The sequence below is a fragment of the Cibotium barometz genome, chromosome 34, assembly GCF_041138505.1.
Source record: "Cibotium barometz isolate CiBa-2024 chromosome 34, ASM4113850v1, whole genome shotgun sequence".
In the NCBI taxonomy this organism is placed as follows: domain Eukaryota; kingdom Viridiplantae; phylum Streptophyta; class Polypodiopsida; order Cyatheales; family Cibotiaceae; genus Cibotium; species Cibotium barometz.
The window spans coordinates 2,705,315-2,777,403 of NC_141079.1; the positions used below are offsets into that span (position 1 = coordinate 2,705,315).

The 72,089-nt window shown below is 44.2% G+C and overlaps 2 protein-coding genes across 2 annotated transcripts; both read right to left on the reverse strand.

Annotated features, from left to right (window-relative positions):
- Positions 1 to 1,427: 1,427 nt before the first annotated feature.
- On the reverse strand, positions 1,428 to 50,451 carry LOC147618606 (uncharacterized). Its single transcript, XM_086774443.1, has 3 exons — positions 50,230 to 50,451; positions 2,261 to 2,379; positions 1,428 to 2,049 (listed from the first exon to the last, which is right to left on the reverse strand). Exons 1-3 carry the CDS (start codon positions 50,354 to 50,356, stop codon positions 1,933 to 1,935), a joined length of 363 nt encoding a protein of 120 aa, XP_086630569.1. The 5' UTR covers positions 50,357 to 50,451; the 3' UTR covers positions 1,428 to 1,932.
- On the reverse strand, positions 34,982 to 38,252 carry LOC147618607 (uncharacterized). The gene has a single exon (XM_086773625.1). It carries the CDS (start codon positions 37,597 to 37,599, stop codon positions 35,434 to 35,436), a length of 2,166 nt encoding a protein of 721 aa, XP_086629751.1. The 5' UTR covers positions 37,600 to 38,252; the 3' UTR covers positions 34,982 to 35,433.
- Positions 50,452 to 72,089: the final 21,638 nt, after the last annotated feature.

The following is a 72,089-nucleotide window of genomic DNA, read 5'->3' on the forward strand; positions in this document are numbered from 1 at the left end:
CTCAGGCCAAGGTTCACATTGTCAAAGTGCAAAACATTTCCTGGGAAACAAGGACACATAAGGAGAAAGATGTGCATAGACCTAGCATCACGAAACAAGTGAAGCCTTAGATCATGTGGCTACTTAGAATTGCACAAGCACAACTAAAAGTGTTTGGAGAAGCTAGAGCCACAATAGAAAATGCGCGATCGTGTCACATGCTATGTTGTAACTCAAACATAGTTCAAACCAACTTCTTGCACTAAACGGAACAATTATGTGTATCCTCATTGTTAGATTAAATAAAACTACTAATAAAGGTGAATTTGCTCACTTTCACATTGAAAACCAAAGCATTGTGCAAGCATACTCAAAGCAATGCTATGTGAGGCAAGATCTTGTGAAATAAACACTCAAAAGTAAAGGGACAATGGAGCAAGAACAAGTGGAGCCCAATAAAAAATATAGCCCATATTGACAAGATCTCTCAAAGAGAGGGGTGACACATTCACATTTTTGAGATATAAAAATGGAGTAGAAGCCCAACATGTCTTAGGTTGATGAGATACTAAGCAACCGTTAAAACATAACATAGCGCACATTGTTATAAAGCTAACAAGGGCTACATCATTGAGTTTCTAGAAAAAATCATTAAATTTTAATAAAATTTGAAAAAATCATCACATTTCAACTATATGACACTTCACAACATGCTCAATGCATATAGTCAAAGGTAGTAGTGCATGTGCAAGTGGGGATACAAGGTGACGATGTTTGTAGGCCTAAGTCGGCACTCATGAGTGAACCCTCTTTATAGCAAAAGGGTAAGGGGTGTATAACCTGCAATCCCACAAAGCTTACCATCTGATGAAGTCAAAGAAGAGAACCTTATGAGGTCACAACCCAAGCCACAATGACACAAGCCCATCCTATGCTCTAGCCATCATGACAAATGGGGTGTATTACCCAAAGGCCCCACCTAGAGAAACATGCCTCGGGGGCCAAACTCCTAAAAAAGGTGCAACCCCAAGCTATCTACACTTCTCTACTCTTGTTAAAACACAAGGAGACTACACACATTATGAAAACCAAAAGGCTCAGCTTGGGAGCTCCTAACCTTCTAACATTGGATGAAAGATGCATACTCGTTACAAGTTGTTCAAACCTTAATTGATCTCTATATGAGGTGTTTAAAACATCTTCTATTACATGTTGTACACACTATAACTGTTTGGTTTCACTAGCCATTAGTCTTCACATTGACCTTAACTAATCTTTCTTTCTCTCTCTTCCCCCAAAAACCTAACTTAGAAATTCCATTGAGCTTGTGGACCCATAACGATACCTAAGCCAAAATAAGAATGTAAAGATTCCATTAAGTTTATGGATGCAAAAAGGTGCCGAGCAAGATTATGCATATTATTTAACAAATGAGAGCTTTTCATCTTTGTGACAGCTTATTTAACAAATGAGATTATGGGGCTTGTAATGAACTTTTTAATGTGCTTGAAAAAGTCTTGCATCTATTTATGCATTAAATTGATGCACCTCCTTGTCCCCGGCTGTGTAGCTCAGGTGGTAAGTGGTTTGTATCCCAAGGTGGGTGCAGCTGGTGGTGAACATGATGCTGCCTATCACTAAATAAAAACATTACTCTTTAAAAGGACTCCTTTTCCCTATTCTTCACTAGTCCAGATTCTTGACTCTTTATTTATTTACTGTGACTCCTATAGGAACCTGAATTTAACTTCCTACTGCTCTTTTGTACCCAAAGTGGTACAGAAATTTCCACCCCTTGTTAAAATATTTCTGTCCGCCCCAGTGGTACTGCCGATGTGCAGGTAAAAAGATTTGAACCCTGGCATCTACATATATATATATATATATATATATATATATACATTATTAGGCTCTCAAACCCAAAAAAAAACTATCCACCAATGTAACAATTAATCAATCGTCCTGTAAATGTCCAAACATCTCATTCCATGCCTCTGAAGCTTCCTCTGGAGTTCGAAGCTTCCAGATATGAGCTTCAACCTTTTCTTTTTCCTGAGATTGCAGGATGCCCTACAAACAAACCATGGCATCAGTCATCAGTGAAGATGCAGCTTACTTAACAGATCTTCCCACCTTGTAAAATTATGTCACCTTTACATGCTCTTCTACTCCTTGACAGTAATATCAATGAGGTTAAGTTTTTTGAGGGAGGATGAACGTGCGAGAGGGAGCGAGGGGGAGTCGTGGTATTTATTTTTTAGCTGTTGGACACGTCAATTACCTGAACTTTTGCTTCTGGCAATGTCTTCAAGTGAAAGCAATCAAAAAGATCACTCCATTTCCTTCTGCAATTGTCAAAGGTCCCTTCTCTGTAGTACTCCTTCAATTGATGGAAAGGTGCTGCAGATAAAAGATAGACACCCCCACTTTGTAATTTAAAAAGCCCAATCCATATTTTTAAAACCACCATCAAAGAAATATAGATATTTAAGGATCAAAGATAGCAAGCTGGGTTGATCCAAAGAACATCCTAGACTCATCATTCACAACATGAAAGCCTCAAAAGATTTAAAGCTCATAAAACTAACACAGGTTTAGGCCAAGGGCCTATAGTGCCTTCCCAAAGCAAGCTGGTTGATTCAAAGAGCATCCTAGACTCATAATTCACAACATGAAAGCCTCAAAAGATTTAAAGCTCATAAAACTAACACAGAGGTTTAGAGGTTTAGGCCAAGGGCCATGGTGCCTTCCCAAAGCAAGCTAGGTTGATTCAACATCATAGACTCATCATTCACAACATGAAAGCCTCAAAAGATTTGTCTTCATTCTCAGCCACATCTTGTACTTGAATTTCAATTGTATTACTTCTTTCTTGTACATAATATTTTGCGGACTAAGTGGCAAAACTTTTTGGAGGATTTTTCACTCCTTTGGATGCAGGCAAGGATGTACTAGATGAGCTTCACTCCCAATCCAGTAGTCATCATTCTACACCTACGCGTAGTCGGCAGGGGAGAGACCGTTTTGTGTCACCGATGGTCTCCTTCACGAAGTCTCTCTCCACTAGTTTCTTTGGACATTTCTCACTCACCTTCACTAGCTTGATGTCATGGGACTACCAGTTTGCCGAGTTCTTCCTCCATACCTCGTGAGGAAAGGCTCAACTATTGAAGCTTCTGAAGCCTCCCAAGTTCAACGAGAAGATGGACGGAGAAGTCGTCACCAATCGGACCTGCGAGATGGCTGCTACATTGGCAGCAGCAACAGGTGGTTCATATATTTTTCAGCTCCATTTGGTGCGTATGGCTTTGACGGGTGCCACTCTCTTGTGGTGGGAAGACCACCTTAGGCACCACTCCGTGACTTGCTAGGATGAATGCCACAAGGTGGTCTTGACACAATTTATTCCTGTAGATTAAAAGCATGAATTGAAGAAACAGTGGGAGCGTTTTATGTAGAAACATGGCGAATCCGAGCTAAGAGAAAGAAAAAAAGAAAGAACAACTTGCTGGAGCTTAGCCCCGTCTACGCATCTGCGTCTTCCTCCACTTGCTCCTTCGCGTTGCCTTGTCTCCCTCCTCCTGTGTTTCTGCCAGCCTTCGTCCTCTCCCACCCTCCCCAATCTTGTGCCCCTCTGAGCCCTTCGTCGCTTGCTTTCTGTGTGCCCCGCCTCCATTCCTCTTGACTGTGTTTTCCACACTTCTTTCCCCCTCTGCCTCTTGTGCGCCCTCACCTCCTTTTCACCCCGCCTCTTTCTCCGGTTCCCTCCAACCTCCCACCTTCACCTGCTAGCTCCCTCACCCCCCTTTCCGTGTGCATCCCCCGCCTTCCTTCACGCCGCCTTGTGTCACCATTTGGCCACCCAATTGGTCCACCCGTGCTTTCTTATCATGTATGTACATTGGACTGGTGTCCACGGCAGTTGTATATTGTTGGGGTAAAGGCATTATGCCCACCCTTGTAGTGTGTACAAGCCCACAAGTTTTAGTACATAGTACACTTAGTACTTTTAATGTACTAAGTGCACTATGTGTACTAGTGCAAATATACATGTGTGATAGGGGAGTCACACACTCATACACTTGGTGAGTTGACTTATCCCCACAACTCTCTCTCTCACTCTCTCCCTTCTTCTCTGTGTATGTCTCCCACATGAAACCCTAACTCTCTCCCATCAACTGGTATCAGAGCTTGAGGTGGCGAAAGAGAGTGCGAAGGCTAAGCTTTGAAGCACAGTCTTTCCGTCGTCACAGTTATCTACGGGCTGTAACCAGGTGCACGTGGGTGAGCAATCATTTCGTTGGATAGTCGGCTGCTGTTGCAGAAGGAGACGGAGATTGGCCTTAAGCAGGTAGGCGAAGGCTTGCTACCCTCATGGCAGAGTAGCAGCATCTGCAATCGATTCGTTGGAGACAGTGCGCAAGGAAGCGTAGCAGCACGTCATCATCGCCACGAACGAGTTAGCAGCACGTCATCATCGCCACGAATGAGTTGCAGCAAGGCGTTGGGCGTTAGACGCCTGGCCACAAGGCGTAAAATCAGAGTGCAGCAGTTGCTACGCAGGCTGCAGCCGAGGTGGGCGACGACAACTCGATTATCACCATCAGCCTGGCTGTACCGTCGTCGAAGAGTTTTATGCCGGCATAAACTCGACGTCGTCTTCTTTTGTGCGCAAAGGCGGCTACAGCGAACCTGTGTGCAGAACTGGTCGCCGCTGCTGGTTGCCTACGTCCAGAACTGATTTCTGTCTCGTTGCCGCCACCTGGAATCTGCCGCTTCACTACTGTTTAGTGCTGCTGTAGCTGCCCTTCGCCGCCAGAACTGCCTGGTAACTGCTGCCTGTACTGTGTGTCGCTACCGTACAGCCTAACAGTTCCACCACGTTGCCGCCGCCAACCATCAGCCTGCAACAGCCAGTCAGGAAATTCAACGCCCACCTACACGATCCAGATATTGTACCTGCAATTGCAACAGAAATCAAAAATTTAGAGGTATTTGCTTCAATTTTTTTTTGGGATTTGCAATTGAGCAGGTACAGGTCCAAATTGCTCAATTTTTGAGCAAAATTGGCAACATAGGGTGACATTGGTCACATTCAGGATCAATTTGCAGGAAATTGGATGTCAAAATTTGGGGCTTTTGATGTAATTGTGCCATTGGGCATTCATACATGCTGTATGATGTGAGCAATCTCACATTCGGGCCAAAAATTGCAAGAAATTGCAGTGCAAATCAAAGGGCTTTTGTGCCAATTGGGTTGATTTGCATGCAGGCACTGGCATTATTTGCTTTGGGCAATGTGTTGATGCCTGTCAAGCACTCAATGTGCTTGTGAATCAAGGGGCTTTTATGTATTGGATGTATATGTGGCAAGGGGGAAGCATTGTGAAGACTCTGGATGCCTTCTGTGCATTAATGTACCATTCATGATCAGAAATTGATCTTGAATCAAGGGGCTTTTCAAGATTTTATGCTTGTTGAGCTTGGCAAAACAGCAGGGAAGACTTTTATGCCTTGAACCCTCAGAAATCCACTTGCAGTCAAGGGGCTTTTGCCTAATTTCTATTCGGGACTGTTGTATGAAGTGGTGAGGACTGTCAAGGTCTGATTTTCACTCATTTGGACAGCCAGGAGAGCATTTATTGCTGCTGTACTTGTTGGTACAGATTTGGTACAACTTTGTACAAGTTTTGGCATGGCTGTACATTGATTTGAGTGAGAAAAAGGCTCATTTTCAGCTGCTGTACTTGCCGGTACAGATTTGGTACATCATTGGTGAGCACTTAGTACTGTTGTACAGTACTTTGGAAGGGGAACAGAGCACATTTAAGGTGCTCTCCTAAATCTGCAGCAACCAGATTTTGGTGATTTTATCACATACAGTGGGAGTAGAGTTGCATTCGTGCTTCCGCAGTGGGAGATAAATTTTGGGAGAACAACTGTGAGCACTTTGTGTGCTTTTGGTGCAGTGTTTGCACATCTTGCAGGGAGTCAGGCATTGACAAAGGTTGCATATTGCTGTGGCAACCACAGATGAGAGCTCTTCATTGCTTCACATCAACAAGCTTGAAGGCTCACATAATTATGACATTTGGCAAACCCAGTGCTATAATGTGTTGCTCCAGAAGAAGCAGCACAAGCCCATCAAAGAAAGGGGTGTAATGCCCGCTTCTCTTACTGTTGAAGAATGGGAAGATATGGATGAGCTAGCAAGATCCACTATCATGTTGTCTGTGTCAGACACTTTACTTTTCAGCATACGTGAAGAGAAGACAGCTTGGGAAATGTGGCAAAGATTGCAGGACTTGTATGCTCAGCAAAGTGTCTCAAGCAAAGTGTATTGGTTGAAGAAACTCATAGGTCTTCAAATGAAGGAAGGGGCGTCTATGGCCGCCCATCTAAATGAGTTTAATGGTGTTGTCAGCCAGGTCATCAATCAAAAGTTAGCAATGGACGATGAGTTCAAAGCCACCTTTCTCTTATGCACTTTGCCAGAGAGTTGGGACACATTCAGGACAGCCACTAGCAATTCAAATGCTATGCTGTCATATGCAGATGTTGAGGGTGCTCTCCTTCAAGAGGAGATGAACAGGAAGAACAACTCTGTTGGAAAGTCCAATGCAATGAATGCACGTGGGAGATCCTAGCAAAGGGGAAAAAGCCAAGAACGGGGAAGGAGCAAGTCCCGCTCCAAAAAGGACTTGGAATGCCATTATTGTGGCAAGAAGGGACATATCAAAAAGCAATGCTACAAATGGAAGAATGATAAAAAGGAAAAGGGCAAAGGAAAAGACAAAGACAAAGATGCAAAGTCAAAGGGCAAAAGTAGAGTCAAGATTGAAGAAGTCAATGTGTCACATGCAGGTGACAGTGAGGATGAAGTCCTATTCACGTCTTCACTTGATGCCCATTCACTTCTTGCAGGAGATGGTCATGGTATGCACTCATGGATCATTGATTCAGGTGCCTCCTTTCATGTCACAAGTTGCAGAGACTTGTTTGTCAAGTATACTGCTGGCAATGAAGGAGTAGTTTATTTGGGTGACAACCATGCATGCAAGATTCTTGGCAGAGGTGATGTGGCATAGGATCCTTCGCCTCTACATGGAAGTACGGTCTGCGTTGCGTACCATTGCCGGGGAGCGATAGCCTGGGTGACTGAGACTGGCCCCGCTCTCACCTGCCAGAAGGCAGTAGGAGGATAGGCTCTCGGACTCTCTTACTACACGATACATACAATACCCACTCTCGGTAGATCGTCAAAGCCCTGGTCTCTGAGGACTAGTCAAAATTGGGAGATCATCGGCAACATAGATGCATGGAATATGTAGTGGGCCTGTTGTACTCTCAACCGCCTCCTTCCCAAGCTGAATCCATCTGTTCCATTTAGATTGACATCATTCATACCCTCCATGGCCAATGGAGGAAGCTTCAGGGCGGATCAGATCACATGAGTAGATGATGCAAGGCCTACTTGTGCACATGGTGTTGAGGCCCCTTTCTCTCTGACTGGGCATGTCACGTGCACCGTGCATTGGGGTACACAGTGAGACACTGGCATGATCATTAGTGCAGCATTTGTACAAAAGTAGCACCTTTTTATAGGAATATTTGTCGTACGCCAGGACCCCATTGTGAGCCCTCAATCCAAGGACAATCAGGCTGAAGCCATATAAAAGAAGGCGCTTCAGTCCCATTCAATATTCAGGTATTCAGCAAAAGTGCAGAAGCGGATCAGGATCCAGTCGACTCCAGGCAACTAAGGAAGGTCCTCTTCACATTCAGCCAGCATATGTGCAGTCCTACAGCTATCTAGCCTTGCATCAGTGGCCCGAAGAGTCTTAAGTAGAGCCTCAGATTTAGTGGATACACAGCCGATGCAGAGTCTTCCTCATCCTTGCGTTGGGCATTCATATCGCTTGCTTACTAAAGCATTATACAACATTCTCCAAAGAATAATATAAGCAAATACTCCTGCTTGCAGGGGGGGATCCAATACTGTGCCATCTTCTTCATTCTCATTGTTAGAAATAATGTCCTGACATTATTATGGGCAGTGGCCAATGTATTAGGACCGGCCGGGCACTTTTTACTCACTTTAAGTGAGGTTTTTTCCCCAAGCCCAATAAGGCGCCCAACTTACCGTTATGTGAAACGGGCACCAGTTAGGGTTATTATATGCCCTAAGTTTTGTAACAATCTCATCTTCATAATTTGAGCTCCATCGTTTTGCTCCAGGCCTCCACACGTTTTTCTTCTGTTTCTTCGCGTGCTCCACACCGTCTCTCACTCACAATTGGTATCAGAGCTGGTTGTTGTTCCTGCTCCCGCCTTCCCTACTGCTGGTGAAGCACTTTCGTCGCGAAGAACACTCTCTACTGTGCTGGTCGCCTGCTTCTAGTGCTGAAAAACAGGTCGCCCTCCTTCTACAGACCTGGGCGACTGCTTTCTGTGTGTCTTGGGTACTGTTCTGGTGCAAAAAGCAGTGCTGGTCGCTTTTCTACAGGCCGTACAGCATCTGTGCAGCACGTGTGGCTGCTGGTTGCTGTTTTTCTGTCCGTACAGTTCCGTACAGCACCTGCTGGTTGCTGTTTGCTGTCCGTACAGCCTTCCGTACAGCGTTGTACCGTCTTCTGCATCAGTTCGTACCTCAGCAATCTGCAGCAGCAACTCGGGTGAGTCTACCTGCTGAATTTTGGAGCTTAACTGTGAATTTTGTCAGCAAATCAAGTTCGAAATTTGGGGCTTTTGCTGTTTTTGTGTTTCTGCACAATCTGTGACAGCTCCCACAGGTTTTTTGTGGGAATCAGAGAAATTTGAGCCACCAGAAATTAGTGCTTTTGTTGCTGTGCTGTCTATCTGTGTGAAACAGACAGTCTCCAGCAATATTTGTGGACTCTTGTGCAGTCAGTCTCTTTTGCAGGTTACTGGAGCTATATGATCAGGAATCTGCTAGTTGCAAAGAATTTGTGGAATTATGTAAGTGGAGCTGAGGCAAGGCCTATGCATGTGGCCCCAGCTACCCCTCCACAACATGGCAGGCAGCACGTTGTACTACCAGCTCCTCAGGCACCTACACAGGAACAAACTAGGTGGGATTCCAGGGATGCTCAGACACTCTCTTTGATTGCACTTTCAGTTAAGAGGTCCATTATTCCGCATATCCGTTCATGCAGGACATCTCAGGCTGCATGGGATACTTTGGAGCACATGTATCAGGCTCGCAATGAGGCTAGAGTTGCCTTTTTGAAGCGGGAACTATCACACTTGTGCATGGATGAGGGTGATTCTATGCAGGATCATCTTACGAAGATTCAGGATTTGAGAGAACAGCTCTTGAATATTGATGAAATCATTTCTGATGCTGAGATGGTCACCACTACACTTAATTCTTTACCGAGCTCTTATTTGGGTTTTCATACATCTCTTCACTTGTCCATGAGGGGTAATCCTGTCCCTCTATCCTTTCAGGAATTGGTTGGACTTTTGTTGCAGGAAGAGCAGACTCGGAAAAATGACATGCAAAGGGGTGGTGAGCAAGCATTCTTTGCCAAGAACAAGGGCAAAGGAAAATCTGGTGCATATAAGCCTAAGTCAGAATCAGGACAGCCATCTAGTAAAGAGAAGGATGATGCACAGAAACCTAAAAAGAAGGGTAAGTGCCATTACTGCAAGAAGCCAGGTCACTATATTGATGAATGTTATAAGAGGATAGCCAAGGAAAAGAAGAAAGAGTCTGGTAATTCAGTTGAAGACTCTTCAGATGTGGATAACAAGAAAGATGATGCCACAGCCAACCTTGTGGAAGAGGATTGGTGCTTCTTTACTTGCAGCTATGATCCCTCAAATGAGGTTCATTCACTCAGTGTGAGTGAAAGTGGTGATGTATGGTTCTTTGACAGTGGTGCCTCAAGGCACATCACGTCCAGAAAGGATTTGTTTGGCAAGATGGTACCTTCTTCTTGTGGCAGAAAGGTTACGTGTGCAAATAATGCTTCTTATCCAGTTCAGGGCACAGGGGATGTTATGCTTACAGCCATTAATGGCTCAGAGTTTCTCCTTCAGGATGTATTGTATGTGCCTGGGATAAAGAAGAATCTTCTCTCAGTGTCTTCTTTTGCAAAGAGAGGGCTGGTTGTTTCCTTTGAGGATACTAAATGTATGGTCCGTGGGTGACAGGGAAAGTGACTTTGCTTTGGTTGCTACAGGGACCTTATGTCGCGGTTTGTACCATCTTGATCCTTATGAGAGGCACAGTGCGTGTGTTGTTTCTACCTCTACATCTGCTATGCAGGATGCAGAGTTGTGGCATGCCAGGTTTGGGCATGTAAATTATGGCAGTCTCATGGCACTTCAGAAGCTGAAAATGGTAGATGCCCTACCTAATTTAGAGACTCCTCCCAGACATGTGTGTGAGGGATGTATTTTGGGAAAGATGCATCGTCAGGCTTTCAAAAAGGATGGAGTTGTTAGAGCTGTCCGCAAATTGCAGCTCATTCACAGTGATGTCCAATGAGGACACAATCCTTGGGAGGTCATTGGTATTTTGTTACTTTTATTGATGACTTTTCCAGATATGCCTGGGTGTATGCTTTGAAGAACAAATCTGATGTCTTTATGCATTTCCGACATTATGTCAACATGGTTGAAAATGCAACAGGACAAAAAGTGCAGACTCTCAGAACTGACAGAGGGGGGGAATACTTATCTAAAGTATTTGATGCTTTTTGTTTAGAGAAGGGCATAGTACACCAGTGTACTACACCATATACACCTCAGCAGAATGGTGTGGCCGAACGAAAGAATAGGTCACTCATGGAGATGGCCAGGTGTATGCTGAAAGCAAAGGGATTGCCACATAAGTTTTGGGTGGAAGCTCTTATGTGTGCCACTCATGTGTTGAACAGGTGCCCTACAAACGTACTGTCCTCGCAGGGTGTGGATCAACTCCTGCCAAATCCCCCGTACAGTCTCTGTTGGTGGCTCCAATCTCCCCTCAAAGGCCGTAAAGCACCGGGCCCTCCAGGTGAACCAGATGGTGAGGCTGTAACGGGAGGCGGACGCGTGTATTGGAATCGTATAAATGTGAACAAGATTCTGAGCACTTAACACTTTAGCATTACAACCACAAAGCTGAAAATGACAGTACACCACATAAAGGGGCCGATGATAGGCTGACCCCCCCCCCTTTAGGTTATATTACCAAAAGAGTCTGCAAAGTACAAGATTATGGGTGCCTGGGGATTCACCACCAGCCTGCACCTGATTCTTCCAGATACATCATGTATGAATACATCTCAAACAAGAGAATCTGTAGGTACATCCGCCCTACACACAGGTACATCCGCCCTGCACAAGCCTCTTCACAGGTACATCCGCCCTGCACAAGAGTATCACAATCCTCACAGGTACTCCGCCCTGCACAGGATGTAAATGGATCTTTAGGCCCTGTTTCCACGCGAGAAACTGATCCAGAAACCTGTGTTCTCCGCGAGCAAGTGTTCCCAATGCTTGCCCTAAACACCTGCTACACCAGGAATCCTTGAGACACATCCATGCTCACATATTCCATTGCTGTCCGGCCTGTTTTATGCAATAACCAGTCCAAAACAGCAGCTTTCCATCGCGAGAAATCCACCTGTAAAGGGTCCTATAGCCCTGTGGAGGTCCCTAGAGCTGTCCTGTATTGTCCAAGTTGACTTTGGACACCTGTAACCAGCCCAAAACTCGCAATAACCAGAAAATACAGGTCTGAAATTTACCAACCAGCCCTTTAGAAGAGTGTGGGGATCATTATCCAAGCTTGTGTGAGTCCGGGAAGCAAGCAACCAGCCCTGTAGCAACTCCCAAAGCTTCAATCAGCTCTCCAATGTGTTGAATTATGAATAAAACAGCCCAAATGACCTCTTGAAGGAGGCGCCTTTCTCCAGTGCCACCTATGGGGCTTGGTGGGTACACATACAGGCTGACAAGTGTCCCCCATAAGGTGTCCAGGTAGGTGTCCAGCCCATAGTGCTCCATTTGTCCTGTTTGTATAAGTTTAGGTCCAACCAAATGGGAAATGGCCATAAGTTGTCCGGACTTCATTAATTTTGGTCCAACCAAATGCGAACGCATTATAAGTTGTCCGGCCACTTATTAATGAGTGTGGACCTGCAAACCAATAAACTTTAGTAGTAAATGAAATAAGTTGTAAATTGAGTGTGGACGCACTTACCACCTGCAAAACCCATAAGCCCACAGTTTTAGGCCCAAACAGGAGTGCACATACGCGTCCACAAGGTGCCCGGGCGTCCCCGGTCCCTCGGACTTCACAAGTCAAAATAACAAGCATTGTCCAGGCAGCAAGACAATGTCACACAAAGTAAAATAAAGTTATGGCATGCATCATTTATGCATTGTGCACATGTAAACTTGGAGAACCACCTATCATCATTCTTGTACTTGAAAATATTCCGCCTGCCATCATAACACACCATGTGTGCATGGCCGGAATCCACACGGGCACCGCCCGAAAGTCCACAAATGTCCTGCCATGTCCTTGGACTCATATGCATCCACTCATATGATCCATACACATGCCCAGGTATAATACATACATGCATCCGCATGTTTCTAGGCCTGACACGCATCCGCATGTCCCTAGAATATAGGGATTTGTGACATCCCCCCGGCTTCTAATCAGTTGACCGCAACTGAAAAGCCTCCAGATAGGCCTTCAAAAGATCTGGGTAATCCTCGAAGTAGGCCTCATCCATCCATTTCGCATCCAAAGCTGAATAATTCTTGAACTTCACAAGGTACCTACGAACAAGTTTGGCTCCCGCAAGCTTTCGTTCCTTGTGAAAAACAATCTGTTCAGGTTGAAGAATCTCTTCCAGCTCATCCACCTCGGGTGGGTCTTCCAAAACCGGCTCAAACGGTGTCGGTCCCACATAAGGCCTCAATAGGCTCACATGAAAAGCATTATGCATGTTCCAATGATCTGGGAGTACAAGCCGAAATGCAACATCATTGATCTTCTCCAAGATCTGAAAAGGTCCATAATACCTGTTGGAAAGCTTAGGGTACTTTCCCTCTTTCCCTGGCCTCTTCCGAAGGCGTGCCTTTTCAAATTTCAGCAAGACCCAATCACCTTGTTTAAATTGTACATCCCTTCTATGCTTATCAGCTGCCTTTTTAATCTTGGTTTGAGACCTCTCTATGGCTGTCCGTACCTGTGCAAATGCAGTATCCAAGTCTCTGACATACTCATCTGCTGCAAAAATCTCATCCTTTGTACGAAGAATGGGTGGTAGTAACACCTTGCCATAGATAATCTCAAAGGGCGCCTTGCCCGTAGAAGTATGTACCGTATTGTTGTAGGCAAACTCCACAAGTGGTAAATACTTCTCCCAATCCGATTTGCGGTCGGATACATAAGATTTCAGCAAGTCGAGGACGGCTGAATTTGCTATTTCACTTTGCCCATCTGTCTGTGGATGGTAAGCTGATGAGAAGTTCAGCTTTGTACCCATATTGTCAAACAATGCGCGCCAAAATAAGCTTGTGGTTCTAGGATCTCTATCCCCCACAATAGATTTAGGCATGCCATGGTGTTTGAATATCTGTGCCAAAAACATCCTAGCCATATGATCTGGCTTTATTGTCTTGCGCACGGGAATGAAATGTGCCTGCTTGCTAAACCTGTCAATAATGGTCCAAATAGCATCATTTCCCTGTGGCGTCCTTGGCAAATCCATAATGAAATCCATAGCAATGCTTTCCCATGGTTCATTTGGTATAGGCAAAGGCTGAAGCAATCCAGGTGCTTTATGTCGGTCAAACTTGACCTTTTGACATATCATACATTCACGTACATATGCTTCAATATCCTTGCGAATATGTGGCCAAAAGAAATACCTCTCCAAAGCTTGTGCTGTGGCCAAAATGCCTCTATGACCTGCATATGGAGGAGCATGACACTCATCCATAACCTTATGGCGAAGATTCTTTACCACACACATACGATTTTGCATCATGAGATATCCATCTCTTATGACATAAGATGGGACAGCAATACCCTCTTGCAAATCAGCCCATACATGTGCAAAATCCTCATCCAGATGATAAGTATTACGCATATCCGATAAGTCCTCATGGTATGCAACTGTAATAGCATGAACCTGTGGTCGTCTAGATAAGGCATCTGCCACCACATTCTTTTTCCCTGGAGTGTGCAAAATCTGAAAATGAAACATTGAGAGGAAATTTGCCCATCTCATATGTTTCTCTGAGAGCTTACTTTGAGTCAAAAAGTATCTCAAACTTTGATGATCAGTTTTGACCATAAAATCAGCCCCTAAAAGATAGTGTTTCCAAATAGTAAGGGCATGAATTACAGCCAACAACTCCTTCTCATAAACCTGTAAGTGAAGCTCTGCATGTTGCAAGCGTCTGCTCTCATAGGCAATGGCATGTCCTTCTTGGTTCAAAACAGCCCCTATGCAGTCCCCACTTGCATCACATTCCACAACAAAAGGTTTGTGCAAATCCGGAATAATGAGTACCGGTCCCGAGATGATTGCACTCTTCAACTTTTGAAAGGCATCTCTCTCTTCTTGTGTCCATTTAAAGATTGCTTTCTTCTTCGTTAAATCATGTAACGGAGCGGCAATGAAAGCAAAATGCTTGACGAACCTCCTGTAGTAAGCACATAAACCAAGGAAGCTCCTCACTTCATGGACTGATTTCAGCTCTGGCCATTCTTGCATGGCTTGTATCTTTGCGGGATCCATGCGCACACCATCTTTTGATACAATGTGACCAAGATAGTGAATCTCTGGGAGGAAGAATTCACTCTTTTTTGCGTTTATGTAGAGCTGATTTTCCTTAAGCTCTTTAAACACAATAGCCAGGTGCTCACGATGTTGGGCTTCATTCTTTGAGAATACAATAATGTCATCAAAGAATATACCTGTGAACTTTCTATGCTTTCTGAACACCCTGTCCATCATCCTGTTGAAGGTAGCGGGTGCATTTGTAAGGCCAAAAGGCACCACCAAGAACTCATAAAGACCAAAGGCTGTCCTGAATGCAGTCTTGTGTACATCTTGAGGTGCCACTCTCACTTGATGATACCCACTCTTGAGGTCTATTCGGCTGAAACATGCCGAACCTTCAAGCTTGTCCAAGATGTCATCAATGCGCGGAATCGGAAACCGATTCTTGATGGTTATCTTATTGAGGGCACGGTAATCAACACACATCCTGTAAGTACCATCCTTCTTTTGAACAAGAAGTACCGGCGAGCAATATGGCGAGGAACTAGGCCGAATCAAACCCTTTTCCAAAAGTTCATTCACCTGTGCCATAATCTCTTCTTGTTGACTAGCACTCACCCTGTATGGTGGCCTATTAGGTGGAGAGCTACCGGGAATTAGATCTATGCAATGATCTTCCGGCCTCTCTGGTGGCAACCTTGCTGGCAAAGCATTTGCAAAACAATCTTTGAACTCATTCAAAAAGTTAAGCTTGTCTTGATCTAATGCACTAACATCAACACTAGAATGTTCAATGGTATCACGTACAAAAACCAAGTAAGAACAAGCTGATTTCTTTATTGCCTTATTAATTTGTACATGGCTTACAAGAGGTATGGTACTTCCAGTAGTACCAGCATCTATAGAGTGCTCACGGCCTCTATGTACAAAGCTGATTTTCTTCTCTTTGTAAGCCTTAACAGGCTCTAAACGGTGATGCCAGGGCATCCCCAACAAAACATCACAACCTGTAAGAGGAGCCACTAGAAAGCTCTCATAGTCGAGGTAGTCCTGTATATGTACACGGAGCTTACCAATGACCGGAGTTACATCAACCTGTTTGCCCTCAAAGGCGGCATCTGCATTCATTTGCATTCCCATGTCTTCCACATTGAGACCTATGGCGGCAGCCATCTGTACGGATATAAAGTTATCTGTGGAAGCATCATCAAAAATAAACATCGGGTACAACATTCACAAGAGGCTTTTGCACATTAGGCTCAGCATTCTTAGGATTCTGTGGGCATTTAGGATATATATGATCTTTACTGCCACACTTAAAGCATTTTCCAGCCTTCCTGTACTCTTCCAATTGCTGTTTTGAGAGCCCAAAATTGTGGCGTTTACCCCCCCGGCTTCTTTTCGGAGTCATCCTTTGCATCTCGGCCATCTTTGGGAGCATTCTTAGGTGGCTGTCCACCCTTTTTCTGGTCATAACCAGCCCTGAATTTGCTCTTGTTTTGACCTGCAAATGGCTTATTTGTGGGTGCTTTTATGTGCAAGTTCTCCGCAATCATGGCTGAGTGTATAAGCTCTTGTATGGTCTTATTTGGGTACACTCCCAAGCTTTGTTGGATGATGTGATGGAGCCCCGATTCAAACTTTCTCTTCTTCTCGTCCTCTCCAATCTTCATGAAGGGAGTAACCTTGAGAAGGACTTTCCAAAACTTTGCTATGTATGAAGCAACGGACTCTCCCTCATCTTGGGACAGCCAATCCCACTCCTTGCGTACATCCTTTGCAAAGTTTGGTGGTAAGAATTGATCATAAAACTGAATTTTGAAAGAAGACCAAGTTGGGGCAGCACTTCCATCAAGTATTTTTGCAAGCCACCAATCACTTGCCGTATCCTTGAGATGCATTCCCACATGCCTGAGCATAGACTTTTCCGAAAAGTCTTCATTGCAAAAAGCTATCTCAAACTGTCTAATGAAAGCAAGTGCTTTGGTAGAGTCCATCCGTCCCTGAAAGTTTTCAAACTTTACATCCTTGTCACCGGACTTGAACTCTCGAGGCTTCTTCCTTCTATATGCATCCCTATGTACATCCTGTTCATCTGCATGATGATGATGCCGCGATGAAGATTCACGATCCCTCTTCATTCTCTCTTGAGTCACACTCTCCAAATGAGTGGAAAGCTCAACACGAGAACGGACATGTCTTCTTGGAGCATAGCGGGAATGAGTAGAGGATCCCTCATCCTTACTCTTCTCTTGACCTGCATCAAGCCTAGCACCAGGGACTCTTGTCCTTTCAGCATTTGGCACTTGTTGTGCTCTTTCTGCTTGTTGTGCATCATGTGCATCACCATGGGCAGCCATGAGCGGTGGCTTCTTGAAAGCCAAACTACCATCTGCTTCAGTGTATACATCACCCTTAACCATTAGGTATGCAAGTGCAAGCTCTCGGGGTTTCTCAACATCCATTTCCTTTGCAATTGCTTCAAAAGTGACTTCATGGACCGAAGCCTTTGCCTTCGCAGCCAACACCCTTTGTATATCCGGGTCATTTTTCAATGACCTACGCTCTTCGGTTTCAGCCCTATAGCGTCGCACTTGACGCCTCAAAGATTCCAAATCAGAATGCATAGTGTCATGAGTACCTGCATCTCCATAGACATCATTGCCTGCAGCATCTCTTGCATCCCTTGTACCATGAAGTTCACGGTCCTGTGTGTTCTCCACACTGTCAGAAATGTGGCTGTCCATGATACTCAAATCAGGTCACCACTTATGATTCCAAGCCTCAGACCGTTTTCCAATGAGGGGAAAAACTGAGCTCTGATACCAATGTAACGGGAGGCGGACGCGTGTATTGGAATCGTATAAATGTGAACAAGATTCTGAGCACTTAACACTTTAGCATTACAACCACAAAGCTGAAAATGACAGTACACCACATAAAGGGGCCGATGATAGGCTGACCCCCCCCCCTTTAGGTTATATTACCAAAAGAGTCTGCAAAGTACAAGATTATGGGTGCCTGGGGATTCACCACCAGCCTGCACCTGATTCTTCCAGATACATCATGTATGAATACATCTCAAACAAGAGAATCTGTAGGCACATCCGCCCTACACACAGGTACATCCGCCCTGCACAAGCCTCTTCACAGGTACATCCGCCCTGCACAAGAGTATCACAATCCTCACAGGTACTCCGCCCTGCACAGGATGTAAATGGATCTTTAGGCCCTGTTTCCACGCGAGAAACTGATCCAGAAACCTGTGTTCTCCGCGAGCAAGTGTTCCCAATGCTTGCCCTAAACACCTGCTACACCAGGAATCCTTGAGACACATCCATGCTCACATATTCCATTGCTGTCCGGCCTGTTTTATGCAATAACCAGTCCAAAACAGCAGCTTTCCATCGCGAGAAATCCACCTGTAAAGGGTCCTATAGCCCTGTGGAGGTCCCTAGAGCTGTCCTGTATTGTCCAAGTTGACTTTGGACACCTGTAACCAGCCCAAAACTCGCAATAACCAGAAAATACAGGTCTGAAATTTACCAACCAGCCCTTTAGAAGAGTGTGGGGATCATTATCCAAGCTTGTGTGAGTCCGGGAAGCAAGCAACCAGCCCTGTAGCAACTCCCAAAGCTTCAATCAGCTCTCCAATGTGTTGAATTATGAATAAAACAGCCCAAATGACCTCTTGAAGGAGGCGCCTTTCTCCAGTGCCACCTATGGGGCTTGGTGGGTACACATACAGGCTGACAAGTGTCCCCCATAAGGTGTCCAGGTAGGTGTCCAGCCCATAGTGCTCCATTTGTCCTGTTTGTATAAGTTTAGGTCCAACCAAATGGGAAATGGCCATAAGTTGTCCGGACTTCATTAATTTTGGTCCAACCAAATGCGAACGCATTATAAGTTGTCCGGCCACTTATTAATGAGTGTGGACCTGCAAACCAATAAACTTTAGTAGTAAATGAAATAAGTTGTAAATTGAGTGTGGACGCACTTACCACCTGCAAAACCCATAAGCCCACAGTTTTAGGCCCAAACAGGAGTGCACATACGCGTCCACAAGGTGCCCGGGCGTCCCCGGTCCCTCGGACTTCACAAGTCAAAATAACAAGCATTGTCCAGGCAGCAAGACAATGTCACACAAAGTAAAATAAAGTTATGGCATGCATCATTTATGCATTGTGCACATGTAAACTTGGAGAACCACCTATCATCATTCTTGTACTTGAAAATATTCCGCCTGCCATCATAACACACCATGTGTGCATGGCCGGAATCCACACGGGCACCGCCCGAAAGTCCACAAATGTCCTGCCATGTCCTTGGACTCATATGCATCCACTCATATGATCCATACACATGCCCAGGTATAATACATACATGCATCCGCATGTTTCTAGGCCTGACACGCATCCGCATGTCCCTAGAATATAGGGATTTGTGACAGAGGCTGCTGAGGAGCTCCCATCGTAAATCCCTCTCCTGTGTCCAGCTGGCGGACGAGAAATCCGGTGCCGGAACCAGGCGAGGCTGGCCCCTAATAAATCTGATGGCCTGACTGCCCTGCTCCATCTCATAGCCCATAGCAGGCCGTGACGAAGTCGACCAAGCAGCGGCACCCCACGTAAACACACCCTCTGGAGAGAGGGGGCCCAGAATACGCAGTATCCGCAGCCAAATCTGCTGTGCCTGAGGGCAGTCCCAAAGGCAATGTCTCTGTGTCTCCATAGGGTGGCCGCATCGGACGCAGGCCGCCGGAAGACGCTGTAAACAAGCCAAGTGCCAACTGCCGAGCCCCTGTGGGCGACCAGCCACTGAAAAGCCGAGATCCTGCGGGCCTGCCGACTAGCCCAGAGCCGAGCCCAGAAATCCTCCAGGAACTCCTGTGAGAGTCCCTGCAATCGCCAATGCCCCGCTGCCGCTGGAGAAACCGTCCTCCTCGCCATCAAAATATGCCGTCCCAGCCGAACAGTATACTGGAAAAAGGTGATCTCTGTGGCCTCAAGGGATGCATAAGGATCATGCCACTCGTACTCCCCGGGGTCCCACTGTAGTCGGGCCAAGGGGCGCGCTGCATATGCCCATATGCGCCAATCCGAGAGCACATCAGCAGGGTCGGGGTCAATATGCCACTTCCGAGAAGCGACAGTCACTACCCGAATCCTCTGAAAGGTGCACTCTGCAACTAAAGGCGACTCCACCTCCACTCTCTCGAGTCTGCCCTCATCCTGAATCTCATAGTAGAGGCATCTGCCATCCTCAGTGCTAGCTCTGACAGCAATCAGGATCTCCAACTGTGTAAAGGCTCCCATCCACCGTGGGGCCACTGGCTCGAGAGGTGTGAACCACTCCTCTGTAAGTGCCTCCTGAATATCATCCCTCATAATCAACCCCCCTCTGAAGTGACTCAGCCTCTCCACCTAGATCTCCTCTGGTAGACTGCAGAAAGCCTGCCAGTCTCCAAAACTACGAGCTGGGCATGCCGCTAAAGGTCCCCAGGCTAGACGAGGCCGAGAACCCAGCATATGACCCTGCTCCGTACGAACCGCTGGGCTCCAGATGAGCGGCTGCCTGGCCCGCTCCTCAACACAAGAAGGAGGCCGCTGAGAGAGCCCCGGTCTCAGCAGCTCCCAAGCTCTCAGGATACTCAAAGCAAATCTGTCCTCCCATCCTCTACTGAGGCCTGTCCTCCTCATCTCTATGAAGATCCAACGAATCTCTGGTGCCCAAGTACCCCCTGCAGGGGGCGCCCGAGCCTGCAGTCGCTGCAAGAGGAGCTCTTTCCAAGGCTCAGCGCCTGGAAGCAACCCCCGAACAATGAGCTTCCCCAATAAGGCTCTACTCTGATCGACTGGATCTATAATGCCCAAACCGCCCTGAGCCAGCGGAAGTGTAATAACTGCCCATGCAACCTTTGCCCGAGCTGGCTGACCGTCCCGCCCAGACCACAGAAAGTTCCTGATCAGCCTCTGTACCTGGCTGATGCAAGAGCTCGAGAAAATCCAGCAAGACGTAATGTACCACATGGTCGCTAACAGCACCTGATTTGCCACCACCACCCTCCCAGCCAAGGATAGTCGAGCTGTACTCCAATACAATAGCTTCTTCCGAATGCTCAGAAGAAGCGGGGCAATCTGCTGCTCAGGTGACAAATCGAGGCCAATCTGGCATCCCAAATACCGCACTGCTGTGCCTGGAGGAATCCATCTAAAACCGGGGTCCGGGCTCCATGCCGGAGTGGGAGCACTACTGATCCAAAAGGCCACTGTCTTGCGCCAATTGATCAATGCTCTCGAAGCTGCACTAAAAACCTGGAGCGACTGCTCAGCTCGAATAAGATTGGCCTCTTGGCCATGCAAAAATAAGCCCGTGTCGTCTGCAAACTCAGCATCAAGCAAATCCTCCCCCCGGACTGGGAGCTGAAGTCCTCTCAAACCAACCTCCTCTGCCGTCAAATACATACTCATAGCCTCCGCAAAGAAGAAAAAAAGGAAAGGGGCGAGAGGACACCCCTGATGGACTGATCTGGTCAGCTCAAAACTCGGCCCCCGTCCTCCTGCAATCAGCACCTGGCTGCGAGCTGTGGAATACAAAGCTGCCACCCCTCTGATCCATCCTGGCTCAAAGCCCAGGCGAAGCATAGTGCCCTCTAAGAATCCCCAATCAACTCTATCGTATGCCTTCTCAAAATTGAGAAGCATCACGACCAAGTCCTCGCCAAGAAATCTAGCTCGGGCCGTCGCCTCCCAGAAAGTAAAGATGTTGTCAAGGATACTGCGCTCCTTGACAAATCCTATCTGAGTAGCATGAATCAACTCCCCCCCAGGAAGGGCTGGATCCTCAAACTCAAGGCCTTTGCTAAGACCTTGTAGACAGTATTGAGGATCGTAATAGGCCTCCAATGCCGAATGTCATCTGATACTCCCTCCCCCTTGGGGATAAGATAGATCAAGCCCTCTGAAAAGCTCTGCGGCATCACCCCAGTGTCCAAAACATGCTGAAAGCCCCTGCGGAGGCCTGGCCCCAAAAGGTCCCAATAGCGCATAAAAAAGGCCGGCGTCAGTCCGTCCTCCCCTGGGCAACTATGTCGCGGCAGGACCCTCAAGGCCTCGGCAAGCTCAATCTCTGACAGAGGCGCACCTAGAACTGTATGCATATGGTCTGTGACCCTCCTCTGCACATGGGCCCACACAGTCTGTCTGCAAACATCTCGATCCTCAGTGGCAGGCTCCGCTGAAAGCAGGTCACTATAAAAAGCAGTGGCAATGGCTCTGATCTCCCCGAGCCCAGTAGCTACCGATCCATCCGGTCTGCCAAGCTGGCGGACTCCTGCTCGCGCATGACGGGGTCCAGTGATCTCAAAAAACTCCCCAGTCACTCTATCACCAAGCTGCGTCCACTGAGAGGCCTGACGACGATAATAAAACTCATGTCTCTGCTCCTCTACCTCTTTAACCTCCTGGCGTGCCTGGCTCAGCTGGGACGCCACCCACTCACATGCAGGCTGCTGCTCCTAAAGGCGCTGTAGCGAAGCAAGGCTGCGTCTCAGCCGTTGCTCCCGCTCGCGAATCTCTCCCAGTCGTGTCAAAGCTGCAGCGTGCAGAAAAGAGCTAAGATCAATGAGTCCCTGGGCACACTGGCCCGCTGCATCCTGGTCAGAGCACTGACTATCATGCCAGATCCTCTCAATGTCCTCAGCGAGACTGGGATCTGCAAGTACCCTCTCTGGGATCCTCAACTGCAAGCTGGGCTCCTGTGTCCCCTCCTCCAATGTCAATATAACTGGCGCATGATCTGAAAATGAGGTGCCAGCGAGAATGCCGACGGAGCCCCCTCGCTCCCCTAACCAATCGCCCACATAAAAGCGATCAATCCGTGATAGATTAGTCCCTCCCTGCCGGCGATCCGACCGAGAGAAACTAAGACTGTCCTGAGACCGGGAGAAAGCCCCATGCTGCCATGCATCAGTGATCCTCAGTGACATGCAAAACCGGTCCCAAGCTGCAAGCTCCATGCCGTGCACTGTAACATGACTGCCTCCCACCCTATCTGCCGGGTCCTCAAGCATGTTGAAGTCTCCCCCAACACACCAATGTGCGGCCTCTGGCAATGCATCTGTAACCTGAGTCCAGAACTCTGCTCTGGCACTAGCATGATTGGGCGCATAGATGTTGAGCACACCCAATAGCTCATCATGCATCCTCAGAATGACATACTGTGCTCTACCAGGCACAATGACCCCTCGATCCACAATGGCCTGCCGCCATACATCTGCAATAACCATGCATACTCCTCCCTGTCCACCCAAAGGACCAAACCCTGCAGACCAAAAAGTGTCCCATCTGCCAGGCATCACCGAACCATATCTCCGGATCTTGCTCTCACCCAAGTGGTGCTCCTGCATCATCAAAATGTCAATGCTGCCACCAACCAGGCACCTCTGAAGCTCCTGCCTCAAGCAACCTCGATAGCGTATAAAGTGTGCTCCGCCAAGGCCCTGTACATTCCATGAGATGATCCTCATGGATGCCCTGCTGAGGTGGATGCTGTCTCAGCCGTACGGCGGGCCTTCGCAAGCGGCTTGGATGGAGAGTAGTCCCCATCCGAGCGGCTGCGAATCTGCCCACCCGGTGTACTGCAAGAATCCCGGATCAGGCGCCAGTGGCTGTGGCCCATGGCGACTGCCTCCTGCTCTGACAGAGAAACCTCGTGTATACTCACATATCCAGGGTCGCGTGCCAAGTCTGCCACTATGCGCACGACCAAATGCCAAATCCCTGAGATATCCACTCTCCCGGGATCCAAGAAAAAATGAGCCAACTCCCAAAGTCGACCTATCACATCTGTCACCTCCAGATCGCTCATGTGGTGAGAAAACTCAACTGCCTGAGTCTTCAAAGTGCTGAGAGCGAGCTCAAGAGTCCACTCCCGATCACAAGGTCCACATAGAGGGAACGAGAAGGCCACCGCTGAGTCTAGTGCCTCCTCCCCTCGGGCCGGAGGTATCACTACATGAACTCGAATGGGTGCTGGCTCATGGGGGCCCTCTGCTCCAAAAAGCCGTGTGAAGGTATAGTCAAAGGCCTCCGAGCGCTGTCTAATGCCAAGGCGACTCAGCCGACTGCGGATAGATGAAATCCGTGAGGCCCTAATCGGCATAGGTCTCCTCTGTGATGCTCGAGCGAGGTCAGTGCTCAGCGCTCTCCAGACTGCAGGTGAGCGCCAGGGAACTGCCAGGGTCTCCCGGGAAGGTGAGGCGGGCGGAGGGGGAGGAGGGGGAGGAGGGGGAGGTGGAGAGGGAGCCGCTGCCGAAACCGGAGCGGGGGCGGGAGGAGGCGATGGTGGAATCGAGGCGGTGGGAGGGGACGGGGGTGGGGGGGGTGAAGGAGGGGGAGCTGGCATCTCCTGGTCCTCGGTCGCTGCAGGGGTCTCCTCCTGAAGGGGAGCAAAGCTGTTCCTCACGGGAACCCAGTGAGGATGAGACTGTGGCTGCTGCTGCAGCGGTCTCTGGGCGTGCTGCTGTGGCTGTCTCCCTCGGCGGCGCCCCTGTCCAGGCTGCCACTCCGAGGTCTCTGTGGCCTGAGCATGCGTCCCTGAGGCAGCCTGCCGAGCCGAATCTGTGGGCGGGCCATCAGTAGCCTGCTGCTGTGGTGAGGGTCGAGGTCTCCTGCGAGGGCAGCGCCTTGGCCCGATGACCGACCTGCCTGCAAATGAAGCACTGGTTCGGGAGCCCCGAGAACTCCACTCTCTGATCTATCCACCCCCCCCCCCCCTATCCTAGGTAGCTGAATGACCTTAGGAAGGGAGGAGATGTCAGACACCAACACTCTGACCGAGGGTAGCCCCGCTGCTCTGGCCACCACTGAAGCAGCAGAGGGGCCTGTCTCTAGTACCGAGCCCACCAATGCTCCGAGCCTGGAGAGGAGCGGAAGATACTCCCGGCGGAGGACAGGGAAACAAACTGTAATATGGAAGAGGCGCTCTCCCTGCTCCGCCGCTGCTGGGTCAAATCCATGCTGCCAAGGTCTGAAGAAAGCCCGAGCACCCCTGATGTCCAGAGGACTCATGGCAAGGACCTTGGCAACGCTCTGGGCGGCCTCGAACTCGATCTGATAATGGCCCCGGCCCAGGAGCTGTACATCCAGGATCTTGCCCACATCTGCAAGAAGGCGGGCCTGAAGAAGATCCCTGATCTCCCCTCTGCTGGGGCGAGTGCCGACTATACGGCAGATAGTGGAATGAGCCTGGAGGCGTTCCACCTCTGCGGTGAGGCTCGCTTCCTCTTCCGGCGAAAGAGAAAGCCTGATGGGGATGACCTCGGGGGCGGGCGAGGGGGCTGCGGATGAGTCCCTCTGAGACGAGGCGGGAGGAGTCTCCATCAGAGTCTGAAGCTCAGGCGAAGGCGAGGCGAAAGCAGAAAACCTGCAAGAAACGGGCTGCACACAAAGAGGCGGAAGACCGGAGGAAAAGGGAAAAAAACACAAAACCCCCTGGGGGTGGAAGACAGCGCGAAGGAGGGGGGGGGGGGGGAGTGGGCGAAAAGACGAAGGATAAAACCAGGGGGGGCAGGGCGCTGCTGAAGAAAGGCGAAGAGGCTAGGCGGGGGGGGGGGGGGGGGGGGGGCCAGCAGGCGGAGAGGCTAGGCGGGTGGGGGGGCGAGCAGGCGAGGAGGGGGGGGGGGGGGGGCGCAACGCGAAAACTAAAAAAAGGGGGGAGGGCAGCAACGCGCAAGGAAGGGGGGGGGGGGCGGGGCGCTGCTGAAGATAGGCGAAGAGGCTAGGCGGGGGGGATGCGAGCAGGCGGAGAGGCTAGACGGGGGGGGGGGGGGGGGGCGAGCAGCGAGGAGGGGGGGGGGGGGGGGGGGCGCAGCAGCGAAGAGGGGGGGGGGGCGCAATGGCTAGATGAGGGGGGGGGGGGGGGGGGGGGGCGCAGAAGCGAAGGCAGGCAAGCGGGGGAAGGAGAGGGGGCGCAAGGGAGGGCAGGCGAGCAGCGAGCAGCGTGCGCAGGGTGAAGGCGGGAGCTTCCGGCACTCAGATCTGTTACACCCTATGAAGCTTGGTTTGATCGGAAACCTAGTGTTGATTATTTTCGTGTGTTTGGTTGCTTGGCTTATGCACATGTACCACAGGAGCTTCGTGGGAAGCTTGATGATAAAGCCATAAAGTGCATATTTGTTGGCTACAGCAGTCAAAGTAAAGGGTACCGTCTCTATAATCCTGTCACACGGAGGATTTTTGTGAGCAGAGATGTTGTTTTTGCAGAGAATTCAGCACAACCCATTGCTGAATTTAAATTTCAGCAACCTCATGAGTCTTTTGATGTATTTGAAGGGTTGTTACCCATTGGCATGGGAACCACAGCTGATATACCGGCTGAATTTCAGAATTTGCAGCCACCACCTCGTGTGTTTGATGCTTTAAATCAGCCCCAGGCTGAGCCTGACATACAGCAAGCAGAAGAGGATATTGTTGTACAAGAGAGGACAGCTTTGCAAGAAGCTAGAACCATTCCTCGTTGGGCTATACAGACTCTTCAAGAGAGTAGACTTGCTGCTCCATTACCAGGTAGGACACGTAGGAGTACACGTGAGGCTGAAAGCTCTCACTTTTCAGAGTCAGCTTGGGTGAGTTCTCTTATGGATGAAGAGGAACCTGAGAGTTTTGAAGATGCAAGTGAAAATCAGCATTGGATGCAGGCCATGCAAGCTGAATTGGATTCTATTGATAAGAATCATACATGGGATTTGGTGGATTTGCCTCCTGGCAAGAAGGCAATTGGTACAAAGTGGGTTTATAAGGTTAAACGCAAACCAGATGGTACCATTGACACGTACAAAGCAAGGCTGGTTGCTAAGGGCTATGCTCAGAAAAAGGGCATAGATTATGAAGAAACTTTTGCCCCCACTTCTCGGATGACCACCATCCGTGTTGTTGCTATGGCTGCACATTATGGCTGGTTTGTACATCAGTTGGACATAAAAACAGCCTTTTTGAATGGTGATCTTGAGGAAGAGGTTTATGTGATACAACCTCTTGGTTTTGCTATGTCTGGTCAAGAGCACAAGGTGTGCAAGTTGAGGAAAGCTTTGTATGGCTTAAAACAAGCACCGCGTGCCTGGTATGCAAAGATTGATGCATTTTTGACTAGCCAGGGGTTCACCAACAGTCCAACTGAAAGCACCCTCTACATCAAGAGAGATGGGGGGGATATTTTGATAATCATTCTTTATGTAGATGATATGTTGCTCACAGGTACTGATGCGGATAAAATTTCAGATTTTAAGTCCGAACTCAAATCTGCATTTGAGATGTCAGATATGGGTATGTTGCACTATTACTTGGGCATACAGTTCATACAAAGTGAGAAGGGTATCTTTATGTTACAGTCGAAGTATGTACAGAGACTGTTGGAAAGATTCAAATTTCAAGATTGTAAGCCTATTTCCACTCCTATGGAACCAGGGCTGAAACTTACAGTACATGATGGCAGTGAATCTTTTGATGCTATTCTCTATTGTCAGGCTGTTGGGTGCCTGATTTACTTGTGCAACACCAGACCGGATATTCAGTATGCAGTATCCCAGGTGAGCAGATATATGCACAGCCCACGGATGCTTCATTGGCAAGCTGTAAAGCGTGTGTTTCGTTACTTGCAAGGCACCAAGTCTTATGGCTTGATGTTTTCCAGGGGGGGTGACTTGCATTTACATGCATACAGTGATTCAGATTGGGCTGGTGACTTCGACACAAGGCAGTCTACGAGTGGTAATTGTTTCTTTTTGGGACACTCATGCATTTCATGGTTGAGCAAGAAACAATCTACAGTAGCTACCTCGTCTTGTGAGGCTGAGTACAGGGCAGCTTTCACAACGACAGTGGAATGTGTTTGGCTACGCAGACTCTTGGCAGATCTTCATCCTTTATTGGAGGAGCCTACTCCGATTCTCACTGACAGTCAGAGTGCTATTGCAGTAGCACGGAATCCTGTGTTTCATGCACGAACGAAACACATAGAGATACATTATCATTATGTCAGAGAGAGACTTCATGCAGGGGAGATCAGCATGATCTATTGTCCAACACATGACAATGTCGCAGACATTTTCACCAAAGCTTTACCTCGAGAAAAGTTTGAAGCTTTCCGCAAAGCTTTAGGCTTACTTCCTTTTGGTGATTGACATCATGCCTTGTACCCACATTGGCACTACAGGGGGGTGTTAGAAATAATGTCCTGACATTATTATGGGCAGTGGCCAATGTATTAGGACCGGCCGGGCACTTTTTACTCGCTTTAAGTGAGGTTTTTTCCCCGCGCCCAATAAGGCGCCCAACTTACCGTTATGTGAAACGGGCACCAATTAGGGTTATTATATGCCCTAAGTTTTGTAACAATCTCATCTTCATAATTTGAGCTCCATCGTTTTGCTCCAGGCCTCCACACGTTTTTCTTCTGTTTCTTCGCGTGCTCCACACCGTCTCTCACTCACACTCATTCCCTCCTCTCTCTACTCTCTAAATTGGATGCTAAATATTCTCACCACGATCAAGAAGGCCCTGTTATCACGATCAAGCTCAGTGCATGTAACATTGGTGTCAGAGCATCAGGCTGGTGACCCAACTCGGCTACCTAAAGAAGTGAGAGCATCTGGTGGATGGTAATACTGCGGTCCGGAAAAAACACCCAGGCCTCCACCATGTCGGGAGAGAAATCAGATCAAGAAAGCCAACAAGAAGTGATGGAGGCACAAAGCTTCCAAACAGAAAGCACGCTTCTGCCAAGCACAGAAGAGCTCCTGAGAATAATGATGGAGCAAATAAGTTCTCTGAAGATGCAGCTTGCCGCCGGAAGAGAAGCCAAAGAAGGCATCTCAGATCTGGCACAGGTCCTTCTCACTATGGAGGAACAAAGAAGAAAAGACGAAGATCAACGTGAAGAAGCAAAAAGAAAAGACAAAGCAAGACGTGAAGGACAAAGAAGAAATGATAAAGAAGCAAAAAGAAAAGTTGAAGAAGAGAAAGAACTGCGATGTGCAGAGGAACAAAGGGATAAGGAAGCCACACGCACATAGAGGAAGACCAGCGCCGTCGAGAAAAAGCTGACCAAGAGTTCTAGCAAAGACACGACTGGGAGGCTATGCAAATCCAGCATCAGCAAACGATGGCACAAATTCTGGTGGCCCTCCCTCAGCAGGCTCCAAACTCCTTGTCCTCCACCGCCCCTACCACCACCGTCATACGAACCTCTCCAAATTTTAGTAAGTATGATGGTAAGTGTGATCATGTTGCTATTACTCAATTTATTCATCAATTTGAAGCACATTTTCCTTTAGCTAAAATTACAGATCCACAAGACAAAGTCCATGTAGTAGCACCCCAACTCACTGGGGAAGCTGTTACTTGGTGGTAGCATTGGTCACAACTTCACACAGACTGTAACGTGCGGAAGCTCTGGGTAGTCTTCTTTCAGCCCTAAACACTCTTGAAGACCTTCTGATGCAAAAAACGCACCATGATGCAAAAACGCAGGTAGAGAGAGAGTAGAGAGAGAGAGTGAGAAGTGCTGGAATTTCAGTATATACTATGGTACAAAAAGGTACATATCTGTACAGCCATGGGCTGCCTTCATAAAAAGGTTGTTAACCCCTAAATCTGTCCCCTATGGGACCTCCTATTGACTCACACCCCTAGTGGGTGGAATGCCTAATACAAAGAGCAAGGGGGCTATTTATAGCCCCTTGGAGTGCATGAGAAACTGGCCGACTGCTGGTCGGCCAGTTCATAAGTCATTAATTCCATTTAAATGCTGCCGACTGAATCTCTTGATGCGCCTTCAGCCAGCACCCCTCTGTCCTGCAGCCGACAGCCCACTGGTGTTGCTGATGTCATCCTCCATCCAGCCGACATCCCTTCTGATCCATGCTTTGCTCCAAGTCCTGCTCCATGTCCATCTTCTACTGGTTCATAGTCTTTATCTGCTTGCCTCTTCTGGATCTAGCCCTAGAAATGTCCATGGCATCTGTGATGCACATGACACAGACCCCGCTCACAGGCCAATTCCGCTTTCATTGGACTACCTTCGTGGCTGACCTTAAAGCCCATTTTCTTCCACCTCAGTACATGACCAATCTTGAGGACGAGTTTTACAAACTCACTCAGGGTGATTCCCTTGTTTTGACCTATTCCAATAGGGTCATTACAATGGCTCAGTAGTTGGGTATATCAGAAGAAGATAAGCTCAAGCAGTTCATTCGAGGTTTAGACACTACCATTAGGTACCCAGTGAGGAATTTTGAGCCTTAGACTTATACACGGGCACTGACCCTCGCTCAGAATCAAATGCTAAACGAAGGTAAGCCCAAGCAGTTACAGTCTTCCCCAAAGCCCCAATAGCAATCATCTACCCAGGGTAAGGGGGCTCAGAACAGCAAAGACCAAAAGAACCAAAAGAAAAACTCTCCGGGTCAATCGGGCAATAGAAAAGATTCTACACCCAAGAAGACTCCTGAGGAAAAAGCTAAGGAGGGCATCACTAGAAGTTATCTCTAGCCAAATGAACAGACACGGTACAGGACAGAGAGCGATTGTTTCTTTTGTCACACCGTGGGACACGAGAAGAAAGATTGCACTAAGTTTTAGGCTAAAAAGTTTCCTAAGGCATCCACGTCCACAATAGCAACCGTAGTAGCCTCATCCACACCTCCGCCATCGACCTCAAATGCCGATCAGCTTTTGCCCTCTTTGAATTCAGTGCCACCAGTGGTATTTGATGATAAGCAGGAGGGTGAGGCTGAGAGAAAGACAAAGGCTCTCATCCATGCCTATGGCATTGGAAAGGGACAACAGTTCATTGTCCTCTTTGACATGGGCAGTTCTGAGGATGCCATCTCTCCGCAGTTGGCCACCAAGATGAGTTGTACCTTGGTTCCTTATCATCTAGATGTGGATGGGTTTACCCTTGGTCTATGCACACACATTATTCATAAAGCTCAACAGTTTGAGTTTCACGTTCGGAGGGCCACATTCTAGCGGGATTTCATTGTCTCCCCTCTTTTAGGGTGCGACATGATCCTCGGGATCCAATGGTTTAGACAGTATGCACCCATTCCTGATTGGAGACCGGACACTTTCACTATCGTTGAAGGTTTTCTTGAACCTCTCATGATTCGCCGGGATAGGAGCATTCCTGGAATTCCACTTATTTCCCACCTTTAGGCCCAACAAGCCATCCGAAAGAGTGTGCGTTACTATATGTCCGCTCTCAGTCTAATGCAGCTCAAATAGCACCCGCAGGGGAGCAGCGGATGGCCTCAATACAGCAACAGCATGCTGCGAGACGATCTCCCACCCAGTAGACCTGAGGACCATTGCATTAGCCTAGCTACTTTGGTCTGAATTTATCCGACCGTCTTGCTTACCTTTTGCCGCTCCCATTCTGTTTGTCCAAAAGAAGGATAAGTCCGCACGCTCATGTGTGGCTTATAGGGTACTCAATAAGGTAACAGTTAAGAATAGATTCCCCATGCCCAGAATAGAGTACATCCTAGAACGACTCAATGGTGTAAAAATTTTCTCTAAGATAGATCTTAAGAGTGGCTACCATTAGGTTAGGATCTTCGAGGCCGACATTTCAAAAACCACCTTCAGGAATAAGCACGGCCACTACAAATTCATGGTGATGCCCTTTGGCCTCACCAACGCACCAACGACGTTCAACAAAATGATGTCTCGGGTTTTTCGGGATCTCATAGGCAAATGCGTCTTCATCTTCTTAGATGACATTCTTATCTTCTCAAGGACTGCAGAGCAGCACGAGCGAGATGTGGCAGAGGTCTTGCAAGACAATGAGTTGTTTACCAATGCCAAGAAGAGTGAGTTTGGAGTAAAGGAAATCCATTACCTAGGATACATCATCAGTTCATCAAGTATTAGCCTCGACCCTAAAAAGGTACATGCCATTCTCAGTTGGGATGTTCCCACTATAGCCCAAGAAATCCGCTCATTTTGTGGGTCTTTGTCAGACCTACAACACACACATGGACAAGTTTTATGACCTTGCAGCATCTCTCATTGACTTGCTCAAGGGTGTGAAGACTCGTCGTCAAAAAGTGTCCGTCACGGGCAAGGCTCTAGAGGCATTCCATGCAATGAAGAAAGTTTCCTCTGAGTCAGTTTTGAAGTTGGCATCATGGGACGATCCTTTCGAGGTGATTACCGATGCTAGTAACCTTGCCATTGGCGCTGTTTTACAACAAGATGAAAGGCATGTGGCTTATTATAGCCGCGAATTGAATAACGCCGAAAAGAACTTTTCGGTGTATGGCAAAGAGCTCTTAGGGGTGATGACCGCTCTTAAGCATTGGAAGCACTTCCTTTACGGGAGAGACTTGACAGTTAAGATAGATCACCAAGCACTTAAATGGTTGCAAACTATGCCCAGTGCCCAATGGAGTTACAGGCAATCCAGGTGAAGTCAATTGTTCCAACAATTTGGGGGAATGTTTGAATACGTCTCGGGCAAAAATAACCCCGTTGCTAATGCTCTTAGTCGAAAGGGCACTATTCAGACATTGCAAGAGTCCACTGTGCTAGAAATTCAAGGCAAAGACTTGGATAATATAAAGGCACAGTATCCGGATTCGGATGAGTTCAAAACTCAATATCAGTTGGCCCTCTATTCACAACCAATCCACTATAGTATACAAGATGGTTGGTTGTTTTTCAAGAACCGTCTCTGTGTACTAAAAGAAAAGTGCCAAGTCCTTCTCCATGATGCCCATGATTCTCTTGTTGGGGGTCATAGGGGTATCAATAGTACCTTGGAGAAGTTAGAGAGGTCATTCTATCAGCCTAAGATGCGACACTAAATCTAGAAACACACTGTGTATGACAATTGTTGACATATTTAGTAAGTTTTGCATGCTCATTCCATGCAAGCAGACAACCACAACTGAGGACATGACTCGCTTGTTCGTTCAGTTTTGGTACCCCATTGGTGGTTTGCCACAGACTATCACATCAAATAGAGATCCAAAATTTACGTCCCATTTTTGGAGAGCATTGTTTGACAATTTTGGGACTAAGTTACACTTGTCCAGTGCATTCTGTCCTCAAACAAATGGCCAAACAGAAATATACAATCAATTAGCCTTTGACGTTCTCAAATCATACTGCCATGACCAACAGTCAAAATCGGAACAATATCTTCCTTTGGTCCAAGCAATCCTAAGCGATACTCACTCATCCAGTATTGGCCGGACACTGTATGAGGCAACGTTTGGTTGCCAATTCTCCTCTCTTTTGACGAGATAGGTGTCACCATCTCTTGAGGTCAATAAAACCACCAAGACATTCTTGGAAATCATGGAGTCAATGAAGGAGCGCATATACCCGGCAAGCCAACAAATCCACACGAGATGTTCACTTTAAGAAAGGGGATTGGATATATATCTGCATCATGAAACAACGGCTAAAGCAAGTGGGCAAGCGTTGACCCAAACCATCATTCCGAAGTTTCGGCCCATTTCCAGTCATTCAAAAGTTAAGTGATGTCTCTTTAAAGTTCAAGTTGCCGGAAAGTTGGACTATGCACAATGTCTTTCATGTTTCTTGGTTGAAGCCATATGTAGGTCCAGCATTGCAGGATATATCAGAAGAGCAACAACCAGATATGATTGATGAAGCTGAAGTCATAGAGCCAGAGCAAATTCTCCTCCAAAGATGGAAGCATGGATCCGGTCAAAGAATACGACAGTTTTACACGAAGTTTAAAGACTGCTAAACCCATGAAGCAGTTTGGCTGGATGAAGAGTCCTTTCAAGAGTACCCCCTACTTGTTGGCGGACTACTAGGAAGCCCTGAACCTGCCGCCAAGTTAAGCAGGAGGGAATGTCACGTGCACCCTGCACAAGGGTACAGGGTGACACACTGGCATGATCATCAATGCCGAATTTGTACAAAAGTAGCACCTTTTTATAGGAATATTTGTCCTACGCCGTGACCCCATTGTGAGCCCTCAGTCCAAATACAGTCAGACACAAGCTACATAGGTCAATCTCTGAGCCTTAAGAGGTCAATCAAGCATCAGTCCTCTTACCCCACTTGGAGAATTCATCAATTAGTGCATGTAGAAATCATCCTTAGCATTAGGTCTTGCATCTAGCCAACATTTAGTTGCATTAGGTGCGTATGGGACAGCCAAGGCCATCCCATGAGCATGGCAGCCCACCAAGGGCAGCACCTTGGCCTTGAGAGGGCCTGGGCAGCCAGTTGGCTGCCTACATGTGCCCACCAATGCAGTCGGCCAACATTAACACCAGGTCGGGCAGCAGCAAACAGTCGGCCAGCATTAATACCAGGTCAGGCAGCAGCAAACAGTCGGCCAGTTTCATATGGGAAAGTGTGTGCAGCATTTAATGCTAATAAATAGCATATTTTGTCCAAACTAAACAGGCCGACAGCCTTCTTTTGGCCAGCCAACACCCTGAAGCCATATAAAAGAAGGTGCTTCAGTCCCATTCAATTATTCAGGTATTCAGCAAAAGTGCAGAAGCAGATCAGCATCTAGTCGACTCGAGACAACTAAGGAAGTTCCTCTTCACATTCAGCCAGCATATGTGCAGTCCTACAGCTATCTAGACTTGCATCAGTGGCCCGAAGAGTCTTCAGCAGAGCCTTGGATTTGGTGGATACTCAGCCAACGTACGGTCTTCCTCGTCCTTGCGTTGGGCATTCATATCGCTTGTTTAGTCAAACATTGTACAACATTCTCCAAAGAATAATATAAGCAAATACTCCTGCTTGTAGGGGGGGGCCTTCAGTGGGTATTTGGGACCCAATACTGTGTTGTCTTCTTCATTCTCGTTCTCTTCTCTCTCTCTCTCTCTCTCTCTCTCTCTCTCTCTCTCTCTCTCTCTCTAAATTGGATGCTAAAGATTCTCACCACATAAAGGTATAAAGAAGGCCCTATTGTGCGTTATCACGATCGAGCTCAGTGCATGTAACAAGGCCGGCAAGATCACTTGGTAGTACAAGCCACTAGCATGCTGCCCCCCCCCCCCCCCCCCCCCCCCCGCGGCGGGCCCCACCCACACACAAAAAAAGAGGTAGTTTCCCTTCGAGAGCAGCCAGGCATGGAGAGATGTTTACTTTCGCCACTTATGAGGGTTCTAAGAATGTACACTTTTTTTTCCCCGGTAAAAGATCTTTCTATTAGTTACCAAGAAAAACAACCATGATCATAGTTTTTTCAAACGTCAATCAAACGTCAAACGCGAACGAGTATGAAAGTATGATACGAGTTTGATTCAAACCCTTGACCTGAATCAAACGCAACCCTAATTTTTTAGCATTTTTTAAACAAATCCATATTTACTTGAACATTAAAACATCATAACATGAAGCACCTCAAAACTAGCAATTGAATTGAAGCAAATGAAAATTGAAAATTGAAATGCGCATTGTGCACTGCGCAAAGTTCAAACTGCAGTGTAGACTCTAGAGTGACTAGTGTAGAGTCTAGACTCTAGAGAACAAAAGCCAGCTGATACAAAATGATAAAGCCAGGGGAAAAAACCCCTCCTAAAGAAGGTAAAAAGTGCCCTGGCAACTACAGAACTAAACAACAAGGAAGGAAGGGGAGATGGTCATGACTCATACAAACTAGACTCTACGCGAGTCTTCACCTAAATGAATCATGATAGATCATTCTCTGAAATAGAGTCATCCTCCCCTTCTTCCTCCTCCTCCTCATCATCATCATCATCATCGTCGTCATCATCATCATCATCATCATCATCATGCTCACCAAGGGAACTGGTGCCAACGATATCACTTCTGCTTGCCCCCGTATGCGATAATGAGGCTACAACATCCTCTTGCTCCTCTTCTTGTGTCTCTTGCAATGCAAGAAATCTATCATCATCATTCTCCTTGTTAATCATTTCCAATGTGACCTCCATCTTTTCGTAGCCTCCTTGCTTGATCTTGTTGATAAGGCGAAGGTTGGTGTGAATGTATACAAGATGCTCTGTTCTTTTTGGAAGCAACTTGTTCCTTCTCTTTGTTTGGATAAGAGAGAATGTGCTCCAATTTCTCTCACATGGGGAGGCACAAGTCCCTTGTGAGAGCACCCTTATAGCCAGCTGTTGCAATTTGGGTGTCTGGGCCCCAAATGTTTCCCACCATTTGACAGCTTGATGCATTCTTTTCTCATCTCTAGCCACAGCACGAGCAAATGCACCTGCTTCGGACTTATAAGTGTCAAGTTCATCACATAGAACACCTTGCATATCCACATCATATTTTGTATATCTCTCCATGACAGTCATCCAACCTTCATGCACCTCTCTGTCACCACCAGGATTCTTAGCTCTCCAAATAGGATGCAAAACATAGGCTGCAGCATGTAAAGGTGAATGCATCATATCCCACCTATCCACACTAAGATTCTTAATGTCTTGCAGTTTATTTGCATCCACTCCTCCTACAACCTGCAGCTTCTCAACCATGCGATCTGTCATCTCATACATGAGACCCATGGTGGCGCCTTCTCTATCTGCAAGACGAAGGATCTTTAAAATAGGTGCACAAATTTTCACAATCACTTTAGCCTCCTGCCAAAAGCTTGCACCCAATATAATGTTAGCCACATCCAAGCCTTTCACGGTACGTGAGACCTTTTTCCTTGTCCAAGCTTCACTAACAACCATACGACGCAACCCATTGTAGCATCTGTCATCCAATAAATTCACCAGCATTATAAAAGAGTAAGCAAAGCGCGTCATCGATGGCTTCAATAATTCCTTTTTACTAAATTGACGATACAAAGCCAAGATTGTGTGCTTCCGTGTAACAAATGTCACAATTAGATTTGCTTGAGCCAAAATAGGAGCAATCCATTGAAGCTTGCCAATATCTTCCAACAATAGATCCAAACAATGACAAGTGCATCTAGTGAAGAAGATGTTAGGCCACTCTTGCTCGATCAAATCACCAGCCCGCAAACAATTTGAGGCATTATCCATACACACCTGCACTACATAATCGGGGCCAATATCAAGGATTACATCTTTCAAGATGCCAAAAATATACTCGCCAGATTTGAACTCCCCACTTGTATCAACTGCTTTTATGAAAACAGACCCATATATGGATGTAGCCATTACATTGATAATTGGCCTGCGCCTTGCATCTGACCATCCATCACAAACAATGCTGCATCCATATCTCTTCCACTTTTCTCTAATGTCTAGCAAGTCACGATCAACGCATTTGACTTCATCCACAAGCTCTTTTGTACGCAAGCTGTTATATGAGGGAGGCTTATAGCTTGGCCCAACTTGCCCAATTGCCTTCACCATGTCAAGAAAATATGGGCTTCTAACTTTCCAAAAAGGAACATCTTCCGCATAGAAGAAGCGACGAAGAGCAATGTTTGCCTCTTTTCGTGCTTGTACATCCCAAGCTTTAGCTAGAGCACCCTGTGTCTTTGACACCTTCTTTCTGCTCACGTGCTGTTGAGAGCTAGAAGGCCCAATACCACTTGCAACATTTGATGCATGTACATCGACACTACCATGAGAAGCCTCTCCCAAATCAGATACGCATGCATCAATGTTTGCCATGGAGTCTTGCACTCCACCCACATGCAATCTGCGACATACATCTTTTACATTTTGGGGTGCAGCATTACATTTTCCCACACCATGACCTGATAAACCAAGAATATGTGCCCTTATTCGCGATGGACCACCATCCCAAGTGTGCCCACAATATTTGCATCTACATGTAGTCTGGCCTTTTTCAGTTGTTTTCAAAATGGACACATGCTCCCATTCAGCTTTGCGCTTTCGTCCCATTTGCACAAGTTAAAACCCTGTTACCAACTTACCTGTATATTCGTCCCGAGTCCCGACTCCCACCTGCTGAGTCCCACCAGTGGAAGGTGCTTGCTGCTGCTTGCTGGCGAGTGGCAGTGCCGGGCCTTCAAATTTCAGTAGAGAAAGACTGCTGCTCGAGAATCGATGGGCTGTGTGCACTGTGTGCAGGGCTGACTCAGCCTGCTGTGCCTGCACAGTCACGCAAGAGAGAGAGATGGGCTGTGTGCACTGTGCAGGGCTGCCTCAGCCTGCTGTGCCTGCACAATCACGCAAGAGAGAGAGATGGGCTGCCCGGCTGTGTGCACTGTGCAGGGCTGCCTCAACCTGCTGTGCCTGCACAGTCGAGCAAGAGAGAGACTCGAGAGAGTCTAGACTCAAGACACGATGGGCGGGCAGATTCGTCACTCGAGAGAGAGTGGGCGCAACTTGCAAGAGAGATACGCTCGACTCCCTTGACACGATGGGCGGGGCGAAATAGAGAGAGACGGTGGGCGGGGGCGCAAGAGATGCGATGGGCGACGAAGCGTTAAAAAAAACCCCCAAAAAAGTCCACGTTTGAAATTTTTTTCAAACGTTTTTTTTTTCAAACGTTTGTAAACGTTTGCTTCGCGTATCAAACGCGTTTGAATGCAACTATGACCATGATGGCTAAGTACAAAGTCGTCCCCAAATGGGAAACGAGAGTCTAGAAGCATATAAGGGGAGGATACTCTTCTCCTTCAAGCTTCGGCTGGCAGCTCTAGGAAGAGAAGGCTATCTCATACAATGGGGGGAGGGGGAAACAACCACACAAGTGGTCTATAGTGGTATGAGCATGTACAATTAGCCTATGGCTACTGATTTAACTCATAGAAGGATCTCTTTCCCAAAAAAAAAAAAAAACCCTGTCCTGCCAGTCCATAGATGGATGGAGATAGTCTACTGATGGCCCCTTAGGGCAGGTCTTGGTGCTATTGGACACCTAGGCTGACTGATGTGAGTCTGTATGGACAGGTGTGTTGACCCCTATGCTCGGGGGTGATCCAGTGTACTGGCTCTACGGTTGGGTGGTACACTCAAGCCTACAGAACCTAATTTGAATTAACGATGCTTATGTCTTGTGTTTAGAGGACCTTAGAGAGGGTTTGGTTGCGACAAACACCCAACACAACTTCTGGAAAGCTCTTTGGCATCTAGACTAGGTGCCAGGATTGACCAGTGTGAAAAGGACACTTGAATCCTTTTATGGGCATTTTGCCCATTCATAAGGCTGGCCAAAAAGCTGACTAGGAGTACGAGGAAGGAAAATTGCTACACATACGCCCCCAGTCTCTTGGTTTTTATTCTCTTGTGAAGCAAAAACCCTCATACAAAAGTGTGGAACCAGTCCAGATTCAGCAACAGAGTGAAGCACTCTGGAGTGGGACCTGAAATATCAATTGAGTGTGCTTGTTGACCTGAAGAAGAAAGGTCAGTAGTTGCTCAGTTTCTGACTTGATTAGCACCACGAGCACACTGAAGTGTTGTTCCCGACTTGATTAGCACGAGGAGCACATAGTTGCTCAGTTTCCGCCTTGATTAGTAGTACCAGGAGCACAGTAAAGTGTTGTTCCCAACTTAATTAGCACCAGGAGCACAGTAAAGTGTTGCTCCCGACTTGATTAGCACGAGAAGCACAGCCAGCCTTTGCATCGTACCTTCATTCTTATATCAGAAAAGTGAATGCTCCATAAGAAGAAAGAGGGAGGGAGGAGGGCAAAGGGGGGAAGGGGAAGACCCAATGCCTAGATGAATGTTTCAAAGGTTACATATTGTCTTTCTGTATAAACGATTTAATTCACCGTTTGTCTTTGCTACGATAATCTTTTTTGCAAGAGTATTTGAGACACACAGTCTTGCAGAAACAATTACCTTATAGAAGGTGTAAACCGGCCTTGACGGGCGGTGAAACAAACACTCGCACATAAAACACTTCAACACCATTGAGGACCTAGAAAAGGAAAACAAACACGGGGAGCTAGAGTGCTCCTGCAAACAGTACACGGACACCGATTGGCCCCAAATCGCAGTGGCGCCCCTTGCGGTATTTCTTTAATTGAATATAAGAGCTCGGTATTTCTTTAATTGAATATAAGAGCTTTGATTACAATATAAGGCTGGGAACTCAGCCGTCGTAGTAGAACCCTTGAAGCCTGCAAAGAACCTGCATCTGGCTTCTTGTCCACTCGGCATCCACAAACAAGTCCAGCCATTGTTCGCATCGAAAGACTCTTCTCACATTGAGTCTGCATACAAAAGCTTTCTCCCATGATCAGGACTGCCACAACCATCCATAGCCTCTCACACTATGAACAACATCACACCCTGACACATCCAGTGCTTCTGCATCACAACACAGACTCCCAAACTGTCTCTCAAAAGAGAACTCGTATCACAGCACAGCATACCATACAGTTGACACACCTGTACAAACCCTCTCTACCTTCCAAGGGTACTATCCATCTCTGTCATGGATTCCCTGTCCCCTGTCTTATCAGTAGCAAGGCTGTACCAAACATGTGTCCATTCCTGTACTTTCTGCTTGCATGTGACCTATCTCCTAGAGAAACCCAAAAACATGTTTCCTCGAGAAACCTACGACCTGTTCCCACATGAAACCCTTAGGCCTGTTTCCCTTTGAAACTTCTGTCCTGTTTCCATACATCTAGTTACCTCTTCCCTCATGAAACATCTGGCAACATAGAGATGCCCATAACTGTAGGTCCCACTGTTTCTTTCTAGCAGGAAGAAAACAATCTGCTCCATGAGCACGCAGCCATGCGAGCTTGCATCACTCCCATGCCAAGAAACATAACCACAAGACCTGTACTTGCGGTCAAAAACCCAAGCACATAGCTGAATTTGCGACCAAACAAAAACAGCCCATAAACTGTCCCAAAACAGTCCCGAACCAAAGCATAGAGAAGCTGAAAGTTCCATCACTTGAACGCCATCGACATGATGTCTATGTTCATGAATATCCAGCCCTTGTTCACCTTTATGACAAGAAAAACCAGCCCTTGTCTTCTGCAAAAACACGCCCCCTCCAAAAAGCACCAGTACTATTGGGCGTTTCATAGCAAGCAAGGGAGGGAAAAAGAGAGTTAAGGCGCATGTGCAGTCCCACTGCTTTCACCCAAAAAGCAAGCACAGGAAGACACTCCGCTGCGCCTATAGTCCCTGTAGGGCAGCCCGCCAACAGTTCCTTCCTGCTGTCCGTACAGGCCTGCATCTACCACCTGTACCAGCCGCCAGCCAATCTGCAGTCCAGCCCACCTGTTGGCATGGGAAAGAGAGAGGGCACACCCAGCTTTGTGCGCCTGCAGTCCTGCAGCCGCCTGCAAGGGAAATTCCCTGCTGACCAGTCCGCCTCCTTCTCCTGCAGCTGTGCCTGCTCACAGATGCTGTAGCCAAGCTGTGTATCCAGGAAGAGAACCAGCTAGCCATGTATTTTCAGGCGACCAGCCCTCCTCAGTGAAAAAGCACAGCCCTCAACAAGAGTTAGGCGCCTCCTCCTTTTTCTGCCCGACAGCCCCTCTTTTACCCCAAAAAGAACACGTGGCCCCAAAAATAGCTTATGGGCCACGTTTTTCTTTAATGAAGGTCTTTATAATAATTCTTAAAGGTTTTTAATCCTTTTAAGCTAAAATCTCTTTGCCCCCCTTCACACTTGGGGTTGTCCACACATGGGCTTCCTCTTTCACTCCAACCTGATGCCATTCACACTGTCCACCATGTCCCCGTGCACACCTGCATCTTGTCCAGAGAAAAACACAGGGTCGTAACATACCCCCCTCTTGAAAAATGGCAAGCGTCCTCGATTGCACTCAATGGCACAGTAAAGCATCTCATGAGCAAAGATACCCCATATGGCAAAAACAATGGCCCTCCAATGCATCTGGGTGATAAAACAATCATCCTGCACAATAGGCCACACTCTCACGCCAAAGTGACAAACACCTCTTGCTTGTTCCTTTAGAACCTACAGCAAAAGTCTAAAACCAAATGCAAACACGTTACCTGTGTTACCCAAAAACAAAACCATGCATCATTCTACATATGACACACATATGCATGACACACACATGCATTCGCAAACAATATGCTCCTCAAAATGCTCTACCTACTCCAAAGTAACAGTCTAAGGGCTGCTCGCAAGCCTTACGCCCATGGGCATCCCGCAGGACCCACGACTGATGGTACAACATGAGCATATGCAAGCACTCAATGCATCCAAACACTACATCCAGTAAGTACTTTCCCACATATGTCTCATGGCCATCCCGCAGGAGTCACACCCAATGGTGCATCCATGAACATAATAAAGCACTTGATGTATCATACCAAAACATACATGCAGCACACGACACAATGCAGAGTATTTCCCAATGTATTCTCAGCGGTACCAGGATCCAATGGCACCAGAATACAAAAATACCTCTACCTCAAAAAGTGTATGCATACATGCACAAATAGAGTTCGATCCATATTTCCATGAACCAAACCAACTCTAGGACTGCTCGCAAGACTTATGCCCTCCATAGAGTTATCCATAGTTGCAGTTATAGTTCAAGGTGCACGCAACTGTGAACCATACCCAACTTTTCCATCTCATGTGACTAGTACACAATATCATAGAAGTCCCATAAGCAGATGTACTGTCAGCCTCAGTACCTTCGGGTGAATACAAAGATGTCACCAAGCGACTCCTAGATAACAAATGAGCCTGTCTGTAACAAGGGAGCGGAGGTGCTACCCCCCTCTTGAGCATCAGGCAATGCTCCAAACCTATGCTCTGCTGAACCTGAATGAGCCGTAACAAGAGTCGACTCCAACTCATAGGCATCAAGATAAAGCTGCAAATCCTGAGGTGAATCTGCTAAGTCACCCTCCTCCATCCACTTCGCATCCATCAGTGAACCTCCTCCATCCACTTCGTATCCATCAGTGAACAGCTCTTGAACTTCACAGGATAGCGACGGGAAACTTTACCCTGTACCTTTCTTTCCTTATGTGCCAGTATATGCTCAGGAATAAGAACCTCGTCAAGTTCCTCCACTTCCATCTGAGCCTCATCTGATACATCCTTAGGCACCCAAAACCTGCTTGCACTCCACCCAAGTGATAAGCACAAGTCCTCGATGAGGCATAGCAGATCACCACTACTAAACATAGAAAGAAACTGTCTTCCTAACCCATGAAGCCTCTATGAAGATACCACCGGTGACAAACTGTCGAAAGCCATAGCCTTCAACGCATCTCCTGCACCATAACACTTCAACTGCTTCTTGTTCCTGGCCGACTACTTCTTGTCCTTGGTGTCTTTTCTCCTAAGCTTCATCTTCAGCTCTTGCTCTTCACCTCATATAGACAAAGACACAAAATCCTGTACTGTGTCCTGCACTTCCTCTTTCCTCATGTTGAAGCTTTTGATGTGACTCTCATGAGACAACCACGAGCTCGCCCCCTTAGGAAAGTTGGCAATTGTCCCAACCAAAGCAACCACGGACTCGCCTCCTTGAGAAAGTCAACGATGTGTCCCGGCAACGGAACCTTGTAAACCGGCCTTCAGAAAGCAAAGGGCGGTGAAACAAACACTCGCACATAAAACACTTCAACACCATTGAGGACCTAGAAAAGGAAAACAAACACGGGGAGCTAGAGTGCTCCTGCAAACAGTACACAGACACCGATTGGCCCCAAATCGCAGTGGCGCCCCTTGCGGTATTTCTTTAATTGAATATAAGAGCTTTGATTACAATATAAGGCTGGGAACTCAGCCGTCGCAGTAGAACCCTTGAAGCCTGCAAAGAACCTGCATCTGGCTTCTTGTCCACTCGGCATCCACAAACAAGTCCAGCCATTGTTCGCATCGAAAGACTCTTCTCACATTGAGTCTGCATACAGAAGCTTTCTCCCATGATCAGGACTGCCACAACCATCCATAGCCTCTCACACTATGAACAGCATCACACCCTGACACATCCAGTGCTTCTGCATCACAACACAGACTCCCAAACTGTCTCTCAAAAGAGAACTCGTATCACAGCACAGCATACCATACAGTTGACACACCTGTACAAACCCTCTCTACCTTCCAAGGGTACTATCCATCTCTGTCATGGATTCCCTGTCCCCTGTCTTATCAGTAGCAAGGCTGTACCAAACATGTGTCCATTCCTGTACTTTCTGCCTGCATGTGACCTATCTCCTAGAGAAACCCAAAAACATGTTTCCTCGAGAAACCTACGGCCTGTTCCCACATGAAACCCTTAGGCCTGTTTCCCTTTGAAACTTCTGTCCTGTTTCCATACATCTAGTTACCTCTTCCCTCATGAAACATCTGGCAACATAGAGATGCCCATAACTGTAGGTCCCACTGTTTCTTTCTAGCAGGAAGAAAACAATCTGCTCCATGAGCACGCAGCCATGCGAGCTTGCATCACTCCCATGCCAAAAAACATAACCACAAGACCTGTACTTGCGGTCAAAAACCCAAGCACATAGCTGAATTTGCGACCAAACAAAAACCCAAGCACATAGCTGAATTTGCGACCAAACAAAAACAGCCCATAAACTGTCCCAAAACAGTCCCGAACCAAAGCATAGAGAAGCTGAAAGTTCCATCACTTGAACGCCATCGACATGATGTCTATGTTCATGAATATCCAGCCCTTGTTCACCTTCATGACAAGAAAAACCAGCCCTTGTCTTCTGCAAAAACACGCCCCCTCCAAAAAGCACCAGTACTATTGGGCGTTTCATAGCAAGCAAGGGAGGGAAAAAGAGAGTTAAGGCGCATGTGCAGTCCCACTGCTTTCACCCAAAAAGCAAGCACAGGAAGACACTCCGCTGCGCCTATAGTCCCTGTAGGGCAGCCCGCCAACAGTTCCTTCCTGCTGTCCGTACAGGCCTGCATCTACCACCTGTACCAGCCGCCAGCCAATCTGCAGTCCAGCCCACCTGTTGGCATGGGAAAGAGAGAGGGCACACCCAGCTCTGTGCGCCTGCAGTCCTGCAGCCGCCTGCAAGGGAAATTCCTGCTGTCCGCCTCCTTCTCCTGCAGCTGTACCTGCTCACAGATGCTGTAGCCAAGCTGTGTATCCAGGAAGAGAACCAGCCAGCCATGTATTTTCAGGCGACCAGCCCTCCTCAGTGAAAAAGCACAGCCCTCAACAAGAGTTAGGCGCCTCCTCCTTTTTCTGCCCGACAGCCCCTCTTTTACCCCAAAAAGAACACGTGGCCCCAAAAATAGCTTATGGGCCACGTTTTTCTTTAATGAAGGTCTTTATAATAATTCTTAAAGGTTTTTAAACCTTTTAAGCTAAAATCTCTTTGCCCCCCTTCACACTTGGGGTTGTCCACACATGGGCTTCCTCTTTCACTCCAACCTGATGCCATTCACACTGTCCACCATGTCCCCGTGCACACCTGCATCTTGTCCAGACAAAAACACAGGGTCGTGACATACCCCCCTCTTGAAAAATGGCAAGCGTCCTCGATTGCACTCAATGGCACAGTAAAGCATCTCATGAGCAAAGATACCCCATATGGCAAAAACAATGGCCCTCCAATGCATCTGGGTGATAAAACAATCATCCTGCACAATAGGCCACACTCTCACGCCAAAGTGACAAACACCTCTTGCTTGTTCCTTTAGAACCTACAGCAAAAGTCTAAAACCAAATGCAAACACGTTACCTGTGTTAGCCACAAACAAAACCATGCATCATTCTTCATATGACACACATATGCATGACACACATATGCATTCGCAAACAATATGCTCCTCAAAATGCTCTACCTACTCCAAAGTAACAGTCTAAGGGCTGCTCGCAAGCCTTACGCCCATGGGCATCCCGCAGGACCCACGACTGATGGTACAACATGAGCATATGCAAGCACTCAATGCATCCAAACACTACATCCAGTAAGTACTTTCCCACATATGTCTCATGGCCATCCCGCAGGAGTCACACCCAATGGTGCATCCATGAACATAATAAAGCACTTGATGTATCATACCAAAACATACATGCAGCACACGACACAATGCAGAGTATTTCCCAATGTATTCTCAGCGGTACCAGGATCCAATGGCACCAGAATACAAAAATACCTCTACCTCAAAAAGTGTATGCATACATGCACAAATAGAGTTCGATCCATATTTCCATGAACCAAACCAACTCTAGGACTGCTCGCAAGACTTATGCCCTCCATAGAGTTATCCATAGTTGCAGTTATAGTTCAAGGTGCGCGCAACTGTGAACCATACCCAACTTTTCCATCTCATGTGACTAGTACACAATATCATAGAAGTCCCATAAGCAGATGTACTGTCAGCCTCAGTACCTTCGGGTGAATACAAAGATGTCACCAAGCGACTCCTAGATAACAAATGAGCCTGTCTGTAACAAGGGAGCGGAGGTGCTACCCCCCTCTTGAGCATCAGGCAATGCTCCAAACCTATGCTCTGCTGAACCTGAATGAGCCGTAACAAGAGTCGACTCCAACTCATAGGCATCAAGATAAAGCTGCAAATCCTGAGGTGAATCTGCTAAGTCACCCTCCTCCATCCACTTCGCATCCATCAGTGAACCTCCTCCATCCACTTCGTATCCATCAGTGAACAGCTCTTGAACTTCACAGGATAGCGACGGGAAACTTTACCCTGTACCTTTCTTTCCTTATGTGCCAGTATATGCTCAGGAATAAGAACCTCGTCAAGTTCCTCCACTTCCATCTGAGCCTCATCTGATACATCCTTAGGCACCCAAAACCTGCTTGCACTCCACCCAAGTGATAAGCACAAGTCCTCGATGAGGCATAGTAGATCACCACTACTAAACATAGAAAGAAACTGTCTTCCGAACCCATGAAGCCTCTATGAAGATACCACCGGTGACAAACTGTCGAAAGCCATAGCCTTCAACGCATCTCCTGCACCATAACACTTCAACTGCTTCTTGTTCCTGGCCGACTACTTCTTGTCCTTGGTGTCTTTTCTCCTGAGCTTCATCTTCAGCTCTTGCTCTTCACCTCATATAGGCAAAGACACAAAATCCTGTACTGTGTCCTGCACTTCCTTTTCACTTTCCTCATGTTGAAGCTTTTGATGTGACTCTCATGAGACAACCACGAGCTCGCCCCCTTAGGAAAGTTGGCAATTGTCCCAACCAAAGCAACCACGGACTCGCCTCCTTGAGAAAGTCGACGATGTGTCCCGGCAACGGAACCTTGTAAACCGGCCTTCAGAAAGCAAAGGGCGATGAAACAAACACTCGCACATAAAACACTTCAACACCATTGAGGACCTAGAAAAGGAAAACAAACACGGGGAGCTAGAGTGCTCCTGCAAACAGTACACAGACACCGATTGGCCCCAAATCGCAGTGGCGCCCCTTGCGGTATTTCTTTAATTGAATATAAGAGCTTTGATTACAATATAAGGCTGGGAACTCAGCCGTCGCAGTAGAACCCTTGAAGCCTGCAAAGAACCTGCATCTGGCTTCTTGTCCACTCGGCATCCACAAACAAGTCCAGCCATTGTTCGCATCGAAAGACTCTTCTCACATTGAGTCTGCATACAGAAGCTTTCTCCCATGATCAGGACTGCCACAACCATCCATAGCCTCTCACACTATGAACAGCATCACACCCTGACACATCCAGTGCTTCTGCATCACAACACAGACTCCCAAACTGTCTCTCAAAAGAGAACTCGTATCACAGCACAGCATACCATACAGTTGACACACCTGTACAAACCCTCTCTACCTTCCAAGGGTACTATCCATCTCTGTCATGGATTCCCTGTCCCCTGTCTTATCAGTAGCAAGGCTGTACCAAACATGTGTCCATTCCTGTACTTTCTGCCTGCATGTGACCTATCTCCTAGAGAAACCCAAAAACATGTTTCCTCGAGAAACCTACGGCCTGTTCCCACATGAAACCCTTAGCCTGTTTCCCTTTGAAACTTCTGTCCTGTTTCCATACATCTAGTTACCTCTTCCCTCATGAAACATCTGGCAACATAGAGATGCCCATAACTGTAGGTCCCACTGTTTCTTTCTAGCAGGAAGAAAACAATCTGCTCCATGAGCACGCAGCCATGCGAGCTTGCATCACTCCCATGCCAAGAAACATAACCACAAGACCTGTACTTGCGGTCAAAAACCCAAGCACATAGCTGAATTTGCGACCAAACAAAAACAGCCCATAAACTGTCCCAAAACAGTCCCGAACCAAAGCATAGAGAAGCTGAAAGTTCCATCACTTGAATGCCATCGACATGATGTCTATGTTCATGAATATCCAGCCCTTGTTCACCTTCATGACAAGAAAAACCAGCCCTTGTCTTCTGCAAAAACACGCCCCCTCCAAAAAGCACCAGTACTATTGGGCGTTTCATAGCAAGCAAGGGAGGGAAAAAGAGAGTTAAGGCGCATGTGCAGTCCCACTGCTTTCACCCAAAAAGCAAGCACAGGAAGACACTCCGCTGCGCCTATAGTCCCTGTAGGGCAGCCCGCCAACAGTTCCTTCCTGCTGTCCGTACAGGCCTGCATCTACCACCTGTACCAGCCGCCAGCCAATCTGCAGTCCAGCCCACCTGTTGGCATGGGAAAGAGAGAGGGCACACCCAGCTCTGTGCGCCTGCAGTCCTGCAGCCGCCTGCAAGGGAAATTCCTGCTGTCCGCCTCCTTCTCCTGCAGCTGTACCTGCTCACAGATGCTGTAGCCAAGCTGTGTATCCAGGAAGAGAACCAGCCAGCCATGTATTTTCAGGCGACCAGCCCTCCTCAGTGAAAAAGCACAGCCCTCAACAAGAGTTAGGCGCCTCCTCCTTTTTCTGCCCGACAGCCCCTCTTTTACCCCAAAAAGAACACGTGGCCCCAAAAATAGCTTATGGGCCACGTTTTTCTTTAATGAAGGTCTTTATAATAATTCTTAAAGGTTTTTAAACCTTTTAAGCTAAAATCTCTTTGCCCCCCTTCACACTTGGGGTTGTCCACACATGGGCTTCCTCTTTCACTCCAACCTGATGCCATTCACACTGTCCACCATGTCCCCGTGCACACCTGCATCTTGTCCAGACAAAAACACAGGGTCGTGACAGAAGGTAATTGATGCCCTCGGTCATTTTAAACAGCAAAGCTTTCAAAGATTCGTCCACACAAACAACCGCATGGGGTCCCAATCCCCCCCCTTCTTCTTGCGGAGTATTTGCTTTACTGATGAGAATATAGGACAAGGCTAAAGCTTGCATACATAAATACATCATCATGTCTCTGTGCAAACTATGCCAAAAGCTCGGCACAAAACAGTGATTTCTGCCACATTATCGAAATGCACTTGGCTGAATTGTAATCTCAAAGGTCTACTGACTTTGGCTACTAATTTGGGCTGGCTTGGAACAACAAATGGCTGCTGAAATTTGCTTATCCTTTAGCCTGAGAGCTGGAGTGAGAGATAAATGCCAAATGAGGAGGATGGGGGGCTCCTTATATAAAAATTCCACACAACCCCACAATCCTACACCCCCCCCCCCAAAACCCCCCACGTGCAACCACAAAGCCCACAATGGTTGGCCAATGTAAGGGACATGAAAATGGGATTAGATGCAGTCAAAACCCATTTGACCTTGGGCATCTGGCTGTGCTGCCCAAATGCAATCCCTCAAACCTGCTCCAGCATCATCCATGTTATGTTCCCAACTTGTTCATTCTCATAGGCCACATGCATGAACAGCCAGCGTCGTTTTGTTCCACCGATGAGTATGCATTAAACATGTGATGTGCATAGACTCATGGTGATGGGAATTGACATTGTTTGGCATACTTACTATTGCCCTCATACTAAGTATGCTCAAAGAACAGAAAGGCAAAGCATGTCCCTAACCCATGAAAGACAGGGGTCGTTGAATCGGCCTCGCTTACAAAGAAGAAAGTCAAGCAATTCTAAGATTGCTGACATGCCGATCTCTGCTAAAATAAGTCATCACCATTACCATTCCGAGATTGTAGATGTGCCCACCTCCACTGAAGTAAGTTTTCGCAATCACCTCCTCATTTTAAGTTCTACAGAGTTATCCACTCCAAATGGTCTTGCTTGTCCCTATTGTCGGGGAAACGCTCGCGTGTCAGCCATGGCATCTCTCTCATGTCTCTCTCAGCATCTCTCTGCCATCTGACTCCCCCCATCCTTGACAGCCAGGCCTCGCCCTCTCCAAGAAAAGGACTCCCCCTCTCCTTTCCCTACTCCATCAAAGTCCCTTAGCCGAAGCTTGAGATATTGTTTGGAACTTTGGATACATCAAAGTGATAGCAATTCAATAACATTCTGGAAACCAGGTGGGTGTCCCCGGTCATGTGCACACCTTAATTCAGTGCCACGTAAACATGATTATTTCCAAGGTGTCCAGGTGAAACCCCCCTCCAAAAAAAACAATAAAACCAAAAAACAAAACAAAAACTCAACGGAGATAGCTTGCTAATGGATAACTCACAAACTTAACGGAGACAGCTTACTAACGGATATATTATTTACATGCTTACATAGCAGAATTGCGAATAGAGAAACGTGCACTTACAGTAGCAGAACCATAGAGCATCGATATATTTAACGCAGGACAGTTTGATCTTCTCCGCCTGCTGTGTTTTCCCTTGAGAGATCTCTGCCTTCTCCTTGACAACACCATTCGAAGAGTTATCTTCCATGTATGTATGTGTGTATATATATGCAAGCGTTTATGCATATCTGTATGTACATACATACATAAGTGTGCCAACCATGTACGTGTATATGTATGCAAGCTTGTGTGAGTTCGTGTGTGTTTTTATGTGTAGTGTGTGTTTGTATATGCGTATGTGCATATGTGTCTATGTGCAATTTTCTCACATAGACTTATTTATGTGTGTGTCTCTCTCACATGCATTCTCTTAAGCTCTATCATGTGCATAGATATAACACTCCCTCACACACATACACATGTACATGCACACTCGTTCTTCACACCGGTCTCGCATACTCACTCTCACTCTCTCTCTCTCTCTCTCTCTCTCACACACACACACACATACACACTCTCCACACATAGGTGTGGCTGGTGTGTGCGTATATATGTGTGTGTGAATGTGTTTATATATATAATAGTATTAATATAATATTGTTATATATTTATTATATGTATATTGATTTATATATCATTATTATATATCTACTATATATATATAATACTTATTTAATATCCTTACTTATTATATGTTTACATATTGTTATTATATGTATTTGAATTTTATATTTATACTTATTTATTATATGTTTTTATATTTTTTATGTTATATTATTTATATAAATTTTGTTCTCTCAACATATCCTTACACTCCTCTCTCTCTCTCTCTCACTCCCCTTTCCCAATATGTGGCCTCCCATGTTGAGAACACGGATTGGGCTCTCCTGACAAAATGACTATCTAATCAGATGCTATTCTTACACTAATAACTAAGCTAATCTAAGGTGGATAGAAATAATGAAAACTCATCTTAAGTGTGTGCATTAGGAATTTTTTGGACCCAAAGAGGGCCTCTTGGATTAACTTTTGATCAGGAATGGACCAATAGGAAGAGGGTTGGGTGCACATTTTTGACTTCTTTGACCCTAGGGGACCTAAGCTTTGGTTTGCTAATGGGGCCTAATTACTACTCTTGTCCCCCTACCTCTTGGGCCCAAACTTAGAGAATTGAAATTTTTTAATTTTTTTCCAAAAGTGTGTTTTCCCTCTCAAACTTCCCCCCAACATACTCTAGGTTTGGAAAGCTCATTTTGAACCTCTTTCTTCCTCTTCTAAGCTCTCCATTGCTGCAAAAACTCCATACCTTTCAAGCTCTCCCTCCTTGTCAAGCTCCCTCAGTCTCAAGCTCCCTCTCTCTCTTTCTTTCTTTTCTAAGCTCTCCATTGCTGCAGAAACTCCATCCCTCTCAAGCTCTCCCTCCTTCTCAAGCTCCCTCCCTCTCAATCTCCCTCTCTCTCTCTCTCCCTCTCAATCTCCCTCTCTCTCTCTCTCAAGCTCCCTCCCTCTCCATTGCTGCAGAAACTCTATCCCTCTGTAGTCGACTCTAGGTTCAGGAAGCCTATTCTCAAACTCTAACCCTCTTTTAAGCTTTCCATTGCTGCACTGAAAACCTTGAACTTTCTCTCCTCTCCACTCCTCACTGTTGTAAAACAAGCTTTTCTTTTCCCTTCTTCTCTTTTCTTACCACCATGGCCTCTTCCAGTAATGTGAGAAGACCTAGGGAGAAGGTGGAAGAGCTTGTGCTGCAACAAGATTCAGGGTTGGGCATCCATTGGAGAGGCAATGTTTGTATCTCAAAGCCCAAGTGATCTTGTACAGAACAATATCTTTTTCTTTTCTCACTCATATTTTGTAGATAAAAAACCAGGTTTATTTGGCAAGCTAGAAGAGATCCCCAACCCCCCTCTTAACAATCCCGAATGGCCCAAACCTGATGCTTGGACCATCTTATGCTTAAAGTTTAAGATGGTAAGTGATATCAAGACATCACTCAAGTTTTCAAAGGCATCTAGGTCAGTAGGGCTAAATTGGTTTTATCCTTTACATGTTTTTGTGCACATGTTCAATTCCATGCCAATGCACCAAACAAAAATAATGTATATTTGTAAGGAGGTACGGTCTGCCCTCATTCAAGGATTACTAGGAGAGGGTTGGGAGGTTAATGAGGGGTCACATCAAGGTGATGTGTACAAGTGCAATGTAGTAGATTCTACAGTGTCTTTCAGGTTCTTGAAGGCACGCTCTATTTTGTACATGCGTCTACACTACCAAAGATGGATGCAAAAGCACGGGACATGGATCCCACTTCAAGCCTCAGAAGAAGAAATTATGCCTATTGAGGTAGCTGTGATGATGCAAAATGGATGGATTGAGCGAGTGGCAGCAAGCAAGCATTGGAGCCTAGCAGACCTGTGTCAACACTTTAGCATCATGGGCTTTGACAATGTGGAAGAGTCAAGTTTCAAGTTGATGAGAAGAAAGGTATATCTGATTCCACTACATGTCTAGAATTAACCCTTACACTTTCTGGTTATTGTGCCACTTTCTATATTTTTATATATTGGGAAGCGTAAGGAGGGGACAACCATGGTCTCAGAATCATGGCAAATGGGAGACCTTGAATTTTCAGCACAGCAAGGTGCATAGCCCTACCAACACATAGTAGGCATGTGAAAGAGCTTGAAGATAAACTGAGTATATGGAAAAATAGCCTCTGTTCAGATGCCCACCCTACTATGAGATCCATGGGAGATTCCATTGTCTTTTCCGAGATGACCACGGAGGCTTGTGCAGGAGCCGGCCCTTGTCTTCCATGCTTCTGCACTTTGTGCAATGCAGCTGCATTGCGGCAATTACAATGACCACTAGAAAGGCAGCCTCTCTCTCTCTCTCTCTCTCTCTCTCTCTCTCTCTCTCTCTTCACCTTCTCCCTCTTTACACCTCTCTCCCCCCAGGCCTACCCCCATCTCACCCTCTCTCTCTCTCTCTCTCTCTCTCTCTCACACACACACACACACGTGCATCCTCTCTCTCTCTCTCTCTCTCTCTCTCTCTCCCTCCCCCTAGGCCTACCCCCATCTCACTCTCTCTCAAACACACACACACACGTGCGTACACACATGCACCCTCTCTCTCTCTCTCTCTCTCTCTCTCTCTCTCTCTCACACACACACACACACATGTACACACCCGCACATGCACTAATGCAAATGCGCACACACATGCACCTCTCTCTCTCTCTCTCTCTCTCTCTCTCTCTCTCTCTCACACACACACACACACATGTACACACCTGCACATGCACTAATGTAAATGCACACACACTCCCCCCCATAGACACTCTTTCACACAGAAATTCTCTCTCTCTCTCTCTCTCTCTCTCTCTCTCTCTCTCACACACACACACACACACACACACAAATAAATTTACACACATAATTTTAATTAATTAAATTTTAATGATGGGTGCGTGTGGTGAGGTGTTATCACTCTCAAATAAATGTGTATTACATGTAATCTCTCTCTCTCTCTCTCTCTCTCTCTCTCTCTCTCTCTCTCTCTCTCTCTAACACACACACATACACGTACACACCCACATATGCACTAATGCAAATGCACACTCTCCTCCCCACACACACACTCTCTCACACAGATTTCTATGTCTCTGTCTCTGTCTCTATCTTTCTATTTGTTTCTCTCTCTCTCTCTCTCTCTCTCTCTCTCTCTCTCTCTCTCTCTCTCTCTCTCTCACACACACACACACACACACACACACACACACACACACACACATGTGCACGCACTCTCTCTCTCTCTCTCTCTCTCTCTCTCTCACACACACACACACACACACACACACACACATGTTTTATTATATTGTGTGTGTGTGTGTGTGTGTGTGTGTGTGTGTGTGTGTGTGTGTCTACACATATATATATATACACATGTGTATTTATAAAATAAAGAAACACACACATACACATATAAATTTAATTAATTAAATTTTATTTAATATTAAATTTTAATGGGTGGGTACATGGTGGGTGTGCTCACTCTTGAATATGTGTATCTTACATACAATGTCTTTTGCCTTTTCTTGACAATAAGAAAAATACCTACACCTTGAAGTTTTTATCAAGCTCACCTTTTATGAGGGAGGCCCTTATTTTTTCTCTCATTAAAATCATAAGGTAAGAAGAGATAGGTCTCCTTTCAAAAATTAAAATGACAAGAGATGAAATAAATCAAATTTGAGAAGGGGGTAGCATGAATCTCTCCGCTTTCTCCTTTGGCTCACTCCCTCCTCTCCTTTGGCCATGTGGAAGGGGAGATGGCTAGAAAGAGTGACAAGTGGTAAAGAGAGAAACTTGTGCTTAATAGAATAGATTTTCATACATGTACATACACATATGTGGGTGTGTGTAGTATAGATATGTGTGTGTGTGTGTGTGTGTTAAGCATAGCAAAGTATCTCGCCTACAAGGTATATTCTCAAGCTCAACTACACCACCCTTTGCATTTGAGACACAATGTATCATCTAGTATATGTAGTGATGGCCCAAACGTGTAGTACTATAAGTTTGTAATACAATTGTGAAAGAATAAATTTATGTACCACCATTTTTATAAGATCAACAATCTATTGAAAAACTCTTAAATAAATAAATATCACCTAAGGGTCGAACTTCGCGTACACCCATCCACAACAAACGTAAGATTCCTCCCTTCGGCTTTTGAGGTGTACAGGTGTAAGAACCTCCCCTTCTGATCTTATAATTATTCCCCTCTCTGAAATAAAAGAAAGATCTTGTTTTATCCCGTTTTGGCCTAGAGAGAGAAAAATGTCTAGAGAGAGGTAATTTAAAATTGAGATATTTTTGGATATAAAAATCCTCCTAGTGTCTAAAATGGTTTTCCCTGAAATAGAAATTCAAAAAGAACTTTCTAATGTGCAATTGGAATTAATAAAAAAAAGGTATAAAGGACCTTAGCCTAAGGATCTAGATTTTCAGAAATTTTTGAATTATTCTCCAATTAAGGTTCCTATGGACCAATAAGATTAATCCAAATGTAGGGAGGAGATAAATTAAAGAATAAAAGAAAAATCCCCCAAAAATGAGTAAATGCTCACATAAGATGAAGAGTTGACTAAGAACAAGGAGATATTTAGAGAAAATGATGTATTTTTGACACCTCAGTGTGGGGAATTCCCCTTAATTCTAATTTATGGTTTTTTTATTTCTTGCTTTTTTATGTGAATATGGATGTTATGCCTTGATGAAAAGGCCACCCCCTTCTCTTCATTAAGAATCTTTATCCTAAAATGAGTAACAAATAAGTTAATTAAACTCTTCTTATTGTTTACTCTTTAGAAAGTAAAAATTAAGTAGATTAGAGTACTTTACTTCAAATTGGGATTAATTTTTAAATTGATGTTAGAATGTAAAAATTGAGAAATGGTCAGCCATACAAAGGAGGTTATGGCAAAATTTTCTTAGATTTTGTAGAACTAAAGTTTATCATTAGTTATTCTAAAAGAGTAATCCCCTCTGTTTGTGCATTCTAAAAGATTTATTTTTATTTCAAAAGTGTTATTCTCATTAAAATTAAATTTATGCATAGAAAGATGTATAAAATATTTATTTCTATTTCAAAAGTGTTATTCTCATTAAAATCAAATTTATGCATAGAACGATGCATAAAAGATTTATTTCAAAAGTGTCATTCTCATTAAAATTGAATTTTTGCATAGAAGGATACATAAAAGATTTATTTTTATTTCAAAAGAGTCATTCTCATTATAATCGAATTTATGGCATAGAAAGATGCATAAAAGATTTATTTTTATTTCAAAAGTGTCATTCTCATTAAAATTGAATTTATGCATAGAAAGATGCATAAAAGATTTATTTTCATTTCAAAAGTGTTATTCTCATTAAAATTGAATTTATGCATAGAAAGATGCATAAAAGATTTTTTTTATTTCAAAAGTGTCATTCTCATTAAAATTGAATTTATGCATAGAAAGATGCATAAAAGATTTTTTTTTTCAAAAGAGTTATTCTCGTTAAAATTGAATTTATGCATAGAAGGATGCATAAAAGATTTATTTTTATTTCAAAAGTGTTATTCTCGTTAAAATTGATTTTATGCATAGAAAGGTGCATAAAGGATATATTTTTCTTTCAAAAGTGTTATTTTCCTTAAAATTGAATTTATGCATAGAAGGATTTTTATGAAAGTGTTATTCCCACTGAAGTTGATTTTTTATGCATAAATAGATGCGTAAAGAATCTTTATATCAAAAATTAGAATTCTCTTAAATTCTATGTTTAAATTCTATGAATAGATAAAACGAGATGAATCAGATAGATATGAATGGATGGATGGATGGATGTGAATAGAGGTGATGAGATGTGAGGTGAATAGTTGTAACGAGATGAATCAGATAGATGTGAATGGACGGATGGATGTGAGGTGAATAGTTGTAACGAGATGAATCAGATAGATGTGAATGGATGGATGGATGTGATGTGAATAGATGTGATGAGATGTGAAGTGAATAGATGTGATGAGATGTGATGTGAATGGATGGATGGATGTGATGTGAATAGAGGTGATGAGATGTGAGGTGAATAGATGTAACGAGATAATTCAGATAGATGTGAATGGATGGATGGATGTGATGTGATGTGATGTGATGTGAATAGATGTGATGTGAATGGATGGATGGAAGTGATGTGAATAGAGGTGATGAGATGTGAGGTGAATAGATGTAACGAGATGAATCAGATAGATGTGAATGGATGGATGGATGTGATGTGAATAGAGGTGATGATATGTGAGGTGAATAGATGTAACGAGATGTGAATGAGATGGATGGATGTGATGTGAATAGATGTGATGAGATGTGAGGTGAATAGATGTGATGTGAATGGATGGATAGATGTGATATGAATAGAGGTGATGAGATGTGAGGTGAATAGATGTAACGAGATGAATTAGATAGATGTGAATGGATGGATGGATGTGATGTGAATAGACGTGATGAGAAGTGAGGTGAATAGATGTGATGAGATGTGATGTGAATCAGATAGATGTGAATGGATGGATGGATATGATGTGAATAGAGGTGATGAGATGTGAGGTGAATAGATGTAACGAGATAAATCAGATAGATGTGAATGAATGGATGGATGTGATGTGAATAGATGTGATGAGATGTGATGTGAATCAGATAGATGTGAATGGATGGATGGATGTGATGTGAATAGAGATGATGAGATGTGAGGTGAATAGATGTAACGAGATGAATAGATGTGAATGGATGGATGGATGGATGGATGGATGGATGTGATGTGAATAGACGTGATGAGATGTGAGGTAAATAGATGTGATAAGATCTGATGTGAATCAGATAGATGTGAATGGATGGATGGATGTGATGTGAATAGAGGTGATGAAATGTGAGGTGAATAGATGTAACGAGATGAATCAGAGATGGATGGATGGATGTGATGTGAATAGATGTGATGAGATGTGATGTGAATCAGATATATGTGAATGCATGGATGGATGTGATGTGAATAGAGGTGATGAGATGTGAGGTGAATAGATGTAACGAGATGTGATGTGAATCAGATAGATGTGAATGAATGGATGAGATGTGATGTCATGTGCATCAGGATGTAAATGACATGATATGGGATATGAGTGGATGATATGTGATGAAAATGGATGTAAATGTATAATTGAAGAATGGATGTGAATGTATATGTGAAAGAATGGATGTGAATGTATATGTGAAAGAATTGATGTGAATGAGTATGTGAAAGAATGGATATAGATGTGTATGTGAAAGAATGTGATGTGATGAAAAGAGATGTGATGTGTCATAAATATATGTGGATGTGAATGTGATGAATATGAATGAATGTGAATGTGATGGATATGAATGAATGTGAATATGATGGATATGAATGAATGTGATGTGATGGGATGTGTATCGGGATAGATGTGAATGAATGAGATGTGTATCGCGATAGATGTGAATGAATGAGATGTGAGGTAAATGAATGAGATGTGAAGTGAATGAATGTAATGTGGTCTAAATGGATGAGACGTGAATGAATGTGATGTGAAGTGAGTGAATGTAAATGAATGAGATGTGAAGTGAGTGAATGTAATGTGGTCTAAATGGATGAGACGTGAATGAATGTGATGTGATGAGATGTGAATGAATGTAATGTGGTCTAAATGAATGAGATGTGGATATGGGTAGATGTGAGTGGATGAGATCTGATGCGTATAAATGGAAAAAGATGTGATGAAATGGGAAATGATGTGATGAGAATGGGAATACATATGAAATAAATGAGAATTGATGTGGAACAATGTGGAAAGACAAGAGTTCGTTATAGAAACTGTATTTATGACCTGTTTTTAAAATACTGTTTTATGTCAAGAATGTGGGGAAGCATTTTGACTGTCTTGTGAATGAGGTCGTGGAGACCTAATCTGATAAAGTTGCAACAGCTGACGGAGAGTCAATGGAGGACGTCTCGCGTAGCAAGGTCATTGAATGGTGAGCTTCCGCCGGTATATGGTGGATGATGAGTGAAGCACTAGGTCACCTGCGAAGGATCCTAGAGGGTGCTGACCATATGGTGCTCGGGCTCTAGGTCGCCAAATATACCCACACGTGCGTCGTGGAAGATATTGGAACAAGGAGTAAGAGTTGTTTTCTGAATTTGGGCATGGATCTGGTTGATTGACCTTACTGGTCCTCAACGGATGAGTCCATGGCTCTTTTATATGGATCCGTTGGTTGATCTTGCTGATCTTCAACGGAGATTCCATTTTTTATATGTGAATATATTACCGGTTACTATGAGCTAGGAACTATCGAAAAGGCCCCTGTTGAGTGGATAGGTGGTGAGCGTTCTTGTTGCCAATGATGCCATAGATATACCAATGAAGGAATGATTGGAAATAAAGATTCACAACCGGAGATTTTGAGGATTATGATTAGTGACACAATGGTTTCATTAAATGATTGTTTTTAAAGATAGCTGATTCTGTGAAAAAGGCAATTCAATATTGGGTGTGTAAGTGGTGTGACTAGTTTTAAATTTGCATGAATATCCAGCTAGGGACCCTGGGAACTCTTTTCCCTGGTATCCAGGACAAAACCTAACAAAATTCTTAATTGGATCCCATCACTACAGTGGTTGGGCGGTTGGCTAACCCACGGGACTGGATGGGGTTAGGCTGGACTGATGGATCCCTAAATTGAGACTCCATTTTGCTATATTACGATAGATGAAGTAAATCCTGGACAAAAATTGTTCTATGGAAAAGAATCAACGGCTGTGCCTCTCAATGAGAAAAAAAGCGTTGGTCTCTATGATCCAAGTGCAATCTTTTCCCTGATCTGACTATGGGACTTACGGGTTCGGTCAGATCAGTTCAGTTAGTTAAGGCTTTTGACTACCTTAGAGAAAATTTATCGTGGAGGAATCGCCCCTGCTTTCTGGGCAAGGGAAGTTTTTCCGGGGTCGGAAGAACCGATGGATTAGTCTCTTGTCTGGATATCCGTGGTGGGCGAGGCCCCGAGTGTGGGACCTGCCCCATACAAGAAGTCCTACTTCTGCTACTGCTAGCACCCCTGAATTCGTTGCGCGGTGTGGACATGGATCTCACAACTGGTATCAAAGCGAAATTGGCTAATGTGGATCAACCGAGAAGCCAACAATGTCAAAAATTTATGAAGAAGCAGTAAAAGTTTGTAATTGTGTGATGAAAATCATACAAATTGATATTCAGACTGAAATTCATAAATTGGTAATTGGGTCTTCAGATGGAAGTACCGCAATTGTATGGAATCCCTGACTTACTTGAGACCTAGACATGATGGTATTTACCTTATAATTCCAAGGATCATGACTACTCGTATGTACCGAGGGTATAACTACAGCTCTTTACTGGCAGTATATACGAGTAAATCTAAGACTTGAAATTATAAGCATAAATGCTATCGAGATAATGAATTCGAATGTGGTTGATATGATTTTTAAATTCTGGTTGAGAACTGATGAGTTGATTTGGATTCTGATTGAAAAATGATGATTCATGAATTTTGGGTGAAATGTAATAAGCTGAGCAAAACCACAATGAGGTTAAATGGGACGAGTCCGTGTGATAATGATCATAACTGGAATGACGTTAATGACTTCGGCAAATCACTATGAGATTAGTGGATTGTGCTGACAGATTACTGTTGTTAACACTTGACCCAATGGATCAAGTTAAGAGATGTCAAATTAAAAATCTGTATAATTGAAAATTCCCATCATGGAGAACCGTTCAGATAGAAATTTTGGTCTAATGGACCATTATTGTGATAAGGATTTGAATGATATGATTTAAGTGAATTGTTATCTAATAATGAGTTCTATAAAAGGGATCTTTATCCCAGGATTCTGTTGGGTTCACTAGGCTATAAGGAACCCCAGAATCAGTTGGATCTTAAGTGAAAGAGTTCTCCTCTAATTTTTGCGAGATGAGGACATCTCGCGTTTTTTAAGTGGGGTAGGATGTAAGATTCCTCCCTCCGGCTTTTGAGGTGTACAGGTGTAAGAACCTCTCCTTCTGATCTTATAATTATTCCCCTCTCTGAAATAAAAGAAAGATCTTGTTTTACCCTGTTTTGGCCTAGAGAGAGAAAAATGTCTAGAGGGAGGTACTTCAAAATTGAGATATTTTTGGATATAAAAATCCTCCTAGAGTCTAAAATGGTTTCCCTTGGAACAGAAATTCAAAAAGAACTTTCTAATGTGCAATTGGAATTAATAAAAAATAGGTATAAAGAACCTTAGCCTAAGGGTCCAGATTTTTAAATTTTTTTGAATTATGCTCCAATTAAGATTCCTATGGACCAATAAGATTAATCCAAATGTAGGGAGGAGATAAATTGAAGAATAAAAGAAAATTCTCCCAAAAATGAGTAAATGCTCACATAAGATGAAGAGTTGACTAAGGACAAGGTTTATTAGAGATATTTAGAGGAAATGATATATTTTTGACACATTTCACATGTGTGGATGAGTTTTAAACTCACAAATAATGAGATATTTTCATCTCTCCTCTCTCCTATTTCAACTAGATCCAAAAAGTAAGCTAAACTGATCCAAAAAGTAAGCTAAACTGACCCAAAAATAGTCAAAAATTGACCAAACTCATCTGGAAAATTCTAGAATCAGTTTGCTTGGTTAGAGGCTCATTTTTCCTATAAATAGAAGCCTCTCTCTTTGAAAAAGGTTAATAGTGTTTATGCATTGTTACTCTACTCCTCCCCAGAGCCAAAAACATTGAATTCACTTGATAATTCAATTGTTTTTTACTAAATCCTCTACAAAGAATTGGTGGCCACTCTTGATCCAAACAAGAGTAGAACCCTCAATCCCTCAAGCCAAAGGAAAGCTCACAAAACTCTATGTAAGTTAATAATTCTAAATTTTTTTAATTCTAATCTATGGTTTTCTGATTTCTTGCTTTTTTTAATGTGAATATGGATGTTATGCCTTGATGAAAAGGCACCCCCTTCTCTTCATTAAGAATTCAGCCTTTCTTTATCCTAAAATGAGTAAAAAATAAGTTAATTAAACTTTTCTTATTGTTTACTCTTTAGAAAGTGAAAATTGAGTACATTAGAGTACTTTACGTCAAATTGGGATTAATTTTTAAATTAATGTTAGAATGTAAAATTTGAGAAATGGTCAGCCATACAAAGGAGATTATGGCAAAAAAAAATAGATTTTGTAGAACTAAAGTTTTTCATTAGGTTATTCTAAAAGAGTAATCCCCTCCGTTTGTGTATTCTAAAAGATTTATTTTTATTTCAAAAGTGTTATTCTCATTAAAATTGAATTTATGCATAGAAAGATGCATAAAAGATTTATTTCTAGTTCAAAAGTGTCATTCTCATTAAAATTGAATTTATGCATAGAATGATGCATAAAAGATTTATTTCTATTTCAAAAGTGTCATTCTCATTAAAATTAAATTTATGCATAGAAGGATGCATAAAAGATTTATTTCTATTTCAAAAGAGTCATTCTCATTAAAATTAAATTTATGCAAAGAAAGATGCATAAAAGATTTATTTTTATTTCAAAAGTGTTATTCTCGTTAAAATTGAATTTATGCATAGAAGGATGCATAAAAGATTTATTTTTATTTCAAAAGTGCTATTCTCGTTAAAATTGAATATATGCATAGAAGGATGCATAAAAGATTTATTTTTATTTCAAAAGTGCTATTCTCGTTAAAATTGAATATATGCATAGAAGGATGCATAAAAGATTTATTTTTATTTCAAAAGTGCTATTCTCGTTAAAATTGAATTTATGCATAGAAGGATGCATAAAAGATTTATTTTTATTTCAAAAGTGCTATTCTCGTTAAAATTGAATTTATGCATAGAAGGATGCATTAAAGATTTATTTTTATTTCAAAAGTGCTATTCTCGTTAAAATTGAATTTATGCATAGAAGAATGCATAAAAGATTTATTTTTATTTCAAAAGTGTTATTCTCGTTAAAATTGATTTTATGCATAGAAAGGTGCATAAAGGATATATTTTTCTTTCAAAAGTGTTATTTTTCTTAAAATTGAATTTATGCATAGAAGGATTTTTATGAAAGTGTTATTCCCACTGAAGTTGATTTTTTATGCATAAATAGATGCGTAAAGAATCTTTATATCAAAAATTAGAATTCTCTTAAATTCTAATTTGAACTGAAGTTGATTTTTTATGCATAAATAGATGCGTAAAGAATCTTTATATCAAAACATAGAATTCTCTTAAATTCTATGTTTGAATTCTATGAATAGATAAACAAGATGAATCAGATAGATATGAATGGATGGATGGATGTGATAATAGAGGTGATGAGATGTGAGGTGAATAGATGTAACGAGATGAATCAGATAGATGTGAATGGATGGATGGATGAGATGTGAGCTGAATAGATATGATGAGATGTGATGTGAATCACATAGATGTGAATGGATGGATAGATGTGATGTGAATCAGGTAGATGTGAATGGATGGATAGATGTGATGTGAATAGAGGTGATGAGATGTGAGGTGAATAGATGTCACGAGATGAATCAGATAAATGTGAATGGATGGATGGATGTGATGTGAATAGATGTGATGAGATGTAAGGTGAATAGATATCACGAGATGAATCAGATAGATGTGGATGGATGGATGGATGTGATGTAAATAGATGTGATGAGATGTAAGGTGAATAGATGTGATGAGATGTGAGGTGAATAGATGTGATCAGATGTAAGATGAATAGATGTGATGTGAAGGGATGGATGGATGTGATGTGAATAGAGGTGATGAGATGTGAGGTGAATAGATGTAACGAGATGAATCAGATAGATGTGAAGGGATGGATGGATGTGATGTGAATAGAGGTGATGAGATGTGAGGTGAATAGATGTAACGAGATGAATCAGATAGATGTGAATGGATGGATGGATGTGATGTGAAGGGATGGATGGATGTGATGTGAAGGGATGGATGGATGTGATGTGAGGTAAATAGATGTGATGAGATGTGATGTGAATGGATGGATGGATGGATGGATGTGATGTGAATAGAGGTGATGAGATGTGAGGTGAATAGATGTAACGAGATGAATCAGATAGATGTGAATGGATGGATGTGATGTGATGTGAATAGATGTGATGAGATGTGATGTGAATCAGATAGATGTGAATGGATGAATAGATGTGATGTGAATGGATGGATGTGATGTGAATAGAGGTGATGAGATATGAGGTGAATAGATGTAACGAGATGTGATGTGAACTAGATAGATATGAATGAATGGATAAGATGTGATGTCATGTGCATCAGGATGTAAATGAATGATATGGGATATGAGTGGATGATATGTGATGAAAATGGATGTAAATGTATAAGTGAAGAATGGATGTGAATGTATATGTGAAATAATGGATGTGAATGTATATGTGAAAGAATTGATGTGAATGAGTATGTGAATGGATATAGATGTGTATGTATATGTGAAAGAATGGATGTGAATGTATATGTGAAAGAATTGATGTGAATGAGTATGTGAAAGAATGGATATAGATGTGTATGTGAAAGAATGTGATGTGATAAAAAGAGATGTGATGTGTCATAAATATATGTGGATGTGAATGTGATGAATGAATGTGAATGTGATGGGTATGAATGAATGTTAATATGATGGATATGAATGAATGTTAATGTGATGGGTATGAATGAATGTGATGGGATGGAATGTGAATCGGGATAGATGTGAATGAATGAGATGTGAGGTAAAATGAATGAGATGTGATGTGAGTGAATGTGATGTGGTCTGAATGGATGAGATGTGAATGAATGTGATGCGATGAGATGTGGATATGGGTAAATGCGAGTGGATGAGACCTGATGCGTATAAATGAGAAAAGATGTGATGAAATGGGAAATGATGTGATGAGAATGGGAATACATATGAAATAAATGAGAATTGATGTGGAACAATGTGGAAAGACGAGAGTTCGTTATAGAAACTGCATTTATGACCTGTTTTTAAAATACTGTTTTATGTCAAGAATGCTGGGGAAGCATTTTCATCGTCTTGTGAGTGAATAAGGTCGTGGAGACCTAATCTAATAAAGTTGCAACAGATGATGGAGAGTCAATGGAGGACGTCTTGCATAGCAAGGTCGGTCGAGGTCTTGACCAGCCTCGGTTCGATTAAAATGGTGAGCTTCCGGTACGGTGGATGAGGGACCAAGGAAGCGGCCTATGAGTGAAGCGCTAGGTCACCTGCGAGGGATCCTAGAGGGTGCTGACCATATGGTGCTCGGGCTCTGGGTCGCCAAGATACCCACATGTGCGTCGTGGAAGATATTGGAACAAGGAGTAAGAGTTGTTTTCAAGTAAATCCCAGACAAAAATTGTTCTATGGAAAAGAATCAACGACTGTGCCTCTCAATGAAAAAAAGCGTTGGTCTCTATGATCCAAGTGCAATCTTTTCCTTGATCTGACTATGGGACTTACGGGTTTGGTCAGATCAGTTCAGTTAGTTAAGGCTTTTGACTACATTAGAGAAAATTTATCCTGGAGGAATGGCCCGTGCTTTCTGGGCAAGGGAAGTTTTTCCGGGTTCGGTTTTGGGAGAACCGATGGATTGGTCTCTTATTCGGATATCCGTTGGGCGAGGCCCCGAGTGTAGGACCTTGCCCCATGCAAGAAATGCTACTTTCGCTGCTAGCACCCCTGAATTCATTGCGCGATGTGGACAGGGATCTCACAACAAAAATCTTAGTTAGAACTAAAGAATCTTGGAGGCTTTATAAGCCCTACCCAATTATTGCCCATGTCAAGGCAACATTTCTTCAATATTTAGTCAAAGGTCTTTTTTAAGTCATGGCATGATGAGAAAAAAATGAAATTGAACCCCTTTGTTTAATTATGTCACCAACAATTAGGGCAAAGTCTTCATGATCAATGTATGATATTCACTCATTGAGAATAATAAACATAACAAATAACCAAAGGATCCACATACACACAATTACTATGCACATTAGTGCATTGGTTCATTAGACAATTCCTATGTATGCGAGATAAAGTTTAAGCGGTAATCATTTGAACAAATTGGTTGCTTTGTGTTTCCTTTCATAGCAAAGGCACCATATTTAAATAAGTCATTAAGTATATCAAGCCAAGTCTCTATATTGGAAGCAAGCCATATAAATATTAGAACAATGTAAAAATGCAGAATTTGATCAAAACAGCAATGTGAAATTTCACCATGTAAACTCTCCCTTTATAGATATCTTCCCTTTTAGACAAATCAAAAAAATTTCCACATGTTCGAACACTTTTCTGCCCTTTCAAATGTCTAAAAGAATGGAGAAAATTGTGCCCTTTCGAGCACATATATAAATTTACCCTTTCCAACATGTCCAAAAATAATCCGCCCTTGTGGACATGCAAAAATTCTTTCGCCCTTTCCAAAGGGCAGGGAAATTTTCACCATGTTATGTTATCAAAGACCATGTTCAACACGAAAGGGAGACACTATTTAGGGCTTTCTACTAGGCCCAAAAGGGTGGATTTAAAAGCATAATTAAATGTCTATTTTTTTGAAGTATTATCAAATTATCCTTTTTTTGGAGCATAATCAAATGTTCAAAAGGCATGTCATACTTGGATTCAATGTTTATTAACAAACAATTAAAACGATAATTATCATAACTAACAATATGGACATTCACATTTTATAAGGAAAATAAATTCTCTTACATGGTTGCATAACATTCGATCTTGATGATCAAAGAAACCTAAAGAAGTTATCATTACATAGATAGATCAATCTCTTTTGTTTTTCCCTCATTCATGGATAGATGTGGTGACTTAAATTCCCCTTATTTTAAGATCTAATCATGTAAAAACTAGTGAAAGGCATCTCAGTCCAAAAGTTCATATGAAATTGAGTGAGAGTTATGGAAAAATAATACAACTAATATATACGTTCATTTTTAAATGCATTTTTAATACCTGTGTAAACCCATCTTTTTAATACACTTTGAATACCTATGTAAACCCACCTTTTTAATGCACTTTGAATATCTATGTAAATCCATCTTACAAGAAAATTTTTAAAATCCTTCGCCTCTTTATGGTTGTTCCAAATCTTATCAACCTTTTTAAGGGAAAAATGTGAGATTAAAAAAATATTAACAAAATTTACTTGTATAAATGGCTTATACTTAAATGCACACAAGTGTATAACTTATTGTAGATCTAGGTTCTCATTTTCCATCCCTTGTAATAAAAAAAATTATCCACTTACTATGGGCCCTACATTTTTCATTTCTTTTATCTCATCATCGGTAATTTTTTCCATTTTCTATTAGAAAAAGAATAAAAAAAATTGTGACTCAAATTGTTAGTAGCATGACTTACCTCTAGGAATTTCAACCTTACCTCAATTAGCTTGTTTGCACATGGATGTCTCGATGCCCCAATGGCAGCTCTTGCAGCCCTTTGGTATCATTCATTTTGTATTTGTTAATGAAAAGTGAGAGATCTTGCACACACACACACACACACACACACACATTCATACTCACTCTCAATAGTATTAAAATAAAAAAAGAAGAGCAAGAATGTTGATTTAACCTTTCGATCTCGAGATTTTTATGATCGTTTGAACTCAAAGAGTTGATATGCACTATATTTATCGTTTCAAGATCACCAATATTTGAGCACGCTACTAGTGTCCAATGTGAACTACATACCATATAACATATTAAAATTTCAAAAGATACAAATGTTACTATTTATTAGTACATGCAGTTCTTAAAGCTTTTAGAGCTTACCTTTTTGGTATTGGAATAAAAAATATGAGTAACCATTTTCCAACCCTTGTTTCTTATATCAAAACTTGGATTAATACACCTTTGAAAAAATAGAGGGGTGGCAATGCATGCCTTTGTAGAACTTCAAGAGTAGATCTCAATATGTAGTACATGCATGATCTTAAAAAGTGGAAATTATGGTATTGAGGCTCACTCCATGCATAGATGAAGATTTGAATCACTAGCCCATTCGTCATTGCTTCATCTCGTATACATTATGAACACATTGGAGGATATCAATCAAGTCCATTAATTTACATACAAAAACTCAATGTTATTGATATTACTCATTTAAATAAGAGGAATAACACTAGTTTGAGTTTTGTCTTCTTATATCTTTGAAAAATCTAGTTCGAGTTGGAGACCAACACCTTCTTTTCAATTTCCTTGTCCTTCACATATGAAAAGCACTTTCATATGTATAAACTTAGTTCTATGTGCTATTTATGTGTGTGTTTGTGTGTAGATACTACAATAGTGTTCACTAAAGACTTGCATAGCCTTATAAGCACCTGCAAAATTCATGATCGCACTTGTAATTTTATTTTTACAATTTTAAAAATCTTTAAAATTGGTAAAATTTTAAGCATTTTAGTTATATTTTAGTGAAAATTTTTATAAATATTGAAGAAAAACTTGTGTAAATTTTAAAATTATAAGTTTTAAGATCTGAGAAGAAAAATATTCTCCGTGACCACTGTAGTACAAGCCTTATGCAATCGTACCCTAGTTGATGAGTGGGTCACTTAATTAGATTTCATTAACTCTCTCTCTCTCTCTCTCTCTCTCTCTCTCTCTCTCTCTCTCTCCGACCTTCACCTATGCTTTCACTCTTGGCCTCTACATCCCTATCCTATCCACCCTCCTCAGGCCCCCAAGGTAACTAGGGGGGAATAGCCAAGATGAACCTACAAGAGCTAGAGGCATATAGCAAGAAGGCATTAATCGAGTAGAAAAAGGTGTTGGAGAGGGTCCTTAACCAACACAAAAGGCAATTGGAAGGCCTCCTCACAAGGAGATATATGACAGGAATAGCAAGACTGAAGAACTAGAGGCAAGTTTAACTATAAGAAGGAGAACATCACCTCCCACACATGGCACTCCTCTGCATGCTTCCTCTATCATATCCCCCATCAGCCACCTCTACCCCCACAACCTCCACCTTCTTCACAAAAGGCATGGTCAAGGGCCATCCGTAGACTACGTAGGCCCAAGATTATAAAAACCCAATGTCAACTTCATCTCACATGCCAATGATACCTTGGCACCCCTACTAGCCTACATGTATAATAGAGCCCTTTGTGAAGGATTTTCACCCTCTTGCTCCACTAACACCATCACCCCCATCATCAAATTTGGAGATCCACTTGATCTGATCATAACTATATGGATTCCTGGGTTGGAGGTGGAGCTCAATTCATTTGCAAAGAGACAGGGATGTAGAGCCTCAAGACAGGCAAGGTTTTGGAGGAGCTACTTTGCCCTTGACCACATCTTCACCCTCCATGCCATCATTGAGGAGGGCATGGCATGACATGAGAGGATTTACTACTACTTTGTGGATTTTCATAAAGCTTTTGAAATCGTACCTTGAGCCTGCCTCCTACAACATCCTACAGGAGATATGAGTCCCATCTAACATGGTTTAGATCATCATCACCCTCTATGAGTCTGTCACCAAACAAATGAGAACCCGAGGAGGGTGAAATAGGTATGCCCTTTATCACCCACAATATGGTGAAACAACACTACCCTCTATCACGCACTCTTTTTGGCTTCTACATTGATGAGATCTCAAGCTTTTTCATTAATAGATTAGGCAAGGCTAGTCCCACATTGGAAGGCATATTGATCCCCCTACTACTTTATGCAGATGACATCATCCTCCTTTCAAATTCAGTCGAGGGGCTTTAGAGACATTTGGGTGCCTTACATATTTTTTGCATTAAGTGGAACCTCACTCAACACCTTGACAAAACCAAGGTAACATACAAATGGGATCCTATGGAGGTTTTCTCATCCTATGTCTACCTTCAATACCTCTTACCCATTCATATCCAGATTAAGCTTCACATATAGAGGAGGGGATCATGTGAAGATTTTTTCATCCTATGTCTACCTTCAATATCTCCAATCCCTTCACATCTAGATTGACCTTCACATACAGAGGGGATTCTGTGGAGATTTTCTCATCCTATGTCTACCTTGGTGTCACTTTCAGTGGCCCATGCCTCACCATGGTTCCTACATCACATGCTAGAGTGACACGAGGATATGTAACCTCGAGATTGCTTGACCTACACTGCTTCTAGGCACATTTCTAGGAGCCTATGGTGGAAGGCTTGACTTTCTGACACCCTTGTCACACTAGCCTTGATGTCTGGAGTAACGTTTTGGGGGCCAGATTTATCCAATGAGGATTGGTAGCAAGTTCAGAGGTCATGATGTTCTTTCGTATGATCCATACTAAACCATCAGTCCCACAGTAAATTATCTAGGCAGAGTTTGATGTATCCTCTATGGTAGTGGATGCACTCTTCCAGATAGTTACATACCTCCATCACATTAATCACATGGATCCTCACATGTACTCGAGGCTTGCCTTGGAGTCCTTTGCAAGATAGCTAGCACTAGAGGCCCACCCTCGAGTATGGTAAGCCCAAGTTGCCCACGTTTCCACTTCATTCTCAGGATATGGGCTCTGTGTGTGGACCTCCTCCCATCCCTTTGGTATAAGTTGGACTTCCCTTTTCTGTAGCTCTCTCATGAAAATACTCAATGGGTATCGAGTTAGATCACCCTATCCTCTATATCCCTACACATGGATCACACCTTTGAAGCTCCCATCGAAGATGCTATAGAAATCACTTCCTCACCCTCATCTAGAAACCATGCTATCTAAGTGTTCACATGTCCCATGACATGAAAATTATGATTGGCCAAATACAAGTTTCACCCTACTACCTCTCTCAGAGTGGAGACAGGGAGAGCTAAGTGCATCTCTAGAGCTCGGAGCTCATACGAAGACCCAAGGAGGAGAGGATCTACTAATTATGCCACATAGAGGTTGAGATAGAGGAGCATTACATATGTCGTTGCCCCCCAGTACTATAAGATTTGCAAGAGGTTTCATTGTCTATTTCATGAGGGATTTGGACCATTTTCCAAGATCATTGACTTCTTGGACTAGTGGCTCCTCTTGCTTGAGCTCAGACACAAGGACACTTTCTTGAGAGAGCTTTGGCTCAGCACGAGCTTCTTTCAGACCCACTAGGAGGAGGAGGACACCCATACAATGGATCTCATGGACCCACCTCAAGTCGTGCCTATAGACCCACCTTGCCCAAGAGGAGTTACCACCACTGACCAGGCCTCCTCATTCTAGCTTGCTCCCTAGCCCCCTAGACATGTCTGTGTAACTTGGTTGAACACAATGCTAATCAATACACTTAAATACACTAAGATTTGAAGGACACTTGCTCAAATACAAGAAGTAAATTGCTGAATTGACAAGAGGCACACAATGAGCCGGAACGGCCGACCCCTCCCTTGAGTAAATTGTATTACTATTGGAGAAATTCAATACATAGCTTCACGGGCATTCATTGCCAAATCCTCCATGCCAATGCATATGAAATTCAGCATTTAGAAAACAATGGTATGTCGATGTAGATCACCAAGGAGCTGCCTTGATGCCCGGCCCGACTTCAGTGCCCATATTCTCTACCATTGGCTCTATGTTCTACCAAGCAAGGTAGCAATATCTTCAAGAGCACATAGGACAAGAGAAATACTACACAGGGCGGCTAATCAAGGAGTCCCGCCCTTCTACTGAGTAAGTAATGACAACACATTGTCCAATTAGCTTACCAGTCTTCATAGAAGTTGTTGCAAGCGGAAGCCTTCGCGTTGGAAGCTTTAGAAGTGTTGATATCTTCGATTTGCCGCAATCCTTCGCGACAAAAGTCTTCAAGAGGATGAAGGGAACCTTGGGAAAGCTTCCCCTATGGTTCAACTTGAGAAAGGAAGGCTGAAATTAGGGTTTTCAGCAAAAAGACCAGAAATTACAGCAAAAATGAGAGCTGTTTTGCTGAATTTCAGTCATTGGGAGTGAGTAGGAGAGTGATTAGCACTTGGAAACACTCTTGGAAGCTTGGAAAACACCCTAGCAAGTTGGGTATGGCTATGGAGAGCTTGGAAATGGAGAGAAATGGTGGAAAAACAGAGTTTTCAGCCTCCAAAAATCCTCATGAAGAGAAAACACGAATTTCTCTTAATAAGTAAGTGAATTGGGGTCCAATCAGGTGAAGGGACATGGGGAGATGCCCATTTATGAGTAAAAAGGGAGGATCAGGTCCTGGACATTGAGTCTTGTCCGCCTCGGGACTTCAGT

Excerpts from the sequence above, each read along its gene's own strand:
- LOC147618607 (XM_086773625.1), bottom strand. The coding sequence starts at position 37,599 with ATGGGACGAAAGCGCAAAGCTGAATGGGAGCATGTGTCCATTTTGAAA.
- LOC147618606 (XM_086774443.1), bottom strand. The coding sequence starts at position 50,356 with ATGGAAGATAACTCTTCGAATGGTGTTGTCAAGGAGAAGGCAGAGATC. Across the intron at positions 2,380-50,229 it reads TGCTCTATGGTTCTGCTACT|CACCTTTCCATCAATTGAAG; the intron begins GTAAGTGCACGT and ends TTTTATCTGCAG. Across the intron at positions 2,050-2,260 it reads TGCCAGAAGCAAAAGTTCAG|GGCATCCTGCAATCTCAGGA; the intron begins GTAATTGACGTG and ends GTTTGTTTGTAG.